Below are 71,885 nucleotides of genomic sequence, written 5' to 3' on the forward strand. Positions count from 1 at the left end.
CTCATCTTAGTGAGGCCCCTGCGATGGCCCCTGAGAGTGCCCTCCAGTCTGCTTGGGTTGTTCCGCAGCCTCTTCACAGAGGCACCCATCCTCCACATCCGCAGGGAAGCTGTTCCTGCCCCTGGGAAACCTCCCTGACTCAGCCAGATACCACCCCCCTTTGGTCCTCCTGGGCTCAGCGGTCTGTAGGCAGTGCTCTTGTTTACCATGTGGCTCAGGAAGGGATTCGTAAGTCCATCAAGGGTAGACTGAGTCTTGTCCCTCTTGTCAGTTGTGACGTAGATGAGATCACTCACTGGGGCTCCTTCTCGCAGTGTCAGGGACTTGCAGTCTTCCACAAGCACAAGAATCACCAGACCAGAAGCAGGGTCCTTGAGATGCAGACTCTTGCGCCTGGCCCTTGAGTCCCTGATTCTGTAGGTTTGGGTGAAGTCCAGGAATATGCATTTTACAGCCGCAGAGTGATTCTGCCGTAGGGGACATTGTAAGGGCTATTGTGAGACTTCCCGCTTCAGGTCACTCTGACCTTCAAGATGGTCCCAAGAGAGTCTCTGCCCTGGGAGATGCTGGGTCAGAGCCCATCTGGCTGTAAGGTGGAAAAATAATACCATAAATACACCTGCCCCAGACGTTCATGGATATGCAGCACAATCCCTCCCAGGCCAATTGGCCTTTGTGTTTCCAGTTGTGGCAAAACTCACCAGTCCTATTGCTGTCTCCTCTGGAACTCTGCTTGTTGTAGGTGGATTCTCCACTCCTCCTCATGGGACCATTGTGCAGGCACGTGGCAGTGGGGGTTGTTTATCTTCTGCGAGTCGGAGGGGGGGCTTTGGGGGAGGGGGCCACTTTGTGCAAAGGAGTGGCTCTATGTTGGACTGCTGGGCTCTGTTGGCAGCTGCTGAAGGAGGTGCAATCTGAACAGCCCGTATGTGTAACTTCCTGGCACTTAGTGGGCTGTTTACTAGGGGCTTATTGCAAAATCCAAGGGCTGGCTCTCCTTCCTGAGCTCTTTCTGACAGTCTTGTTCCGCATTCTCATGGGTTCTCAAACATCACTGACTCTGTTTTAATCACTGGGACAAAATACCTGACTCCTGAAACTTAAGGGAGGAGAGGTTTATTTTGGCTCACATTTCAGCCCACAGTTGGCTGGCTCCAAGGCAGGACAGCATGGCAGGGGGCGCCGCAGAGGTAAAACTGCTCACCTTACCGCAGACAGGAAGCAGAGAGAATGAAGGGAGGAGCCAGAGGGAGATAAGGACTTTCAGGCCTCACTCCCAGCGACTCACCCCTTCTGACCAGACCCCACCTCCTAGCAGCAAGTCAGGTGTAAGGCCCCCTGATCCAGTCCCCTGCCAGAAGCCCCAGGTATGAGTGCACGAGGTGCTTGGGCAGTGATGGTGAAACTTTTAGAGCTTTCAATGATAACAAACATCCGGCTGTGGCACGTGTGAGATATGCTCACCACCACCGCTCTTAGGGGACATCTAGATAAAAACCTTAGCATGCCTTAAACAGGAGCCTGGTGCCAGGCTGCTGAAAGCCCAAGGCCAGGGAGGTTTGGCCTCTGAGGATAACGAGGAGATATGGAAGGATTCTGAACAAGTGGCAAATGAATCAGAGCACAGAGAACAGAGACCTGCACCTCAGCAGCGAGGCTGCCAGTCTTTCACCCAGGCACCCAGCACTTAGAGCACCCACCTGTGAACCTAGGAAGGTCCCTGCCATCAGAGCCCATGGCCTAGCAGAAGCCAGGAGAATGGCAGGCTGAATATGGTGCACATGCAGTTTCTTCACGCTCTGCTGGAAGCACAAGAGTATTTTACAGTTGATGGCAGGGCTGAAAGGGTCTGTCCTCCAAGATGTCCTTCTGTTCTTGCACCACTTCTTAGAGGCCAGTGATATTGGACACTTTGCCTTTCTCCTTCTAAGCCTCAATTTCCACCTCTGTAAAATAGGTATCAGGATAAGCCCCGCTTCTTGGGCTGACTGGGCGATTCCAAGGAAGACACAGATATGATCCCACTGGCAATGTGGAAAGTGGGCTATGTATGTTAGGGCCAGACAGGGACTACATCCAGGGTGCTGGTGGAAAGAACAAGATGGACCAACATTTCTATCAACCTCTCAGCAAGCTGGAGGTACAGATGGATCAGAGAGATATTTGAGAAGGAGGTTGCTTGTCCTTGAGTTGGCATTGTGTGGCTACTGTCCCTGACTGAGGCGGCACATCCAAACTTAGAGATAGACACACACAACATCTCTACTCACAGCAGCCTTTTCTCTCCACAGCACCCAGTTTCTTTCACATAAGTCTTATCATGTCATGTTTCATGAAACATTTAAGTGGCTTCCTATCATCTTGAGGCCAACCACCAGTTCCTCTCGTGACCCACCAAGCTTGGCATGGTCTGGCCTCTGCTATCATCTGACTTTATACCTCCGTGCTTTATTCTGTTCATGGGATCTCTGTCCACTCTGTCCCCTCTGTCCCCTCTGTCCCCTCTGGCTGGAGTTCTTCTTGTCCCTTCCTCTTTATCTAATTTGCACCTCTCAGGATAGACTTCATCTCTCCTCTCTCCCACCTTGCTCTGAGCTTGTGGACTCACTTTTTGTGTATGCGTGGCACCTTTCATGTATGCAGGTGTGCATTTATTCCTGAAGTTATTTCATCGTTGCATTTTCCTGTGCACAGACATCCAGTAGTCATAACTATCTGCTACAATCTGAATGTTTATTTCCCTCCAAACTCCATTTGTAGATACCTAATTCACAAGGTGATGGTGGTGGGAGGTGGTGAAGGTGGAGTCATCCTGAATGATCAAGAGGCCCCAGAGAGCTTCCACTATACAAGGACACACCAGGAAGGTGCTATCTATAAGCCAGAAAGTGGGCCCTCACTAGACACCAAATCTATCCACACCTTGATCTTGGGCTTTCAGCCTCCAGAACCATCAGCAATAAATGTCTGTTTTTATAAGCCACCCCATTGTGGTATTTTGTCACAGCACCGCAAATGGACTAAGACACCATCTGTTCAACAAATGAGCAAAGACATGGATGGATGCACCCCAGGAGTCATTAGGGAAGAAGGACCTACTGTGGGAGGCTGGAGAGAACAACTTGGACTCCCTGGGATGGCTATTTCCAGAAAGGACTTGTGCAAACCCTCCATCCCCAAGAGGAAGGAAATTCAGACTCCATTTCTGAGTCAGTGAGGCCTGGACTCACTTCCTCAGTCCACACACAACTCGCTATGTGACCTGGGCCAATCCCTTGGCCTTGCTGGGCCTCAGATCCCTCACCTAGAGAAAATTGTATCTCCTTCTGCATTGTTTAGGATGCAGGGAGTGATGGGAGGTAATAAGCATTTGGACCCTTCTCAGCAAGTAGTGTCAGTTCACTCTATCCACTCAATATGCTTCTCATAAGACTTTTCTCTCTTGCATCATTTAGCAGGGCTTAAAAACCTCCTTCATTTTGCAAAGAAGGAAGGGAAGAGGGATTGAAGGGAGAGGAGGAGAATGGGAAAAAAAGAAGAATCAAGATATATCATGTACAAGTACAAATTTTCTATGTTGAATGTTATCATTATGTATATCTAAAATGTACTCTTAAAATTAATTAAAAAGAAAAAAACCCTTCACACCATGTTGTTAAAAGCTATGTCTTTGGGAGGAGAAGGGACAAGGAAGGGGAGCCATTTCTGTATAAATTTGATGTAGTGGTATTGCCCATCAGTTGAGGGTTCATTTGCTTGATTCAGATGAAAATCACAAATTAGCAAAGTGCAGCTTTGCTAGCAGCTCTGGGCTCTGCTCATGTAACACCATGACTTTGGTGTTACAGCTGGGGGACTCTGAGTGCCTGCACACCCTCGGCCCTTACTGTTACAGCTTTGGGGCTTGAAGTGACCCCATCAGTTCCTCAGCAGCTAACCCTTGGCTACTCTCCTACTTAGCAGCTTCTGCTGGTCTCATCCATCGTGGTACATGGCCAGCCAATTGTTGCCAGTTGGATGCTGTCAACACCTTCAGTCTCTGGTGCATTTAGGGCTACCAGCCCTAGTGTTTATAGCTCTCTTTCTCTTTTAAACGTGACCCACTCTGTCCACACTACCCAAGAATTCCAAGTAGATTTACAAGACCTCTCAAGCCCATATTACCCCCCAAAAGAATCACGCTACAGATTAAAGCAAGGTTTTGGAGAGCACAAGTCACTACAGCAGAGAGAGAGAGAGACCTTCTAGAACAACCCAGGCAGCACTGCTTATATAGAACAGCAACAGGTCTGTGATTGGTCCAAATGTGAGGCTGCTGATTGGTCCACAACTGAGGCTACTGATTGGTTTAAATTATTCTAAATCCAAGGCTGCTGCTTGGTACAAATTCAAGCCTGCTGCAGTTAGGGAAGACATCTCTGGGTTAGGTGTCCAGGATAGCCACAGGTATAGCCATCAATCAGCGCACACTCTTCTGGCTGTCTGTGGAGCCAAGGAAAAGTTGGGTCGAGTCTGCTCTAACTCAGTGGGAAGCAACGCTGAGTTAGGAGATACTTGTCTGGGGTCCAGTTGCTCTAACCCTAAAGAAGACATCAAGGGAAAGGGAAAGGCTGGTGAACAGGGACCAGCAAAGGAGGCTCGTGATATGGGGATGCAGCCAGTGCTTCCTTCAGCCCTGTGTTGCCACTGCTAGGGTGGCTCCTGTGCACTAGCTGTGATCTCTAGAAAGTTCTAGGAAAACATATCTCCTTGGCCCCAGTGGGTCCTGAGGGATAAGGTGGGGTGGGGAGAACAAAGGTGTGTGTGTGCATGCATGCGTGTGTGTGTGTGTGTGTGTGTGTGTGTGTAGGAGTTTGTGTTACCTCCATGAAGTGTGAATCTCCTGAAAGAAGCTAGTAGAAAGGAAGAAGGGAACCGAACAGGAAGAACAAAACTTCAAGGGCTTGTTTTCCACTGCTTGGGCAGGACCTAGTCAGCGGGTGGACCAGGAGTGGGCTGTTCAGCTGGGTGCTCAGAGCAGCCCTGGGTTCTCCCAGGGAGACCCCTGTGTTCCACACCCCCAGTGTGACTCAGCTCAGCAAGAAGACCTGGCTGCCCACTGTGATGCACCTACTACAGACCACAGAATTCAGCAGTGCAGTCCCTCAGCATGGGCTGATCCTCATGACAGCTCTGAGAGGAAGGGAATGGCATTCCCCTTTTACTGATGAGGACACTGAAGCTCAGAGAAGTTGTCCTTTTCCGGAGCAGCATAAGAAGTCCACCATCAAGCCTCTGGAAACTGTATAAACTTTCTGTGGACAGTGTGACAATATAGTGGAAGCCCTCAAAGTGTGCCTACTTTTGGCATCGTGACTACACTCTCACAAACAGAAATGAGAAATACTATAATCAGGCTGGCCGGTGGTGGCAGGTGGTGCAGGCCTGTAATCCCAGCACTCGGGAGGGTGAGGTAGGAGGATCCCAGAGAATTTGAGGCCAGCCTGGAATAATGTGTTCAAGGCCAGCCTCAGCTGCATAGAGAGACCCTGTCTCAAAAAAAAGGAAAGAAAGAAAGAAAGAAAAATCAGGCCAGGCAGCCACAACTCAGCTCTGTAGTATACTCCATAACAGTGAAAAACCAGAGCCACATTTCAACCCCATGCAATTTGTTAAATAAATTCTAGAAATAGAATATTATACAGCCATGAAAACTAATGGGTGAATACTGTTCACTGGTGATGGGAGCATTCACAAATTGCAGAGCGAAAATTGGAAGTCTCTGTTCTAGTTCTGGCTCAAATACTCATTAAGCTTTTCTTAATTTTAAAATGAAGATAAATCAGGGGTTACAGAGCTTTCATAAGAATTATAAGCAGATGAGTTGATTTGTGCAAGCACTTATATTAATAACCTGGCACATAGAAGACCTGTAAATGTATGAGCTATTGTGTTGCTTTTTGGCCTTTTGGCTAAGATCAAGGGTCATATCTGTTCTTATCAGTTTAACATTAGCTATTATTATATCTATGGGCTTAGAAATCTGGGGCCACTGAGTTCCATCCCTGGTACCCCCAAAAAAAGAGGTTTGGGGCCATTATTTATTCATTTATTTTTTTCTGTCTGGAGCGCCCCTAATTACACAAGTATTAAACTTCTTGAAGGCATCCCATATTCGCTGACGCCCCACTGATTTTTTAAAATTTATCTTTGTCAGGCTAGTGGTGTAGCTCATTGGCAGAATGCTTGCCTAGCATCAGACAGACCCCAAGCTTCTTCCCCAGCACTATGAAAAAATCTTCAGGTTTTATTTCGGATACATTCTACTTCTGTGTCTTCACCTTCACTAGTCTTTTAGGAGGGGATATTGGAGGTGGAACCCGGGGCCTCCTTTATGCTAAGCACACACTCCATCCCTGAGCTACACACCTGGCCCCCACTAATCTTTTCTTCTGTCACTAATCCCACCTTGTGTAGTTTCTTGCACACTAAAGTTTGGCTTCTAGAAGTTTGGTCCTTTTTTTTTTTTTTGCTTTTGAAATTTGTTTTAATTTTTAATTGGCAAAATTGAATATATGGTGTATAACATGATGTTTTGATGATTTAGTATATAGATACATTATAGAATGGGTAAATCAAACTAATCAACATGTATCAACTCACATATTTATTCTTTCTTTAGTGGTGAACCCCTAAAATTTCCTCAGCTATTTCCAAGTGTATGATATATGGTTGTCAACTATATTAATATCTATATATGTGAAACCTATTCCTCCCATATAGCTGAAATTTTGTGCCCTTTGCCAACATTTCTATATTGTCCCCACCCCTTGGCCTCTGGTAACCCCATTCTACTCTGTGCTTCTATGAGTTTGGTTTTTTTAGTCTATGTATGAGTATCGGTAAGATCATGTGGTATTTGTTGCTGGCTGACATAACGTACACCAGGTCATGCATGTTGTCACAAATGGCAGGTCTTCCTTCTTTTGAAATGTGGAATAGTACTCCCTTATATATATACACCGCATGGTCTTTGCCCACCCATCCATCCATGGACACTTGGTTTGATTCCATTTCTTGGCTGTCATGGATAGTACTGCAATGAGCATGAGAGGCAGATGTCTTTGCAATGTACTGATTTCATGTCCTTTGGATTGATACCCAGAGGTGGAATTCCTGGGTCATAAGATAGCTCTATTTTTGCATTTTTGAGGAGCCTCCACACTGTTTTCCATAGTGGCTGTACTAATTTACATTCCCACCAACAGTATGCAAAGGTTTGCTTTTCTCTACATCCTCAGCAACATTTGTTATCTTTTCTCTTTTCAATGAGAGTCATGTAACAGGAATGAAGTGGTGTCTCCTTGTGGGTTTCCTTTGCATCTCCCTGAAGGAAGCATTTTTTTATATACCTATTGCCCCTTGGTAACACTCCCTCTTCCCTCTCAGAAAAAAAATATGTGGCATGTGAATTAGATGGTAATTTTTCTTAAATGTGTGTTACTTATATGCAGAAAACCCAAAAAAGCATGAAGAAAATGAAACTTAAAGACAATAAACAAATCAATAGCTTTTTAAACTCCTCTGTATCCTCAGAAATAAGCCCTGCTAATATTTGAGTATAGACATTCAGTCTTATTTATGTGCTGGAGCCAGTAAGGGGTGAGGTATATTTTAATGAAGGTAATTTTTAAAGGATTTATGGAAAGCATGCTGGAAAAAATTTTTTTTATTAAATTCTTTTATTGGTACATTGTAGGTATACAACACAATTACATTTCTCATTGGGAATTGTACCTTTACATAATGCATCTTGGTTCTTATTTTTTCCCCATTCCTAGCCCTCCCTTCATGCCCTCCACCTTTCCCTATTTACAAAGACTTTATTTCCATTTTTTCCATTTCTCATCATTTGTCCTTTCCCTTCTTTCCTTTCCCCTGTCCCTCCCACTACCCCTACCCCTTTGGACCTTTTCTTCCTATTTTACGTTGTCAATTATTCATTCTAATCATTGGTACATTTTAGGTATACAGTATAATGACATTCAGCATTGGAAATTTGCACCTTTACATAGTCTCTCTTGGTTCTTATTTTTCACCCTTGCCCAGCCCTCCCTTCAACCCCTCCAGTCCTCCCTATTTACAAAGATTTTGTTCCTATTTTTCCATTTTCTCATATTAATCCCATTCCCTTCTGTCCTTTCCCCAGCCCTCCCACTTCCTTCCCCTTTGCCCCTTTTCTTCCTATTTCACATGACCTATTATACATTTAGTCCTTATTTACACTTTCAGTTTCTCTCACCAGAGAAACTATTCGGAATTTATTCATGTGTGTCCTATTTATTTCACTTAAGAGTATCGCCTCAATGTGCATCCACTTAGCTATAAATGTCTCTAATTTCTCATTTTTTATGGCTGAGTAGTACTCCATTTTATTAAAAAACCACATTTTCTTTATCCAGTCTCCAGTTGATGGGCATTTGGGCTGTTTCCAAGTTTTAGCTATTACAAACTGTAGCATGCTGGAAAAAATTTTCCAGAGTAGCCAGGCATGATGGAGCAGGCCTACAATTCCAGCCACTCAGGAGGCTGAGACAGGAGGATCACAAGTTTGAGGCCAGCCTGGGTAATTTAACAAGACTTTGTCTCAAATTAAAAGAAAAAGGGTGGAGGTTTAGCTCAGTGATAGAGAACTCACCAAACATGTGTGAGTCCCTGGATTTGCTCTCTGGCACCACTTAAAAAATGAAAAAGAAAATATCCAAAGTAAAAAAGAATTTATAATGGAAAGTAAGTAGAGATTTCATCCCTGTCCTGGTCCTCCAGTCTGCCTCTTGCTCTTCCTGGAGGTAACTGATGCTGCTACTTCTTATAAGAGACTTCCAGAGAGTCTGTGCTTATCCAATTGTGTTTGCACATGTGTGTGAGGGTAGAGATGTGTGTTTGATATCAAAATGTATCTGCAAATCTGTAAATGGCCTTGTCTCATAACCACCCTCTGGAATGTTCCTCCCTGTCAACCCATACACACTCTTCCTGGCTAACATTTTAATTGCCACATGATGGAAGGATGCACCTTCATATGTTGAACCAATTTCCAGTTTGTTGGGAATTTCCATTGTTAACAATTTTACATGATTGGGACCACTCTATGTTGTTAAACTGGTAAATGTTAGAGGCTCCCTCGGAAAACAAGCCCTGATTTGCAGTGTTTGCCAATTTCCACAGTGTAAATAATCCCACTGGGGTCTATTTCAAGCTACCAACATGACAAAACCACCAGCATGTCATGGAAGGAGCACAGTGCTCACCAGCCTGCACGAGCTACCCCAAGACACCCAACCCTACAGGTTATTGTTGGGAGCTATATCCTCAAGTCTTTGCTTAAGAGGAAATTCCCCCAAGTGGATTGGCTGTGTCACATATATACAACCCCAAGGCATTTGATGAACAATACTGAGTTGCCCTCCAGAAAGATGCTACGGTTTTATGCTCCATGAGGCTAAAGTAAGAGATGCCTGAGATGTCTCACCCCAGCCCCCAGCAATGGCCATCAGCATGGCTTTTAATCTTGCCTGTTGGATAGATGGAATGAGAGTGGAATGATAGATGGAATGATAGTGATGGAATGATTGCTGATTTCATTTGCACTGCTTTGGGTGTATATCTTTTTAACAAAACTGATGGTCAAGTGACAGGTTATTTGGGCAACTCCAAGGATATTTCTTGGAGCCTTTGGGGATTATAGGTGTCCAGGAAGCAATTTGGGAATCTTGGCTTTGGGCCATTGCTTTTCTCGTTGATGAGATCCAATTGGAGATCCATTCATCCACCAAACGGCACCAATAGGTTTCCCAGAAGGCATCTTGTTGTGTTGTTCAAATGCATATTGGAATGTTCATCCTGTCCTCTATGCCACCACCATGTTCTGACTTTTATCTCAAGTCAAGATACCTGAAAAACCACAGCATTCACTTAGCATACTGTGGGAAATGATACCATCCTAGAACTGTACTTAGGAAAGGCAGAGCTGGGCAGCACGAAATATCCTAGGTTTTTTATAAATAAAGGAGATATCCTGGAGAGGTAGAAGGCCTGCAAAATGAGGCTGGAGTGGGAGTCATGATAGTACAGCTCATACAGGATTGTGGTGAGAATTAAATGAGCAAATGTATTTTAAGTACTTAGCATAGGGCCTAGCACATAGGAGGTATGCAATAACAAACAATCATCATCATCATCATCAACATCATCATGCTGTCAGAGTATACTATAACCATGAGGTTACATGTAATCTTCCAGGTTTCCTCTACCCCCCCTGCTTTGGATGGATCAGGGTGACCACCATAGATCACATATGTCAACTCCAATTTAGTCTTCTCTAGAATGGAATGGACCCTCATTGAGTTCTTTGACCTCAGTGCCATCATTTGACCCAACACAATGACTTTCCTCAAGCAGAGCTAACGGCTTCTTTAGGGAGCTTCCTTCAATAAGTCTTTTCTTATTTGTGTGGGTGAGGACTAGTCTTCTAATGGGGACACTGGCTCCCATCCCTCCCCAGTCAGTTTTTCCTGCCTGAGATGGCGTCATGAGTTTTTCAGTATATAGCCTCCCAGCCACCCATCTATCCATCCATCCATTCATCCATCCTTCCTTTTATCCTTTTAATGAATTGATTACTTAGGTCTGCTCTCAGCTTTACAAAACAGAATCACTGAAATCCATGTGCTTGCCAAGGAGTCTAATTTCAAGCAAATTCAAACAAACAGCAATCTTCCATAGCTTTGATCTTCACCATCTATCTGGCCCCTGGCCACCTTTCTGATTTTATCTGATTTCATTTCTCTTTCATGCATCTACCCTGTTCCAGCACCTCCACTGATTTTCACTCAGTTTTCACCCTCTAAGCTATTTCCCCATTCGGGGCTTCCCTTAGGCTACTCATTCACTCAGCCCAGAGGGCTTTCTTCTCACCTCTTTGCCCAACCTGTTCCTTTTCATCATTTCCAGATTAAATGGCATTTCCTTCAAAGAGAATTGAGCGGCTCCACCCCAACCAAAATTATGGCTGCTTCATTATGCTTCCCTTGTGGACTTACCATAATGCGTAAAGACATATTTTGTTTGTGTTTTGTTTGTTTAATATTTGTCTCCACTGTAAGATTGCTACCATCATAATGATGGGGTCTTGTTTGCTGCATTCATGGGGATGCCTGGCCATGTTTATCCTCAAGAATTTGTTGAGTGATTCAGGAAATATTTAGCCAAACTCAGCTGAAAGAAACAATTGTAAGCATGGATTGCTTCAAAGACTGGCTGACCACCTTCCTTCCCAGATATTCCCCTCTGTCCTTGGGGCAGGGGACAGCCAGATGAGAACCAGCTGGGAGCAGGGAAGACCTTACCACAGGGCTTGAACTGAAGGCTTGAACTCATGGCAGGAAGCACAGATGTGCCAAGGGACAGGATCAGAACATAAAGCCCCTCTTGTGGCTATGGCAAGAATGTTGGTTATTATATAGTGGCCACACTTGTAAGAACCTTTGTGAGAGTTTTATACTGGAGCTAGGAGGTAGGTTAGACCCCAGGCTCTGAATTTAGGTGGGCTGTATACTAATCCATCTCCCATCAATTGTGTGACTATTGGCCAGTTGTGGGCTTGTCTTTCCTCATTAAGAGGATTTAGAAATACTGCGTACTTTGTAGAGGTATAGAAGAAATAGTAAGTACCCAAAAGATGCTAGCTACTATTATAATTCTCTTAGGTAGCAGGTTTGTTCAGTGGCATGGTTATTGAGAGTCATGTAACTGACCAAATTTCCCTTTTCATCCTGGCTGCTAGGAAGCTAAACACCAATTCTATGGTCCAACCACAGGACATCAGATTATGTTTTGTGAATGGACTTTATTTGTGGCTCCATGTAGACCCCAACTTTGTTATTTTTTTTCTCATTGTACTGTTTATGTGGGTAGCTTGCTCTAACTTATGTGTTCTTGGAAACCACCTCTAATCTTTTTGAAAGTAATCTGCTATCTTGTAGAAGTTTCTGCTTGCACAAGGCTAATTTTGTCTCCTAGTCAAGACTGCAGACCCCTAGAGGTAGAGAGGTCACCTCTGAGATCCCCTGCCCAGAGCCCTGCAGTTGAGCAGTACATTCCAAACTGAGTGTATGAGCTGGTGGAATGGCCAGAGGGTTAGAAAAAGAAGCTCCCTGCCTTGACCAGAGGAGAGGAGACAGTGGCCCGGGAGACAGCACTTGCTGTCTCAAGTGTCCATAAAACCGAAAACAACACACACAGAAAGGCAGTGACCACTGTGTGGATGCCCTGTGCCTCAAGACACAGAGAACAGCAGGGATGCCTGGAAGGTGCTATGACCACAGGGGGCCTTTGATGATTCCAGGAACTAACCGTTTCCTCACCAGCACTGTGTCACCTCTATCGTCAAACATGTAGGGCATAGCCCACATTGGCCAGACTCTCTTTCCTCTGATTGTGGCAGGAGACAGCACCTGGGCCATGGTTTATGGATGGAAGTTATGTCACTTCCAGCCCTGGCCCCCGAAACTTCTCGCACTCTCTATTCACCAGCTGAGCAGAGAGAACTTTGACGTCCTGGCAATGGGCAGAGCCACGTACACCGGGAGCCTTGGTCCCCAAATGACTGCATGGGCAGAGCCTGCATCTTTGCACCCACCAGTCTCCCTGAGGGAGAGTGTGAGCAAAGAAACCCAATGCCACTAGGGCGTAGGAGTCATTTGTTACGGGAGCCTTACTGGTGAATACAGTGAGACCTACTAAGTGCCAGCCGGCAATGGATACACATCATTCCACTTGGCTTACTGACAGGCCTAAGAGACAGGTGTGACATTTAGTCTGCTTCACAATGGAGAATATGGTTCAGAGGCACAGGATAACTTGTCCCCTAGATCAATGGAGCTGCATGCTTGAATCTCATTTCCATTACTGATTGCTTTGACACATCTATTTCTGGTTTTATACCACCAGCCTGGATAGAAGGACATTAAAGAAACTGCTAAAGAAAACTGAAATTTTTTTACTAGGTTGTCATTTACTACATCATAAAAAAACCTTTTTGGGAGAATCATGAAATAATTTTAGCTCAGGCCTAGTATTAGGAAACTGCTTCTTTGATCAACTGGTACATATATTTTTATTTTCCACAGACAACAAACCATGAAACAAGCATATTTCCTTCTTTGCTTTGGCTGCTGGGAAGCTCAAGGCAACATTTAAGGTCCAACTCTAGTGGTGGTAAAGATCACTGGAACTTGTGTTTTGGGGACAAACTTTACTTCTGTCTCTTATTTTCCATAGAGCTTGAATTTCTGCTTGATTGGATTCATTTATGTAGCATTTTTGCATCTCTGAATGCATTCGTGGAAGGACCTCAAAACACCCTTTGGACTCAAGCAATGAACAAAGAAGTATGTGACTTGAGCAGGGTTCCACAGCTATAAATAGGGCTAAGATTTATACCCAAGGCTAGATGCAGAAGCCCAGGCCTATCTAACTTTCCAGGTCTGGACCCTGAGTTATCCTTAAGTGGGGACCAGGAGCAACTCCTGCAAGATCAGACTTGCCTTCTCCCAGATGCTGGGCTTCAGAGGATCCTGCTATGGCCTGGTGTTTGGGATATACCAGCGATTAACAGCCAGTAGCCATGGGCCCTGTGGTCCTACAGATGAGTTGGCTCATTAAATTTTTTTAAAAATGAAAAGTTGCAATCATTTAAAAATAAGATCTCCTATTTTAAATAGTCCATGTTTTATATTTTCTCATGAAAAATTGGACAATCAAGCAACTCTGGCCCTCCAGTCCCCCATGGGGGCCAGGACTGCCCTGTTCTAATGGGGCACCAATTCTTGAGTGTGGCCCAGTGCTCTGGCCGGGCCTGCCTCACTTACCTGTGGCCTCTGTCCACCCTTATTGGCATGAGGCTCAGTCCTGGTAATGACGATGGGCAGCCATTTTGCCTCCTTGAGGCCCCTGCTACCCTGTGCAACCTCAGGAGGTCCTCATTGTCTTAGGCACCCTCAGCTCCCCTGGACACTCCTCCCCACCCCATTTGGTTCCTCCCATCTTTTGTTTCCCACCCTTCAGACTTGAGCTGTCTCATCCCTTGGGAGGGTCTCCTGGGCTCCTTGTCCACTTTGCCCGCGTGTTTTTCTGTGATTATTCCTTCTGATCCTGTGTGTACTCTGGATGTGGCACATGCTCACCATGCTTGCCGAAGGAACGAGTGAGTTGGGGAAGGAGCCGGCAGAGGAAGAGCTGGGTTGAAATTGCCCAGGTCCACAGGAACCCAAATAGCAGAACTGAGCGGCTTTGAACACAGGCCTTGAATTCTGTGTTCTCTACTTTGGTAAAGAAAGTCCCAACTCAGGTCCCTGGACTACCTCTGTCCCCAGGCTGCCTCTGCAATGCCAGGCTCAGCCAATTGAGTTGGCATCAGCCTGGCTCACTCCCCAAGCTGACATCTCGGGGAGGAAGATGTCACAACCCTAGACAGTCACATAAGCAACCCAGTCAGGCTGGTTCGCCTTTCAGGGAAGAGCAGCCCAGAAGGTGACTTGCTTCTTCTGCTTTCTTCCCTCAGCCTCTCCTGATGTCCTTGCCTCCCCCAGTCTGCTCTTTGATTGCTGCTGCAATGAGGACCGGGAAGAATGTCGTAGATGGTGCATCTGTTGTTCTGGAAGACTATGAAGGCACATTCAGATATGTGCTCTGTGGGCGTTTGGTAGGCTGGGGCCTCTGGAAGCTTAATAATGGGGGAGGGTGCAGAAGAAAGGAGAGATGAGAGGGAGACAGGCAGATGGATGGATGGAGAAGGAGACACTCAGAGGAAGGGAGAAGGAGAGATGGACCAAGAAAAAGGAGAGAGAGAGAGAGAGAGAGAGAGAAAGGGGCTGGGGGTCTGCAGCACTGCCACGTTTTTCTGACGCTCGGCTTTTAGGCCCCAGACAGAGATTTACGAGCGTTTACCCAGTGCATCCGCAATGTGAGGCTGACACATAGTCACTGTGGTTATTTTCGGAAGCAGTGGTGAATTGCTCATGGGAACGGCCTGGCCCTGCCCAAAACTGTGGCCCAGAGTTTGCCTCCCCCCTGCCTATCCCCTTCCTGAGCCTGTCCCCTCATCTCTTAGGAGCTGGCAGGAGGCAGGCTGGGCGGGCTTCTTCCAAAATCCACCCACACTGGGCCACTTTGCCGGTCAGGCTGGCTGGTGGGGAGGGCTGGCCTGCTGAGAGGAAAGCTGGGCGTGGGCACTGGTGGCCAGGATGAGGGACATCTGGGGAAACCTAGAGGGACAAGAGTGGAGCGAGGGCAGTTGAGAAGGGACCATTTCCTTGTGGCACCCATGGCCCATCAATGCAGCAGCTCAGGGAGGGTGGCGGGGGAAATGGTGAATAAGCAGTGCTCCACGGCACAGATGGGGAAGGGGAGGCTCAGCCAGGGAGGGGCCTTGCCCCAGAGCACACAGCCAGGGCTCAGGAGCACCCCCAGCAGCCACTCTGCAGGCTCCTCTCCTAGAAGCCCCTAGTTCTCTCTGCGAGCTGAGGAGCAACGCCTGGGAGAGGCAAAAAGGCACCCGTTCCTTCCTCCTTTTGTGATGGTAAGGGGAGGGGCAGGCAGGAGGCAGGGCCACCATGGGCCCTGCCTGGCTGAAGGGCTTGGACTGGGTGCTGTAGGGGCAAAGGTGTCAAAGGAGCATCTTGAGCAGAGACTGGAGAAGGTTAGAGGGGCATTAAGGCACATCTGGGAAATAAAGGCAAGCATCCAAACATCAACCAATACACCTGTGTGTCCCAGCCAGGGTGTGACTGATTAAAAATAAATAATAGCCCTAGATATAAAGGGACTCTCAGAAGGCCTGGTCTAACTGCTCATTCAGTTTATAGATGGGGAAACTGAGGAATAATTTTACTCAGTGCCCTGTGCTCAGAATTGTGCCTTACAGCAGTTTACTAAGAAGAGTGGGGGTAGGGGTCAGAATATATATATATTTTTTTCCTTTCTTTCTTTTCTTTTGCCATGCTGGGAATGAAACCCAGGGTAGGGCATGTGCTAGGCAAGCATGCTGCCACTGAGCCTGTTCCTCCCCTGAGGTGGGAATCTTGATGAATATCTGCATGGCATCCCTGTACCCCCTCTACTTCCTAGTTTTCTCCTAACCACACTTTTAGTGTTCCTCATTCCTCAGGCTCTCCCAAAGACCCAAGTTCACCCCAGCTCTGGATGCAGTCCTGTTTCCTTAAGATCTTAAGCTTTGCAAAGGGAAGAGTAGGCTACACCCAACCAACCACAGTGAATCTCAGGAGTGTCGTCTGGAACACTAGGATAGACATGCTCGCTGTCTCTGGCTATGTTTAGGATTCATAGGGATCTCCCTGACAGATGTTAGAAACCATCTGGCTACCATGAGAGAAATCAGTATAAGGATTGACGCTCACAGACCAAAATAAAAGGAGCTGAGAGAAAAAACAGAGCTGGATCCCTGATGGATCCTCACCTGATGCCCATACATTCTTGACTGCTCAGCTACATGAATCAATAAAGTTCCTCTGTTGTCCGTGTCAGCTTGTGCTGGGTGTTTGTCACTTAGCTCTTGAGTGATATAAGTGGTGTAGTAGGGTGTGGGAGCAGACCTGAGTCTGAGATCCTGGGTAAAGAATTTACCTAATGGTGGATCACTTCCCCTCCCTGAGCCTCAGTTTCCCTGCCATAAGGTGATGATAGCAGTCTTTGAGTCCCTGGGCTATTGGGAGACATGCAACATGACTGGCAGGTCTGACACAGTGCCTGGCACCTTGTGCTGAGCCCAGAACCACATGTTCCTTGACACTTATCCTTGGGGTGCAGACTGTCCTGCTCCTGAATCTTGTTCCCCAGGCCAGGGTGTCATGGCTCTTGGGAACCTGGGCAGGAAGATTCTCTGATTATATTTGTTGAGGCCACCATCCTGGGATTCAGAATGGCTTCCCAGCCAACTCTCAGACCTGCCTTTGGTAGGTCAAGCAGGCAAAATTAGTGGCTTTGCTAGGTTTTGGACAGGAAATCTATTTTGGGCCTAGGGAGGAAGAGTTCTTGACCTGTTGTCTTGGACAGAGCCACTACTATGAGCTCACACAGGCACGTAGCCCCCCACAGCGGTGAGGCTTGCTTCTGAAAGGGGGCCGGCCAGACCAAGCTGGGGCCAGATGCAGGGAACAACTTCTATTTCCATCAGGAAAGCAACACACATGGTGAGAGTTCAACATGTTGTACTTTACAGGAAGAATTAGGGCTCCCTCGGCAACCCGCCTCCCAGGGCTACTCTACAGAATATCCACACCAGACAGCTTGTGGTGACATCTTTCCAGGGACGTTTAATGCTTCTCTACACACATGCATGTATATGCTTTTTCTTACTGTATGGAATCATGCTATACCTACCCTTCTATAGCCTGGTTTTTGTAACAGCTTTATGGAAATATTTACATATGAAATTCACCCATTTAAAGTGTACAGTTAGTACATGCTTGCCAAGCATACACAAGGCCCTGGATTCTATCCCTCAAACCTGGAAAAACAAACAAAAGTGAAAGTGTGCAATTCCCTGGTTTTTACCATACTCAGAGTTGCGTGACCATTGCCACAGTCAGTGGTCAACCTGAGCTCTTTTTCTGTCTCAATAAGAAAGCTACATTTCTCAGCCATCAGCCCCAATACCTCCATACTCCCATCCCTGCACAGCCATTCACCTGCTTTCTGTCTGCACAGAGCTCCCTGTTCTGGACATCTCATGGAATCACATTATTTACTATCCTCCATGACTGGCTTGAATAATGTTTTCCAGGCCATGCTGCCATCAATACTTTATTCCATTTTATGGCTGAATAATGTTCTACAGCACGGATAGACCACATGTTATCATTTTTCAGTGGATGGACATATAGGTTGCTTTCACTCTGTGGCCATTATGAATAGTGGTGCTATGCACATTCGTGTGCCAGTCTTTTTGTGGGTACATGTTTTTATTTCTCTTGGGTCTATACCCAGGAGTGGACTTGCTGGGCCATATGGAATTTTTTTGTTTAACTGCTTAAGAAACAGCCAGACTTTTCCACAGCTGCCACACCGTTTTACATACATCCCGGCAGAGTACAAAGGGTCCAGTTTCTCCATCTCCTCCCCACTGCTGCTTTTCCAGCCTTCTGGCGATAGCCAGACCAGGAGGAAGGAGGAGGGATGTCACGGTTGTTTTGATTAGCGCCCTGACTCTTTCCACTCAAGCTTTTTCTGTGCCACAGACAGCTTTCTTTCTCCCTCCCTCCTTCCCCTGTTGATGGGCACATGCATTATTTCCTGTCTTGAGTTGCAATGATCATCTCTAGGGCAGGGAGGGCCCTGAGCAGGCTTTGCCCTCAACTCTGGGAGGGTATTTGGCCACTGTCTGGATTTCCTCAGCAGCATGGACAGGGCTCCCCGCCCAGGTTCTGCCCCTGTGCTGTTGACTTTGGGAAAGTCACAGAACTTCTCTGGACCTCCTGTAAAAAAGCAGGGATCACACTAAGCTCACCAGCATCCTGCTTCCCTCCATTATCATTCTGGCTCAGCCATCTCCCCTTGAACTGCACTGAGAACATTTTTCTTGCCTTGCTTATCACAGATCCTTTGCTACAGTCTCAGGACCTCATTTGCCTCTCCCAGAAAATCTTGAGACAGAGGAGAAACTACAGTTCAGGGAGGGTAAGCAAGCAGCCCACTGACTCCCAGCAGGTAAACCCACACCATTAACCCTGGGCTAGCTTCAGGCCTGGTTCTGCATCCTTCTCACCAGTGACCTTGGTCAGTGGCCATCGCTTCACTCAACCTCAGTGTGCCCCTACATAGTGACAAGCTAGGAACTGTGCTGGGAAGTCATCTTGTCCCTCAGACCCTGTCTCCCACCCACTCTGAACCCTGCAAGCCTGGCCTCCATGAGGGTGTTGCCTAGACCTCTGAACCTGCTGATTTGTGCTGGGTTGGCTGATGAGCACTGCCGGTGGTGCTCCAGGAGGTGGAGGAGAGGAGAGATGGGATATTTATCCCCTTGGCTCCTCCCTTGGCACTGATTATTTCTTTAGAGGAGGCCACAGCTTCTGGTCAGCTCCTTCAGACTCTGGCACCACCTCCCTATCTTGCCGGGGCAGTTCCAGGGAGGCAGCAGCTCCCCACAATCAGCAGGCCCAGGGCCCTTCTTGGATTTTCCCTTGTTTCCTGTGAGGTCCTAACTGAGTTGGTGATCTTTTCTCCTGGGACTAGGAGAATGACTGTCTTAGTCCACATTCTGATGCTATAACAGAATACCTGGAACGGGGTAAAGTATAAAGAAAAGAGGTTTCTTTCTCATGGTTCCATAGGCTGGGAAGTCCAAGATCTAAGGAATGAGTCTGGTGAGTGCTGTATTTTAACACAACAGAGGGAAGCACACGGTGAGAGAGAGAGACACAAACAGAGACAGAAACAGAGAGAGACAAAGACAGAGACAGAGAAAGAGAAGAAGAAGAAGAAGAAGAAGAAGAAGAAGAAGAGGAGGAGGAGGAGGAGGAGGAGGAGGAGGAAGGAGGAGGAGAAGAAGCCAGGATTCATTCTCTTATCAGGAACATCCCACCCACTGTGATAATGACATTAATCCACTCATGAAAGCAGAGCCCTTGTGACCTGAATGCTTCCCCTCATGGACTTTGGGGGAAACATTCAAAGCACAGTGTGAAGAGTGATGCCTGATGGTTAGCTCCATCCCCACCCCCACATCAGAATGCCCTTCCCCTGACCCCTTCCTCTTTTGGAACCAGTGGAAGGAGTTCCTATTGTTCTCTGCCTCTTTCTTCATCCATCAAGAATCTGGCTACAGGAAACTCCAGAACTGGAGGGTCACACCAGCCTTGAATCTTGGCTCCAGATCCATCCTAGCAACTGTGAATAAATAGGACTGAGAAGCAAGGACTTGATTCCAGGACAGGAAGCTGCTCCCAAGGCCTGGCAGGTGGCCCAAGCTGTGTCTCCCCTACACCACATGTTTGTGGGGCTTGCCAGAGTGCACACTCAGCCATCGACAAGTGACACGTTTTAAACAGTGCATGTAACACACCCGCACACACAAGAAAACCCCACACATCCATCATGTTGCAAAAGATGCCACATCTAAGGGTCACATGCACCTGGGCCGGCTCCTGTCTCATAGCTCACATATGACTCAGCCCCCATGGATCCTGCCCAGGACTTAGCATGGGCAGGTTGGGGAAGGTCTGGCCCTGGGTGTCTGGAAAACCAAGCTGGGACACCAGCCCAGGCCACAAGGCTGTGTGTGTATCTGCGTGTATCTAAAGTATGTGAGTGTTTGCCTGGTGTATGTATGCCTGTGAGGCATGTGTGTGCATGTCTGGTATGTGTGTGCATTATGGTTTATATGTAGATGTTTCCCCTAAGCCTCATGTGCTCATAGGCAGGCTTTCAGGAAGGTGATTGGAGGCATGATACTCCGGAGTGGATTAGTCTATTGATGAGTTTATAGCTAAAAGTTGGGAGGTGAAGCCTGGTTAGAGAAGGTGGTCAGTGGTGGTGTGGCCTGGAAGAGTATATGTCCCTTCCATCTCCCTTGATCTCTCTCTGCTTCCTGTCTGCCCTGCCATAAGCCAGTCTCCTCTGCCATGGCCTTGTGCCATCCCACCCTCTCTTGGTATCAGCTGACTACAGAGTGAAACCTCTATAAACCTCGAGCCCAAATAAACCTTTCCTCCTGAGAGTTATTGTGTCTCAGTGAAGAGAAAATAAGACAGAGCTCATGTTTGTGTGAGTCTGAGGTATGTGTATACATGTATGGGGTGTGTGTGTGTGTGTGTGTGTGTGCGTGTGTGTGTCTGAGGTATGTGTATGCATCTCTAAGGCCTGCATATGCTGTCACGCTCAGAGCCACCATCCCCTTGTCCATCACACCAAGGCCAGGCAAGGAGGGACAACCCTGCTGTTTCACAATCCACTGAAATTATGCAAGTTAGCCAGTCCTAAACCTGCCTGATTTGCCTGCTCCTTCCTGCAAGACCTCAGCAAAGGATCTGGCCCATGTCCCCTCATTCATCTGCCTCCTCAGCAGCACTGGCACAACTGGGTGGCCCTGTGTGGCCTGCTGAGCCCCTCTCCCTGGGAATGTGAGGAATACACTGCCTTTTCAGTGACAAGTCTCCCCTTGGCTGCTGGCCTCACCAGACCTGAACAACAATAATAAAACCTACACTGTAAGGACACAAGTAGTGGTTGATCCCCAGGTCTTTTACATCATCGTCCACCGCACTGCTTGTGTTCCTGTCCCAAGGAAGCGGCCGTAGGACTCAGCCTGTTGCAGCTGGGTGGTTCCCTGCTCCCTGTCTCCTCTCCAAGCTCACCATGGCTTGGATGTCTGTGTGCCCACAGCCTGCTGCAGCAGCTCCTCTGGAGCTAGCTCATCTCTGAGGTCCATCTCTTCTGCAGCCTGTACCTCCAGAGGGTGGGCCTAGGCTGCTTCTTCTTAACATATGCTCAGTAGACCGCTGGGTGATCTCCAGCCACTCTTGAAATAGATCAGGATGGGCTCTTGTAGCCATTTTACAAAGAGGGGGGAAAAAAGAGGCTCAGCCAAGTGAGGTGGCTGCCCCCTGGCTGCTGGGTGGGTCAGAGGTGGCTCAGGCTCCTTGTCTGTGAGATCTTCCCCGATTACCCCTTTGGAATTGCCACCCACTCAGGACCTAGCACAGCCCCACTCCCATCTCTGTTGGCTTTGCTTCTCAGTATTCTCTGGGCAGAATAAAGAATGCATTTATTACTGCCTCCCCCACCATAAACATCCAGGCCTGAGCCTCTAGGCTGGTGAGATGCTCCCAGCCGCTGTGTTTCATGGTTCTGAGCTCCAGCCTGCTCACCCCTGGGAAAGATTTGCACTAGACACCAGCCAGGCTGCGGGGAGGAGACAGGACAACAGACTAGGGCAGGAGGCACTGGGTCATGATATACCATAAGCCTTTTAAATAAAGTTGAAAACACTTGATTTAAAAAAAGAAGAAAAGAAGCCTAAGTCAAACAACAGCTGTCCTGTTTAGTTTCCCACCCTCACCTCGTTTGTGCTGCTAATGATTCCCCCAAAGCAACCTGCCAGATTTGGGGTTCCCTACTGTAGCACATCTGGTCCCCTGCTTCTCCTCAAACTCATCTCCAGAGGACAGATGCCCACCGTAGATGGCATTTAAGTTCTGGGGTGGCCTCCTGAGCTTCCTCCTTCTGGTGGACCCCCCCTCCCCCCCGCCAAATCTTTGGATGTGTAGTTGAATGGATGTGCAGGAAGAGACTAATGGACAAGTTATTTCCCCAAGCCTCCTTGTCTGTGAGATCTTCCCCGATTACCCCTTTGGAATTGTCACCCACTCAGGACCTAGCACGGCCCCACTCCCATCTCTGCTGGTTTTTCTTCACAGTATTCTGTAGGCAGAATGAAGAATGCATTTATTACTGCCTCCCCCACCATTAAAGTCCAGAGGTTCCCTGAGGGCTGCGATCCTGGTCTACTTTATTACCAGCTGGCCCAGCACAGTGCCTGGCCCAAGGGGGCCACAGTGGATAAATGAATGTGTGAATTAATCTGTCAGCCATGAAGTCCATTTTCCAGGCTTCTGAGGTCATCCCTGTCAAATGTACTCAGCCACCCCACTCACGAGGCTGTCTCCTCCAAAGTTGCTTTCCCATTTAAGCCTTCCTCTCCCGCATGCCCCATGCAAGCCAGCACTTGGCAGTAGAAACTCACCCACTTTCCTCTCTGGGTACCCCCTCACCTTCGCACTGGTATCCCACTCCAGTCCACTCTGAAGCATCCTCTCAGGAGCCTGGAGGGCTCTTGTTAAAATATAGAGCTGGTTTTGTCAGTCTCATAATCCAAACCCTTCCCTGCCTGGAAGGAGTCCAGATTCCTTAGCATCTTTGCAAAGCCCTACCTGATCTGGCCCCACAGACCTCTGTAGCCATCCCATACCCCAACTCTGCCATTTCCATGGCTCTCCATCCCCATTGCTCTGCCATGCTTCATCTCACTCTGGAGCCTTTGCCTACGCTGTTCCTTTCTCCTGGGCTACCTGAGCCCCACTGATTCTTGGGGCCAAATCTCCTCTTCCAGGAAGCCTTTCTGGACCCAAGGCTCAATTAAATGTCTTCTGGTTGCCCAGAAATTTACAGGGTATTAATTTCCCTTATTCTAGCTATGGATCCTGTAGGCCTGTACTCACTCTGGTCCTCTCTGAAGTCCCTGATCCAGCTTGTGCCTGGCACATGGAAGGGGCTCAAAACATGAGTATTGATCTGAATTAAATTTTGTATATTGAACTGAACTACATGAATCAAATCTAAGTGATTGTCTGAATCAGGGATTCAAAATAAAGTGGTAGAAGTTACTTTGACTCCTATCCTATAGTACCAGAGAGTCCATCCTCGGCATCCATAAGGCCCTCATTTACAGATGGAGAAACTGAGGACCAGAGACCATGAATGCCAGAGTTAGATTGTTGAACCCAGTTCTTCCAGTCCCAGAATCATGTATTCTTTCTTTCTCTCTCTCTCTCTCCCTCCCTCTCCTCCTCTTCCTCCTTCACCCTCCTCTCTCTCTCTTTTTATGCTGGGGATTGAACTGAGGCCCTCCAGCATGTTAAGCAAGTGCTCTACCACTGAGCTGCACTCCCAGCTCTTTTTTGGCTGTGGTTGCAAATACTTGGGGCCTTGAGAAAACCCTGAGGCAGCATGGAGGAGGGGGAAAATGCTCAGAGAGAAATCATTTATCCAATAGCACACAGCTGAAGGGTAGCAGAACAAGGATTGAAACCTAGATCTGTTTGATTCCCGGTCCAGTGTTCTTTGCCTACAAAACCCTCCATAGGCTGTAAAATAGTGTTCATATCAAAGGATGGGGGTTGACCTAAAATAGCATTTTCCCAATATTCTGCCTTCAGCCTGCATTCCTTTTCTGGCCCATGCCTTATCCAGGTATGGCCTATGAAGTGTCAGGCTGCCGACCTGTCAGCTCCTGCCCCTCAAATCAGCTCATGCAACTTCAGAAACCTCCTGCGTGTGCACAAGGCAGCTGCTATTTTTCTGCTATCCAAGCCAGGCTAATTTAAGGCAGGGAAGCTTTTCTTCTTTTTCTTCTTTTAACTTTAAAAGAATAAAAGCCTTTATGGACAGCCCAATAGAAAATTAGAGCAAAGAGCATGAGCAGGCAAGTCACAAAATAAGATGCACCAGTGGCTAATGAACATGCAAGGATGGGCTCACCGCACTGATCATTTAGTAAATGTAGATGAAAACGTCAATCAGATGACTTCAATCAGCCATTTTACAGTGCTCAGATCAAAAGACTCCAGGGCTCACATAACCAGGGTTTACAACTTAAAATCTATGAAAGCCACACAGGCCTTGCAAATGTGAAAAAGAGTCAAGTGAGGCTCTCAGAGAACAGTTTCTAGAGGGAGAAGACTCCAGTCAGCTCATCATCTTGCAGAAATGGGCCTGGGCTGCCAGATCGTTCCACCTGTCAATCACAGTCAGAAATCAAATTTTGGACTCTCAAAAGAGAATATGATTTTTTGTATTGCTGACAACGGTTTCAAGATTAGACCTAGAAAGTTCCCCTCTTAGAAATAATTAGATGATACACAAAGATGCATGTAGAAGAATATCCATAGCAGCATAACTCTAGTAGTGAAAGACTTTAAGCAACTAGGTGTCAAGCAATAGACCGCTGGCTCCGTAATATGGCTTGTCCCCATGGTGGGACACCGAGAAACTCCTTAAAGGATGACCCTTTGGGTTAGTGTCAGAACCATAAGATTCCTGGTAGATAAGGAAGAAACTGCAATTTTGATAGCCAGACGCCTGAAATTTACCCAAACCAGGCCAGACCCATTCACCAAAAGCCTTTATGAAATAAAACCACTCAGGTTGTAAAACATAAAGGAGAACCTCGAGACGTTCTATCTCCCAGTGGTGTGATGACCAAATGTGCTGTGCAGACGAAGCACTCAGAACAAATGATTGCAAAGAAGACTTCTGTCAGGTTGTTCCACAGAGATAAGGTCATGTCAGCAAGAGTTCCTTGGGGAGGAAGGGACCAAGGCAACGAAAAATGAAGAGATCCAAATGAGGCAGTTTTGCCTGGGGAAATAGTAGGCAATGGACAGAACATCCCTGTAACGTAAGGGCCAAAAAGATGCACTCAGGACTCACAAATCAAGGTTCCCAATCACCCACCCTTTGCCAGGATCTGCCAACTCAGGCAAACTGAGTAGAAAACCTCCATTCTTTGGTGGAATAAGTAAAACTGTAGCCCCAGAAAGAAACAAGAAATGGCAAGAGATAGTAAATGAATAAGATATGGATAAAATTAAAAATTAGAATAGAGATAATAAAGAGACAAATCGTCAGGTGATAGTACTCCTACCAGTGGTTCATTTTGTCTAGTGCAACTGTGCTTATCAGCTTTAGTATTTTGTAATTGTCTCCTTTTTAAGGCATTGAAAGCACCTATGAGAACTTGATATAATAGATGTGCAAAGGATTTATTTTGTTAAGTTTGTAATTAATGTGTGGGGATATTGAGCTAAGTGTATGTTTGCCTAGCATGGAGCAGGACCTGGGTTCCATCCCTAGCAATGCAAAAAAGTATAAATTTAATAAATTATATATTCCCCCATTGTTGTGTGCATGCATGTGTGAGTGTGTGTGTTTGTGTTTGTGTTTGTGTGTGTGTAGTGCCGGGGATGGAACTCAGGGCCTCCTGTATGTTAGGTAAGTTCTCTACCCTGACCCACACCTCCAGCCCCAAATCCACACATTTAAAAACCTTGGCAGCTTATTAATTAGCCTGTTAAATATTTTGAGGAAAATTTGAAATAGATTAGCTGTTGGATAAGCAATGTACCAATTATAATGACTTTTCCTTCCTATGTGCTTTCTCTTGGAACTGAAGAAATTATCAATAGAGAGATTTTTAAAAGGTCAGTAGCTAGAAAAGATACAAAAAATGAACAATACTTCATGCTGGCAGGCATGAGCACCTGGCACTCTGATACCCTATGGATAAGAGTGTAATGTATCCAGGGCGTGGTTGCTGGGTGGTGATTTGATTAGAAGAATTCAAACTCAAAAGGACCACCCCACTTACAGGCTCACCTGGAAGACAAGCGGGTTATGCAGTCACGTTCCATGAGTTGCAGTAATTACATGCTGAAAAGTCACTGTGAACACTGAATTAGCACATACCAATCCTTGCTCCTAGGGGAAATACATGGTTAGCGTATTGTAAGCTTCTGGTCACATATTTACCAACTGATGGATACATAACCTTGGTGTATGTACATTTGTGCTTAAAAACAGTTTACTCAATAGACTGTGTTGTATCAACACCAAACTCACTCTTATTTTCTTGCGAAGGCACATTGCAGGCTTCTTGCACTGAAGAACAATAGACAGGGCTTCAGCATAAACATCAACATCCCCAACAAAAGCAGAAACATGTGAAATGGTGCTAAATAAACTGCTAAAGGTCACTTGTTTACAGTAGAGAGTGAGACAAGACCGCAGAGCAATGCTTTGATGCCACCTGGGAAGGTCGTCTGCCATGACTCAAAAGCTTTGCCAGCCTGTGTACATCTTGGAGAGTGACCACGAGCACACTTTGGGGTCACCAATGAGTCTTAGCAAGTAGGAGAATTCACCAGTGAGGAATTTGTGAAGCAACACTGTGATAACACACCAAGGAAGCCACTGACGGTGGGCTAAACGCTCATCAGTAGGGAATTGGTTAGACCATGGTTTCTCAACCTCATACTTTTGACCTCTGTCATGAGGAGTTGTCTGTAAATTGTGCAATGTTTCACAGTATCCCTGACCCCTACCCACTAGATGCCACTAGCACCCTGTCCCTCAAGTTGTGACATCCAAAGTGTCTCCAGCTATTGCCCGCTGAGAACCACTGGGTCGCACAAACTAAGAAGCAGCCAGACAATGGAATGGTGTATCTTCTCTATAAAGGATGATGTATAAAATGACTTGGGATGATTTCCATGACATATTTGAGTAGGAAGAAAAATGACAGGTGGCAAAACTGGGTGTCTAAGAGCCCACTCATATCTGATGTGCTTGCAGGCACACACAAGGGAAGAAACGAGAAGGTGAGAGCTTCTCTGTCTTCCTGCTGGATAGGCATTGCCTGAGGACTTTACACCAATAAAGTCAGAGTCTTTCAGAGTCACTGGAGATGCAGATTTGAGAGCCATGAGCATTTCCTGCTTGGACTTCAGTTCCTGGTAAGAACAGTTTGGGATCCAGAGCCAGGCCCTGCCTCCCAGTGGTGCTCCTACCAACCATCAAGTTGGCCTGTCACATAGTGTGTCTTCCTGGTTCCTGCTTGCCCAGGATCCTGGTCCTCTTCTTAGGTGGGGCCAGCACTGTACCCCAGCACTGTTCTCTACCTTCAATGCCTCATTGGGGTTATACTGAATAGGTTAAAAGCCTGAACACACTACTATGCTTCCTTGGCTCCCCTAGCTGAGCCCTGTCTCCAGCATGGGTCCCCTAGGACCTCTGGATAGTTCCCCAACTTGTTAATGCTCCTTACTAAGTCTGCTCCTCTCTTCTGTGGCTTGTGTATGAATCAAGCCAGACATACCCACAGCGAACAGTGGGGTTCATTGTCCTATCTGTGCAATATCTTCCATGTTGTGATTTGGATATGTGCTCCCAAAAGCCCCAGCCTGTGGTGCTATTGGGAAGTGGTGAATCCTTTAAGAGCTGGGGCCTGGCAGAAGAAAGGTAGGTCACTGGGGGTGTCCTGGAAGGGGCTATTGGGAACCTGGCTCCTCTTCTTTCTCTCTTTGCTTCCAGGCTGTCTTGGGGAAAATGGCTGCCTCCATCATGCACTCCCACCATGTTGTGCTGCCTTACCACAGGCCCAACCAAGCAGCTGGGCCAGTAGACCATGGACTGATAGTTCTGAAACCATGAGTCAAGGTTTTTCCTTCATTAAATTGATTATCTCAGGTATTTTGTCACAGTGACAGCTGATTAACTCATGCCAGTCTCAGAATCTTCCAATTGCCCTTCTAAGATGTGGTAGGCACTGAAGTTAGATACACCTCGATGCAAATCCTGACTTGGGCACTTCAGAACTGCATGGTTTTGGGCACATTGATATATTTTACTGAGCCTCACTTTCCTCATCTGTAAAATGGACTCTTCTCACAAAAAATGTTAATTGAGTTAAGGAAAATAAAGCCCTAGCACAGTGCCTGGCACATCGTAGGCCCTCAATCAATGGTAATTAATGGGTTTTCCATTTGGGGTGATTAAAAAGTTCTGGAACTAAATAGTGAGGCTTGCATATACACTTAATACCCCTCAACTGTATACTTTAACATGATTGATTAAAAGGGCAATTTTATCACAATCAATCCAAGACCAAATCAGTACAGCTCCCTTCCTGTTCTTATTCTAGAGTTCTTTATGCTCTGGCCTATCCAGGTTTAAAATTCAGATGGCTTTGCCTCTTCTTCCACCTCCAGACACTCCTTAGAAATATGCTCTGACCTTGAAGCTGACATCTTGTTTTTTCCTCTTCTTGGAAGGCCCAGCCCCACAGAGACCATTCACAGGGCAGGGCGGGCCAGGGGAGGGACCAGAGGAGACAGGGCTGACCATCCCCTGATACTTCAAACCCTAATGACCTTGGCAGCCTGAGAAGAGAAGCCCCACCCAGCCTAGGAGTTTGGAAGGCAGCCCTTGTTTCCCTGGGGTGGTGGGTGTCAGCAGCTGGGGTCCTTTCTGGGCTCTAGCTAAGCCTGGGCTGGAGAGCTACCCCTCAATCGCCTCTGTCCACAAGCTCCTCAAGGCCACCTGCTTATTCATTGTCTCCCCCTACCCTGAATACCTCTTCCCTTTTCTCACATTCCCCAACCCAGAAGCAGTACCTCTCTTCCCTCATTCAGCCCAAGCCAGAAACCCAGAGGCACAACCCCCTTCTCTCCAGGTACCTAGGACCCCAGAATTCTCTGCCTACACCTCCAGATCTTCCCAGAGGACCCAAGTCCCTTCCTAAGGGTGGACCATACCACTAGTGTGTGTGTGTGTGTGTGTGCACGCGCGCTCGTGCGCACGCGCACACAGTCCTATGTCCCTGGGGTAGGCAAGGGCACCTCTTCGTTGTAGACAGGACACTGCCTAGGACTTGGAAGTTCACGCTAGGCCCACTATGTAGGGTGCAGGTCTGGGGATGCAAAGAACAGTGGGGTAGACCCCAAGCAGCAACCCCTACTCCCTCACCCAGAGAAGGGCTTGTTTTCTCTGTGGTCAGCTGCCAGATCTTTTTGAGCAGGAGTCAGGGCTGGTGCCCCTCTCCCACCCTTTGGAGGGCATCTCTCTGTCAGTCCCTAAGTGTTCCCTCCTGTGTTCACAGTACATAGACTGCACTGCTTCCCTCTCTGCCTCCCAGTGGTGTGGGGCCAGGCTTCCAGCCAGCCCAGTCTGAGACCCAGCTGGATGCCAGCTGGGAGGTCTTCTGCCAAGAAAGAGGACAGATGGCAGTGGATGCCCCCAGGTAGCTGCTGGCTCAGTCTGATGTGGACTTACCCAGGGCTCATACCCCTGTGTCCTCCAAAGGTGAGGGAAACAGCTGTAGGTCTTCCAGGCCTTGTTCTGCTTCCCTTGCCCCCACTTCTCCTTGGACAGCTGGCCAACTTGCCTCCCTTTCTCCCTGATCTCTATCCCAGGCAGTCTCTCCCACCCACTCTCCACTCTGCACCCTAAAAGAGCCTTCCAGAACACAGGCTCGCTCCCTGCTGACACTTCCAGGGCTCCCTATTGCTCTCTGGAAAATGCTCAGGCTCCTGCTGGACCCAGCCAACCTCTCCCTGGCCACTCCCTGCCTCAGGGGCTGTGCTGCACTCCAGCAGACAGCTCGTTCTCCCTCTTAGGGCAAGCTGCTCTGCTCTTTGGCAACCTTGCTCTCACATCCTCCCTAGAAACCCTTCACCTGCCTTTTCACCTGGCACATTCTCCCTCATGCACACCCATCATGATCTGCCAAAGTGAATCTTACATAGAAACACCCCAGCTTAGAAATACCCACTGGCGCAGGCAGCTTTGAAAGGTACAGATCCTGAGTGGCTGATTGTTGGCTGTGTGACCTGTGGCAGGGAACTCTTCCAATTCAACTTCTTCATCTGCAGAGTGGGCCAATAGTATCAACCTCACAGGGTGGTGTTGTTTCCATTAACACAATATGCACAAGGACCTGGTCCTTCCGGTGATAACTCAATGAACTGTAGCTACATAATATCATATCATTATGCATCCAGAAGGGCACATAGGTGGCAACTCCCAGGTATAAAAGAAAATATAAGCCAGAGTGAGGAAAACTGAACAAGAACCATATGTCATCAGTAAAATACATAGGTTCCTATTATAAGCACTAACTGAATTTTACAAAAAAACATATTTTTGTATAGATAGCAGAACATTTAGAAGAGCACATTGCAAAATGTTAACGAAGTTATCTCTGGGTGATGCAAATTTTTCATTACTTAATTATAAATTGTTGCTCACCCGTGTTTTCTATAATTTTTCTCTATAATAAGTGTTATGGGTCAAATTGTGTCCCCAAAAAGACACTCTGTAATCCTAACTCCTGCTACCTGTGAATGTGATCATATTCGGAAATAGTTATCTTTTCAAACATAAGCAAGTTAAAATGAAGTCACTCTTGATGAGTGTGGGCCCTAATCCAATGTGACTGGTGTCCTTACAAAGGCAAGGGCCTCAGAGTAGCCCAGGGAGACACTCGAGGAGAAAGCAGTGTGACCGTGGAGACAGAGACAGAGTGATATGTGGACAAACCAAGGGAAGCCAAGGCTGTCCAGCAACCTCAGAAGCTAGAAGAGATGCAAAGGAGGATCTCCCAGAGCCTACAGAGAAAGTATGGCCTGGGAGCCACCTGGAAGACAGTGAGAGAAGCAATTCTTACCTCTTTAAACCACCAATTTTTTGTAATTTGTTATGGCATCCACAGGAAACTCATGTGATAAGCACTTGTGTACTGGAAAGAGCCTAAAATTTATAAACAAGAGAAGGAAAAAGAGGACAGTGGGGATCTGGGGCTTAGGAGCAGCAGCAGCCAGGTCCAACTCTTTGGAGGGCTTGAAGTGTCTGCTCAGGGCTTAGCCTAGATATGCAGGAAGTGGAGTGTTTGTTGAATGAATAAATACCTTGGCCTGCCTGTGAGTTTGTCCTTATTTCTAACCCGTTTCTCCGTATGCTTACTGCCCCACCTGCAGGCCCAGCCCTCAGTTGTATGGCTGGCATAAGGTGGGTAGGTGGGTGGGCAGGGAGCTGGCAGAGTTGTAGGCCAACAACTCTAGGCCATCAGCCTCATGAGAGGCCGTGTGTGACCCCAGTCTCTCAGCCTCGTGATCAAACCACACCTTATCGTTAGTCCGAGCTTCCTGCTGCTTTCAGCACAATCTACCCAGAACATGGGTAGATTGCCCAACCCAGTGATCTGTGGCTGCTCTCAGCCCCTTGGCATGATGTCCCCCCCAAAGCCTCACATATGCAGAAGGTGACTGGATCATGGGAGCACTATGCTCATCAGGGGGCTCATCCACTGATGAGATCAGCAGCTGAATGTGCTGTTAGAAGGTGGAGGTCACACTGCCTGTGTGACCTGGAAAGGTGTATTCTTGTCCCCGGCTCCTCCTTTCTATCTGTTTCCTGTCCGTCATGGCTGAGCAACTATCTGCCACCAGGCCCCTTCAACATGCTGTTGCTGCCGTGGAGAAGGCTGACTTTGGACAGAACCCACTGGAAACTGCTAGCCACATCAACCTCCCCTCCTTTAAGTTGTGAGTGTTGGGCATTTTGTCCCAGTGATGGACAAGTGACTAAGACGTAGCATTCAGACTGCTGTCTATTCTGCACCGCCTCTCCCCCTCGCCCCGCCCCAAAACTCTTGCTGCCACCCGTCCGACACTGGCATCTGCAGGCCTCTGCCCCAAGCCCTGTGTTCTCCCACTTTCTCTAAGCTTGGACGCTGCTCAGGCAGTGCAAGTGCCACCCAAGGGATCACACAGAGCAAACTGTGCTCCGCCCTCCTTCCAGGACAGGGGACAGAGGGGAGCTCATCTGGAATGTCTCCCGGCTTCCCCTTAGCTGAATGAGGCCTCCATCTCCATCAGGGGAAGAAACAGCAGATGTCTTCTGCCCCTCTGAGTGACCTTCTCTGCCTTGAAGAATTACAGGAAGCGGCCCTGGGGACCTGCTAATGAGTTCTGGACACCTTCCCTCAGGCCTGGCAGAGAAGCTGCAGGGAGAGCCTTTGGGTTCCCTTCCTGAGATACTTGGGCCTTTCGCCTCCTTCCCAAACACCTCCTTCCTCTTCCTTCTCCAAGGCCTGGGAGGTTGAGCTCAGGCCCAGTTTGTGAGGGGAAGCCAGGCAGAGGAAGCACATTTGTTTTCTTCTGGCCTGTGTTTGCTGTAAATAGCTTTTCTTTTGCTCATTAGATCACACTTAGGATACCTCGGCTTGTTCAGAGCTTACTTGCTTTTAAGGCACAGAAAACACAGTCAAAATAACTGAAGTTAGTGGGAATCTGGGAGACACCATGGAGACCAAAGGCTACCAAGACTCCAACAGGAAATGAGACACAGTGATGTCTGATCCCTCTGTCTCTCCGTCCTGCCTACCTCTCCCGGCCCTTCTGCACCATTTCTCTGATTGGCTTGGAGATAAGTCTTTCAGTTTGCTCATCAGGGTCTCCAGTTCACTGGCCCAAAATGGCAGCCTGTTCCCAAGCTTAATAGGTGCTGCAGGCCCTGACAACTAATCTAGCCTCTGCCTGTCCAGGAGCCATGTTTCCTGTCATGGCCCATTGGTAACCTCACACACAGACGATTGGGTTTGGGTACTCACCCAAGGTCTTTATTGGAGTTTTCTCATTTCATTCTCTAAGTAATCCTACAAGGCAAGCTTTCTTCTCCTTTAGGAGGAAAATTGATGAGAAAATAGAAGCTTAGAGTGATTAGATATCTTGTCTAGCATCACCCAGCTTGTAGGAAGAGAAGTTGAGATTTGGACTCAGGGCCTGAGCCCTGAAATGGATTGCCTGGACTCAGCTTGTGAATTGAATTGGTTTCCCCTAGATCTTATGTCTCTTCCTGGCCCAAGCAGCAATGGCCACAAGGATGAAGGGGGTCCCATACTACTCCAGGATTATGCAAGGAGGCGGGGACAGGATTGTCCCCAAGAACAAAAGCTCCTCTAGGGCAGGGAGTTCTGCCTGTTTTGTGCCCTGAGGTATCCAGTGCCTAGCACACAATAGGTGCTCAGCAAGCATTTGTTGAATGAATGAACTCCAAGCATGTGAGTCTTGTCCCTGCCACCTGAAGGAGAGGTCACTGAAGCCTTGGTTGGGCCACATATGATCATCTATGTCACTCTTAAAAAAGAAAAAAGACACATTTCGATGATGTTTGGTCTTGAGGGAGTAAATACCCCAGGTCTGGTTCTCTTTCCTCAACAGTGGGCCTCCTTATCACGGAGAACACTCACCTAGGAGTTCTGCTTAAGGCTGCACCATGGGAAATGACCAGCTGCCAAGGCCAACAGGCTCAGTACTGTCCATGTCCACTGGTGTCTGAGTAAATTAGTGCAAGTGCAAGCCTGGGTTTTGTTTTGTTTTGTTTGTTTGTTTTGTTTTGTTTTGTTGTTTGAGATAGGGTCTCACAATGTAATTCAGGCTGGCCTTGAACTCATGGTGATCCTCCTGCCTCAGCCTCCCAAGTGCTGGGATTACAGGACCATGAAACCTTATTTCCTGAAGATCTTCCATGGGGCTAGCAGTATGAGCAGCAAGGCATTAGAGAAATGAAGTGTCATTGGTTTTGTTGCCCTAATTTCATCGGCTCATGTGAACAGTAGTTCAGTCCACAGGGAGTTCAAAGTTATGTAATCTCCCATTCTCTCCAGCTACCCTGCGCTCCTTTCACAGGGCTTAGAAGAGCTTCCTGAGTAACAGACACAGTGAGACCCTCCCCAAGCTCATTCTCTACCTGCCCCTTTGACCCTATGTGTGGAAAATCTCCCAGAAGCCCTTGCACCTCAGATCTCTTTCCCAGCCTCTGGCTAGACTCTGGGGTGGAGCTTCTGTCTTCACCCCGCCTTTCTTTCACATTGTAGTTGAAATGCAATTACATTTCTTTGCAAAGGTTCTAGGCAGAATATTAAGCTTGAAAACAATGGCAGCGGATTGCATTCATTATCGTCACCTTGTTTCATGAATCTGAAGGTCCAAACCCTACATTAGGATATGTAAATGAATGAAAATTTGGCAACATCTTGTCAGTGAACAGGTTTCTTTGGTGACAGAGGTAGCTCGTGCTTGCTCTAGAGAATTACGCGCTTAAAGGCCCCTCTAGGTTCCTCTCAGCTGCCTGACATATGGTACAACCTTCCAGTACTGTCTGGGGCATCTTCTTGGATAGTCTTTTTTTTTTAATTACTAAAAATAATTAACTTCATTATTGTCAAAATCAGTTTCTTTGTGTGGGTTTGTTCTTATTTATCTGTGTCAAGGAAAAATCATAAAGATCTGAGTGTCCCACCCCTTTCCTTTTCCTTGGCCACTAGTGAACTCCCTGGTTTGGATATGTCTCCCCTCCCCACCCTACTCAGGGCCACAATGTACATGTCCTTTAGCTTCCCACTGGGTGGTCCAGCAGGGAGGAGGAAGGAAGGGCAGGCAAGACATCCAAGCCAGGGAGCCTTAGCTCCCAACAACTTCTAGGTTTTAGGCAGTGGCTCCTGCCCCTACTCTCTGCAGGTGGAGGGTAGTTCCTCTCTGTGGTTTCTAGCACCTTTGCAAATAGTGCTATGAATCTGCACTTGGGAGATTCAATATTGTACCACTTCTCTCTGGGTCCTGCACTGACAGGGCCACTCAACTTTCCACCCCACCACAGGAGGGCTCTAGTGCCATCAGTTCTTTGGGGGTGTTTATGATTTAGGAAGAGCAGAGGGGACCCTGGAGGATTTTCAGGGCATAGATGAACAGACAGGACAGAAGAGGAAGACTCTGGGGGTAAGGTATCCCTTCATGGGTTGAGAAATAGAGCCATGAAGTCCACACCTCTGAGGCCTTTTCTGTGCTCTCCCTTGGCCTTCTCAGGTCTCACCAGTGGCAGGGCCATGTGGGCATGGCCTCCACATGCCACTGTCCAGGCTGAGCCTATCCTCTGGCCTCTCTGAAGTGGTAAATCTCTAACCTGGCATCAATTTAGCCTACTACAAGCAAAATGAGAATCCTCAAAACCACACTGGGCTCTCCAAAGTGGACTGAGATGAACCATCAGGTGCCAGAGAAGCCCAGGGAGAGCTTAGCAAAGGAAGTTCTCTAGCACTTCCACACCAAAAGGAGAAATCCTTCCAACCCTGCATCCTGGGACAATGTGATTTGCTGTCTTCCTGCAGAGAGCCAGGATTAAAATATCCTGGGACCTAACTTCTCCCTACTCTTGGAGTCTGAGAATCAGATGGTGCCGACACAGTTCCTGCTCTCCAGGAGCAGCAAAGGGAGCCAGCCCTACACTGATAGCAGAATGTAGGGTGGGAAGGAAGCTGACAAAGGACCTGGTGAGCTTCCTGGAAGAAGCACATCATGTATGATCCACTTCATCCACCGGAACTATTCCCAGAATGGGTAACTTGCTCCCTAATGAGGCAACCATGGCCTGATTTGTATTTTTTTTTTTTGATACTGGGGATCAAACTCAGGACCTTGCACTTTCGAGGCAGGTGGCGGAACCACTGAGCTAAATCCCTGGCCTACCATGGCCTGATTTGGATGCAGGAACCTGACCCAGCCTAGTTCCACAGTTAGTTCAGCAAGTGTTGTGGTTTATATCTTGATGTTCCCCAAGAGCCTCATGCACTTGTAGGTGGGGCTTTTGGAAGGTAATTGGATTATGGGGGCTAATGGTTTACTTGCTGTTAGGAGGTGGCATCAGGTCAGAAGAGGCAGGTCACTGGGGCTTGGCCTGGAAGAGTTTATCTCCCTCCTCAGTTCTTCTTTTGACTGTTTCTCCTCCCTGGATGCCATGCTATGTCCCTCAGCCATGCCATCCTGTCTTCGGGCCAGCTAACTATGGACTAAAACCTCTACAAACTATGAGTCACAATAAACCTCTTCTTTAAGTCGCAGATGTTATTTTGTCCCAGCAACAAAGAAAATAACTAAAACAGCAAGCATGTGTCAGTCACCTAGGATGCAGCTCATACTGCACTACGCACTGGAAATATGAGATTGGCAGAGACAGCTCTGCCACTTTTGCCGCCAAGCCTTCCATTTCCCCATCTGTAAAGTGGATACAAGGAGGGCACCTGGTGGTGGTGCTGCTCAGTGAATGCTTCTTCTCTTTTCCTGACCCCCTTACCAAGTTCGTTCTTGTGTAATACAAATAGTGGATGTGATAGCAAGATCTGGGCCTAGGGACTTCCTAGTGAACTGTGTAGCCTCAGGGAGGTCACACAATTCCTGTGAGCCTCAGATCTGTAAAATGAGGATAACAATGCCATCCACAGAGCTTTCATGGGATAAAATGGGACAGTAAAGTGGTCTCCCCTTACCCATGGGAGACATCTTCCAAGACACACAATGGATGTCTGAAACTAGAGATAGTACCAAACCCTGTATTTCCTGGTTTTTTTCCTATACATAAATATTCATGATACGGTTTCATTTATAAATTAGGCACAATAACAGATTAACAACAATAATAAAACAGAACGATCATGACAATCTACTATAATAAAAGTTATTTCCAACTTGTACAATTGTTTATTACAAGAATTTTCTATGTAATATTTTCAGACCACAATTGGTCATAGGTAACATGGAAAGTGAAGCTGTCGATAAAGGGAGAGCTGCATTTGCAAAGCACCTAAACAATATCTGTTTAAACATAAGGTCAAAAATCCTTTGCTGGGAATGGTGGCCCATGCTTATAATACCAGCCCTCTGAGAGGCTGTGGGCAGGAGGATCATAAGTTGGAGCCCAGCCTGTGCAGCGTAATGATTCAGTGAGACCCTGCATTTACCTAGCTGTAAAGGGGGCTGGGCTTTAGCTCAGTGTGAAGGCCCTGGGTTCAATCCCCACTACTATAAAAAGCAATAACAAAAACAATCTCTGGTTCTCATCCCAACCACACCCACCTCTCTGTAGCGCCCAGTGCCGAGCTGTGGCCAAGGCCAGAACAGCCCCCACTGATGGAGGCTGACCCCTGGGATCTGGTCTTCCTTTCTGTTCTTTTTCCCTAGTCCTTTGAAGCTCTTTCCTGCTTGTCCTAGCCTCCTGAGTCCCACCTGTCTCTGGTCCCTCTCTACCTCAGGCTCTCACCTGCAGCTGGATTTGAACTCTGGTGTGCCCTCCTCACCCTGTGCTTGGTAGCAGACAGGGCTGGCTGAGAAGACACCGAGGTACTTCCCACCGTGTATGACAGGTAGCTGGGGCTGGCGTGCAGTGTCCTCGGTGTGTCTGAGTTCCAAGCCCAGGCTGAGAACGTGTCAGAAAGCCTGTGATCTGGGGCCCAGCTGTACCTCTTTCTGGCTTTGTGGCCCTGACCGTGTCACCTCCCTTCTCTAAGTCTCTGCCTCAAAGTCTGCACAGCAGGGAAGTTATGGACCAGAATTCTGGGTCCAAATGTGCCTGATGGACCCTAAGCCCAGCAAACCCTTTGTCCCTCTCACTTTGTCTTATTCCCTTCCTTGTTTCCTTCCCTCTCTTTCCCTTCCCTCCCTCCCTCCTTTCCTTCCTTCTCTCCTTGTACTCCTCTCTTCCTTGCTTTATTTTCTCCCTCTCCACAGCCCCTTCAGAGGCTCAGAGAGGCCCAGTCCCCCTCCACACTCCCAGCTAAGAGGTGACTCCTCGGCCACCGCTCAAGAGTCTGGGGTGAGCGACACTCAGGGCTCCTCCCAGGTGCACAGCACAGCCACAGAGGCCACCTTCCAGTGGGGCCAGGAAAAGCAGGGCTCCCAATCCCCCACAGACCAAACCTAGCAACAGTCAGGGTTCCTATGGCAACCTGCGATTTATTTTTAGTCATACTTTAACATTAACATGATGTGAGGGGATCTGAGAGTTATATTACTCTTTTAACAGCACCAGGAAAAAAAAAAAAAGGAAAGGAAAGAAAGAATGTCTCTTTGCTCTTTGCAAGGAGATGTCAACCCTGGGGGTGGGGAGGGGTGACAACAAATGCTGAGGTGTATGCAGGGACCTTTCCTGAAAATATCAGCATCTCCCTCTCTGCAGCGCAGAGAGGCCACCGCAGCCAGGGTCTCCAGGTTGTGCATCCCAGGGATGCTCCGAGGAAGAGGGGCTGGGGGCAGGGCAGTCTGAGCCAGGCAGGATGGGCTGTGGCTCTTCCCTTCCTAAGCTGTGGGGCCAGAGTGGGGAGAGGAACACATCAGCCGAGCCACTTTGTGGAGGGCCTTTGGGCTTCCATCTTGGAGGAGTAACAAGAGAGACGGAGAGAGACAGAAAGAGAGACAGAGACAGAGAGACTGTGCCTCTGGGATGCCTCTGGTATTGTAGCCAGACCCATGGGAAGTCAAGACAGGCTGGGCATCTGCCTACCACCCCACCCAGAGGATAGAGTGGGATGCCCTCACCCAGATGACAGCACAGAGGTGGGTCAGGCAGTTCAGATGGGGCAGAAAAGCATATGCTGGATGCAGGCTGGGAAGATGTGAGTTCAACCCCTGCTCTGTGCCCAGGCCGGGGCCATGCAGCAGGGCCATGGAGATGCAGAGTTCTTCCTGGTGGAACTCTCAGTTAGGGGCAGATGGTGTAGAAACAAACAATCATGACATAGTGTGGGAAGATGCTGTTTGGGCAAGGAAGCACCAGGAAGAAGGCATGCTTGAGCTGATTATGAAGGGTGGATGGGCCACTGGGTTGCTAGTTGTACAGCTTGAGTTTATTTCTGCCCAGTGAGGGCTCCTTATACCTCTAGTCATAAATGGTGCTCCCCTGGCCAGAGGCCTGGCTGCTTAAATACTCTATCTCTCTCTAACATGATTGGTCCAAGGAATAGACCCATGACCCAAGAATGGCCAATCAGACCTCTTCCCTAAGACTGAGCTACAGATACCAGGAGAACCCTACTCTTAGTCTCCTGGAGAACAGACAGCAGCAGGAAGAGGAAACAAGGCCAACAGACAAAGAGAAACAGAGACAGACAGAATACTGGCCTGTCAATACCTTGTTGCTCCCTTCAGTGCTAGGCCATGTGGTATAGACTCTCCTATTTTCCCATACACCAGCTGGACTTGGCTTCTGTCCCTGACAACTGAATCAACCTGACTAATTCAGCTGGTTGCTGGGATTTTACTAACACATGGGGACAAAAGCACTTTCTGAAGGGAGAAGAACCATACTTCTTGTCCCTGCCATGGATGGCCACCTCCACCATGCCACATGGTTTTATCTTTTTCAGAGCTAATCCTCACAACCAGCTGGGAAATTAAATATTAATATCACCTGCACAGAGTCTGGGGTACGGAGAGTTCAAGTGACTTGCTTAAGGACATGCTGTCAGCAGATACCAGAGCTGTACTGGCCACCAGGTCTTGCTGACTCCTTGCTGATTAAACCAGCTTTCCTTCCCAACCCTGGAGCAGAGGCCTTTGAGCAGTGGCCCCAGGGCAGGTTGCCCAAGTCTAGCCTGTGATCCCTAAGCGTAAACCTTGGACAACCTGCTTAGGAAGCACTTGGTGCTGATTAAAAGAAGACCCCTGGGCTGAGGACCCAGACTTCCTGGGGCCGTGGCCTACCCCCCTTCTTACTGACTGCCACACCCCACTCCATAGTCACCTCAGCTCGCTACACATACTTTGAGCTCTCTGGTTGCCATGCCTTTGCTGCTCTGTTCCTTTGCCTGCTCGCCTGTCCCTCTTTGTCCACCAGCCCAGCTGGCACGTCCTCCTTGCCTTTGTTTTTTGTGACCATGACATGCCTCCCAAGACACAGACAAGCCAGGCCTCCTGCACTGCCTTCGTGCAGCTCCCTCCTCCCTGTTCCCCATCCCCATACCTCTCAGCCTCAGCTTTTCTCCCACTGGGGTTGTCATTGTCTGTCATCAGCCCTGGAAGCCGGAAGGGGATAAATCTCAGCACAGAGCTAGTGACCAAGCATCCAGGCACAGCTGCACTGCCCACGACTCTGTTTCTCCAAAAGGGCTGACATCCTCTACTCTGAAAGCTGTGTTTCACACCCTCTTCTAAGGCAGGAAGGCAGCTTTGCCTGGGGTAAAAGCATGGGTAACTGGGTTTTCCTGTGAATGATCCTTGGGAGAATGACTTCCCATCTGTACCTCAGATCTCTCATTGGGAAAATGGGGAGAGACTGGCATAATATGGGTGGTGGTGACTGTCCAGGACACTCACTCTTCAGTACCCACAGGGGATGGTTCCAGGAACCCCACATATACCATAATCTGAGATGCTTCAAGTCTCATATAAAATAGCATAATATTTGCACATAATGTACACGCACCATCCTGAATGCCTCAAATCATCTCTAGATGGCTTATAATACCTACCACACTGTAAATCCTGTGTAGTCATAATACTGCCTTTTTTGTATTTATTATTTTTTACTACTGTGCTTTTTATTTTTTCCAAGCATTTTCTGTCTGAGTTAGCTGAGTCTGTGAGTGCAGAACCTGCGGGTACACGGGACCAGCAGTACCAGCTTTTCCCACTATCACTTCCTGGGAGCTGAGTCAGGGACGGGGCCCCTAGGATTCCCGCTGGGAGACTCCTTCAGACACTACTTCATTTAGTCCTCTTGACAGCATAAAAGGTAGAAACATTGATATCATCGTCTAACAGAAGAAACAAAGCCACAGAGAGGTCAAGGGACTTGTGCAGCTCCACACAGGATATAAGAATAAGAGCTGTGATTGAACACAGGTTTATGGTGGAACCCACTCTGACACTGCAGATGTAACTTCACATTCTGGTTCTGCCCCTCCCTGCCTTTGTGTTTGTAGGCAACTCATCTTACTTCATTGAGATTAACTGACCCCTGCAAAATCTGGGTCACTGATAGTTGTTTCCCACCACCACAGAGACCAGGAGAGCAGGAATGGATTACTGTCCCCCTGGAAGCCTCACGTGTCCTAGGATTCCCAAGCTTCCTTTCCAGGATCCTGGCACCCTGTGCAAGAAGAAGGTGGGCTGAGAAGGGATGCATCCTCCCTTTTCTGAGCCTCGTTGTCCTCATCTGTAGAATGTGGGTGGCAACAGCAGCTTCTTGGCAGGGTTGTGCATAGCTCTGTGCAGCAACTTAGCACTGTGCCACTTAGTGACAGGTCCAGGGGCACAGCGTCCAGAAGCTGGGCCACCACAAAGGAGTACAAACTGCACCTGGAGACACAGCTCAGGATTGCTTTGCTCTGAAAAGGGAGAGGAAAGATTATGGGAAGAAACAGAGAGAAGGAAATGGAGGGAAGGGAGCCCGAGAGAAGCCTAAGCTGGAGGCTCAGGATTAGAGGGCTGCAGTGCCTGGTGTGGCTACCAACCCTTGCTCCCAGGGGAGACTCCAAGGTTGCACTGTGTCTGTGCTCCTGTTAGTAAACCCTTCAATATTTAGGAAGTATCCCCACTCATGAATGCTCCAATGTGCCCTCAAAGGAAGAGGGGGCTTCTTCCTTCTGCTCTTTGTTAAGCTGTGTCACTTTCTTACAAATCGCCCTTCTTCCCTAATCTACGCTTGCTGTCCCCACTTCTTAGGACCAAGGCATAAACTCCCTCCCTGACTGGGCACTTTTATTCTCCCCTCCCCTCCCCTCCCCTCCCCTCCCCTTTCTTTTCCCTTCCACCCTGCCTCCCAAGAAGAATTTATTAATTTAATATTTTCAAATGACCCCCTTATAGATGGAGATAATTTTGTCTGCCTCTTAGAAATGGAGTTTCTCCAGGGGACTCAAGGTCATGAGGCTAGGACCCCAAGCCATGCAGACCCCTATTCTCAACTTCTGTGCCCTGCTGATTCCCCAGACATGACAGGTCCAGGTGTTGACTGCAAAGGGCCATACAGGGCTGAGGTGGTGACTGTGCTCCCATCTCCACCCTGTCCAAACTCTTGCACAGAACCCGAGTGCCTGACTGCCCAGGCTCTTGGCCACTGTCAGACTCATTCACCTCTTTGCCTTTAAAGGAAATGCTCAGTGACAACCTTTCAGTCTGGACTGGTGGATTTTGGGCACTCAAGAGGGGGATGTCTTCAGGTCAGGGTGCTTCTGAGATGTCTCCACAGTCACTGCAGAGTTGACAGCCCACCCAGGTGACCCCCACAAGCCCTTCCCATGAGGAGGGGCGGGGCTTGACCTCGATGGCTGGGCTGTTTTGACAGTGGCAGGTGGGATGGGGCTGGGGGAAAAAAAGCAGATCTCTGAACTTGGCTGAGCATTTCCAGCAGGGCTTGGGCTGTAGTACACCTGCCTTGAATAGTTCCCCAAGAAAGGAGCTCTTCAGCCAAAAACTGGGTGACTTTTCCATCTGGACAACATCAGATTCTTGTCTGATTCAGCCTCAACTTAAACAAGGGGGTGAGGTGTGGGGAGAGCTGGATAAGGGCCAGTCTCAGCCCCACCCCCACCCTGGGCCCATGGGCAGCACCTCCCCATGCTGAGCCTCAGAGTCCACCTGCAATGAGCCAGGTAGACCAGCTGCCCTGGAAGGTTCTCTCTTATCTTATGCCTTCATTGGGCAGGGAATAGCTATCCTATTCCTGATCATGGGAATCAGAAAGCCTCAAAGAAAAAAACACAGAAGTTTGGCAGGTCATATAAAGAAAACCTAAGGACCGTCACATACAGACTTTAGAAGTCAGGGAGTCCTGGGTTCAAATCTCACCTTGAACATACAGATGCTGTGTGACCTTGGGCCACCCAGGACTAAGTCTCAGTTCCTTGGTCCCCTTCTATAGTTTGCCTGTGCCCTTAAATGGTCAGGATGACATTTTTACTTGTATGGATCATAGGTCCTTGGTCTCTATGGCCCTTTACTCCATAAAAATTTATGAGTTTTTAATATGTTTGTAATACATAATAATTACATTTGTCATGGGAAATTGACACATGTACACATCACAACTTCATGTTTTATGAATGCATGGGTACAAAGATGAATCTATCCAGAATAGATTATGTTAATTTTTCTTATGATTTTATGAAAAATAAGAACATTTTCATGGATCTCTAAAAGTCTAGTGGGCCCTCAGCACTGTACTTATGGTACCAAGTAGGTGTAAGGGTCCTAGATCCTGTGATGCTGCTAGCACTCAATTGTCAGATTGCCACCAGGCCCCAGAGAGCCCACTCCTCTGAGTACATCTTCGGAGATGTTAGCATCAGCATTTCCCAGGACAGGGTAGGTCCTGGAGGCTGGGGGTTCTGGGAGCGGGGATTTGAGTTCCTGAGAACCAGGCCTTTGGGTTGGGCACATGTGGGGTTGAGTTCAGGAGCAAGGGTGACACCACCTCACATTTGTTGATAACCTGTTGTGGCCAGGTCTATACCACACCAAGTACCTCTTGCACACAGAAGCTCATTTAACAAGGGGAAAAATAATGTCCTAATTTCCAGATGGGGAAACTGAGGTTCACAGAAAAGACTTGCTTTCTCTTTTTAACTTTATCTCCCTGACTCCTCCTGGGGTCTGACAGAGCCACTGACAGACCTCTGATCTACCCTGTCAGTCTGACCCTCAGCCTTTGTCCATGCGTCTTCTGCTGCGAACTCCCTTCTTCTTTCCTTTCATCTCCCAGGTAGTGTCCCTCCTCCTCCAGGAAGTCTTCTGGCCCTGTGACCATTCTCTCCTTTAAACTTCTCGGACACTTGTCATTTGCACATTTATTTAACCCAATGAATGTTTATGAGAAGTCTGCCCTGGGCCAGGCCCTGCGTCAGGCTCCGAGGGTGCAAAGGTGATTCAATTATAGGCTGGTCTGGAAGGAGCTCCGTACTGTCCAGATGAAGAAGACGGGTGTCCCCAGACTGTGACAGCACAGAGGGATCTAGGTGTGAGTTGTGTAGGCCCTGATGTTGTAGAGGATGCGAGGAGAGAGTGCTCCACCTCCCAAGGGTGGACATTTGAGCTGGGTGTAGAAGGATTCGCTGATATTCACCTGCCTTGGAGAAAGGAAAACTAAGAATGGTTCCAGCAAATAGGACTTCATCCCAGTGCTTAGGGGAGACCATGGCATGGCCCATTGTGAAACCAAAATGACCCCAGACTCCCTGAACTCCAAGTCACCTCAGCCCCTTCACACTTGCTGTTCCTCTGTCTAGGATCCCCCTCCTCTAGAGCTTGCCATGGCTGGAAGCTTCTCACCACCCAGCTCACATCTTTGCCCTCAGAGGCATCTCCTCCTGCCCTACCTCACCCTTTAGTGAGCCTCTCTGGGCTTTATTTCTTAGCAAGCATCACTCTCTGAAATTATGTCTATTTATTTGCAGGTTTTGAGCTTCTCTTTTCATTAGAATGCAAACTCCAGGAGGACAGGGATCTTGTATGCCCACTTCTGTGTCAAGAACAGACACTGGCACACAGTAGGGCATAGACACTGGCACAGCTGGCCCTTCATATCTGTGGCTCACATATCCACAGATTTAACCTAATGCAGGTGGAAAATATTTGTAACTTTTATTTTCTTGTCATTATCCCCTTAATGATGGAGTATAACCATTATTTATATGGCATTTACACTGTATTAGGTATTACAGGTCCACTACAGGTGATTCACAGTGACCAGGAAGACACACAGAGGTTCTGTGCAAACACTACACTGTTTTATAAGAGGAATCTGAGTGTCTGCTGATTTTGGTAATCCACTGGGGTTCCAGTCCCCCACAAACACCAAGGAATGACTATATTTGCTAAAGAGGGAAGAAAGTGTGGAGGAAAGGGGAGGAGGAAGGGAGGGAAGAGGAAACAGTGACTGAGGCAGAGCATAGGTTAGAATCTGGGGGAACCTCAGGCATCCAAGGAATTTGAGGGGTAGTTGCAAAGGGGTGGGCAGAGTATAAGAAAATCAGCCTAACATAATGCTAACCTGCCCCGCCATGACCACTGGGGAAGCCAGCCACAGCCCTGGGCTGAAGGGGTAAAGGGACAGGGTGGCCTGGGTGGATCCTGCCCATGGTGGCCCCACAGGAAGCAGCAGAGGAAGCAGAGCCCTGACCCTGCTGGGCTCCTGTTGTCTGGTCTCAGCTAGGGAGGGAGGGAGGGAGGGAGAGAGGTGCTAACAGAGCCCATGGATGTCACCTTCTGGGGCCAGGTTAGAGGAACCTGAGGGTGGGAGGTGAATCCAGAGCAGCAAAGGGAGAGTAGAGGCCAAGGAGACCCTTGGCAGGGCCCCCAGGGGCCCTTCAGGGGACCCACCCCACAGTAGTTCAGCCAAGATGACACTCCCTCTCCCTGCTGCCCAGCCATCGAGGCTCTGATCTTTGGTAGGAAGAGGTTGTTTCCATGGGTCCTATCTTGTACCAGCATTGTGAGGATGTCACTAAGTGTCATCTGAAAATAGAACTGCCACCCGGGCCTGCCATGGAAACAGGACTGTGGGAGGAAGTGCTGCCAGTAGAAGCTTTCATCCCAATGCTTGTTTGGCTACTGAAAGGGGGCTGGTGGCTTCTGAGAGAGACCATGTGCCAGGCACCTGGCAATGCTTGTTACAGATATGACCGAGTTATTTTGTTCCAGCATCAGCTTTTGGGAGCGCATTCCTCTTCTCTCCATTTGACAGATGGGACGCCGACAGTCAGGACAGTAGTAACCTCCTCAAGACCCTACCTCATAAAGTAAGGGGGCTGGCTTGGGTCTGATGCCACTGACACCCAAATGATGCTGTGAGGGCAGGTCCAGGAAACCACCCAACTTAAGAACCATTCCTTTCACCTAAACATTCAGGAAAATAATCAAATAGCATAAGAAGAGCTAATGCTTTGGGGTTGGTTACTGTGCGCCCGCCAAGCTCTGTGCTGAGCTGTCCTCACGTATCATTTCAGCGAATCTTTGTAATAACACTGGAAATTAGATATGATTCTACCTCCATTTAATCAGTCATACAACTGAGGTTCAGAGAGGTTATACAACTTGCCCAATGTCACAGAGCAATAAAGAGGCAGGCCTGAGACTAGAAGACCAGTGCTCTTCACATTCGCCAGCCAGGCCCTGTGGCAGGCTGAGTCAATATACTCACTTGATCAACATCTAGGCCTTTCCCATATTCCCAGTGGAGGAAGATAAACTCATGGGAATTTGGGAACCTTTTTCTTAGAAAGGTATTTCAGAAAACCCAGGCCCAGTCACACCTTTCTACATCCAAAGATGCAAAGCCAGGTGGCAATGTCTGCAGCCAGGTGGAGTGTCCCTGCCAGCTCTGCTAGGCTCGTGCCACTGCAGTGGTGTGAGAGGTGCTCATGTGGCTTCTCCGAGTGCACCTTCCCTTTAGGGAGAGCTTCCCTCCCAGGGGAGGAGCACCAGGCTTGCAGATGCTTTCTGAGGAGGTGGATGCAAGAGGCCGGCAGGACTACTCCCTTCCCAACTAGTCCAAGCTGCACTGTGTCCCCCATCTCAGTGCCTCTGTGTGTGACCTTATTTGGAGACACGGTCTTTACAGAGGTGATCAAGTTAAAATGAGGCTATCAGACTGGAGTATAAACCAACATGATGGTGCCCTTTTGAAAAGGGGAAATCAGGGCACAGACACACACAGGGAGAAGGCCATGAGCAGGCGAAGGCAGAGATCAGAGTGCCATGGCTACCAGCCGGTGAACACCAGAGATGACCCGCAAACCTCCAGAAGCCATGGGAAAGGCATGGAATGAGGTCTCCCTAACAGCCCTGGCAGCACCTTAACCTCAGGCTCTGGCCTCTAAAACAGTGAGACAATAGATTTTTTTCTTTTCTTTTCTTTCTTTCTTTTTTTGGTACCGGGGATCGAACTCAGGATCTTGTGCTTGCAAGGCAGGCACAGCGCCAGTGAGCTAAATCCCTGATCCTAGACAATAGATTTCTGTTGTTTAAGCCATTCCATTTGTAGACCATACAACGGACCCCACACCCTCAGGTTCCACATGCAGAAATTTAACCAGCAGCAGGTTGGAAACATTTTTTTATTAAACTCATCAGGATGAAGTGTGAACAGACTCTTATCTTGCCATTATTCTCTAAACAACACTCTATGACAACTATTTTACATGATGTACATTGAGGCATTATAAGTCATCTAGAGATGATTTAAATATAGGGGAGGATACTGTGGGTTCTAGTAAATACTGTGCTGCTTTATATAGGGACTTGAGTATCCATGGATTTAGGGATCCCAGCGGCATCTGGAGCTCATCCCCCATGGACATTAAGGGAGGGAGTACCGGGGTGCAGCAGCCCTAGCAAACTCAAACTGCTTCGAAAGTTCTCAGAGAGAGCCAGCTGCCATCTCTGTCAGGGGCAGGCCCTCTTGCCCAGCAAACTGGCTTTTCCACCCTACTCCTGAACATTCCCTGAAGATTACATGAGATGGGGGTCCCAGAGAGAGCACAGCTTCCAGGCCAGACTGACCCCGCAGTGATGCCTGGTGCCAGGCTCCCATATTCATTCACTTCTCCCGCAACCTCTGAGGGCTACCTTGGTGATCATCTCATCTTACAGGAGGTCTGGGATTCAGACCCAATGCCCTCCTCTTCTGGTTTCAAAGATATAACTGCAGGTACTCTCCTGCTCCTCCAAGGAACGCAAGAGGTAACGAAGGCAGAGCTGTCCTTGCTGCCCTGCAGTTGCTCACAGCTGGTACATGGAGCCATCCTAGAGCCAGGTGCCGCCTGGGGAAAGCCACCAGCTGCCATCCATGTCTCAGTCCCTGCTGGGCTCAGGCCGGCCACCTGTCCCATCCCTGGATTTCCACTCCCTGAAAAGCACCTGGAGCATGAGTGAGGTACACCCACCCCTCTGCAGAGCGGAGACCCAGAGCAGTGCTGGGTCCGTGCCTGACTCTGCTCCTTTTGGTCCCCTCCTGTACACATTTCTACATCTTCCACCTCTCCCCTGCCAGCTCCTGCTGCCCAACCAGGCCTAGCGGGGCAGCTGGCCATGAAGTCTGGCGTCCCTAGAACTGAGTTCAAGTCCTGTTTTTGCCTCTGCTAACTGGATGGCCCTGGATAAGTCATTGCCCAATCTGAGTCCTTATTGCCTCAGTTGTATAATAGATGTCATAAGGGACCCACTTGAGAGAGCTGTTGAGGGGAGCAAATAAAAAAATGCATGTGATGCACTTGGTATTGTGTCTAGCATAACTGATGCATAGGAAGTAAGGGCTATTGTTATTATCATCATTATTATTACTACTATTATTTATGGTTATTAACTACACAGGTGTCTAAGATAGATGGAAAAGGGCAGGATCACTAACTTGGTTGCAAATCCCAGCTCTGCCTCTCATGAGCTGTGTGATTTTGGACAAGTCACCTCACCTCTACAAGCCTCAGTGTGCTCATCTGAGCCATGGGCATAAAAGTCTTCACCTCAAAAAGTTGGTGCAAGATTTGAAGGAGGAAATGTGTATGTTGCTGCCTGGTTGCTGGTTGGAATTTAAAAGCAAACCGAGAAAGTCTCCCCTTGCCAAGCTGCTCCCTGTCTTTCATAGAGCATAAATGAAACAAGGCACCTGAAAGCCCCCCAGCACTCAGCAGATGCTCTGTCAATGTTTGAACCTGAACAAAGAGGCGGTGTGTGTATCTAAGACGGTGTGTTGGCATTGCACGTCTGCATGCATATATGTGTGATGCCACCCTCAGGTACAGCTAGTGTCATTCACCCACCAGCCCTGCCCAGCACTCTTTGGTCAGGTGGTAAATGAGGAAAGGGATCCGGCTTATCTCTCAGAGATCTGGAACCTCCCAGCCCTGCCTTGCAGGGCCTGGGCCTCCTGCCAGTGACAGCTCCAAAACAAACCTCAAAGGTGCCCTGGGCTGGGTATACAAAGCTGATGCTGTTTGCTTTGCTTGTTTGGTTTCTTGCCTCCCAGGAGGCTCAACAGCTCTGTTCCAGCCCAATCCCCTGTGTGCACTGGGAGGGCCCGAAGGAGGAGCTTTGTCAAAGGTGTATCTCCGTCCCCACTCCCTTGGAATCTTCCTGGAAAGGTAGCTGTCCCCTGCCTGATGGGAGGTGGGAATGAAAAGTTTCCTTAGTTTGATAGATGAGGACACCAAGGCTCATGAAAAGCAGTCACTACAAGTACAAAGCCAAAGCTGCATGCAAGCCTACGGCCAGGCCACTATGCCCCTGCCTCTCTCTGCGTGGAGGGGACAAGCTGGAGATCAGAGTGAGGCTCTGTCCCCACTCGCCTTTGTTCACCACAGGCAACACCCCAATGTTCTAATGGGGGGAACCTCAGCATTAGCATCTTTGTAAACTGAGTCCCAACACTGGGCTGTCTCAGGACTGAGCAGCCTAAATCCTTTCACAGAACACCAACACCTGTAAGGTTGGGACCTTAGAGGGCAGGAAGTTGTTGATGGGCTCAATCTCCATAGGGGAATCAAATGGGAGGAAATGGGTTTAAATCAAGAGGTGCTGTGCTTTGGATGTGTTGCAAGCTTGGTCCTCAGGGTGGTGCTATGGCAAGGTGGTGGGACTATTGTGTGGTGGGGCTTAGTATAAGGTAATGAGGTCACTGGAGGGGATTAATGCGGGTCTCATGAGTGAGGTCAGTTCCTGTGATAATGGATTCTTATACAAGAGCCAGCCTGACCCCAGAATCGCTCTGGCTTCCCTCTCACTATGTGATCTTTCCTTCTTGTACGCACTCTAACCATGATGCTGTCTGCCATGAAGCTTTCACCAAAGGCCAGAATTTCTAAGTTACCCAGCCTTGGGTATTTGGTTTTGTCATTGTTGCTTGCCAGGGCTCAAACCAGGGCTTTGCACATGCTAGGCAAGTGCTCTACCACTGAGCTATATCCTTGCCCAGGTATTTATGTTGTAGAAATAGCAACTGGACTAACAGAAGGGACTCAGAGCCTGGCCTTCTCTCCCCGCTCCACATCCAGCAGCCTGGTCTGGGCCACCGTCACTTCTTGCGTGGACACTGCAGAAGTGCCCTCCCTGGTCTCTCTGCTGCTGCCCTGACTGTATGGCCCATTCTCTACCCAGTGGCAGAGGGATCCTTTGGAAACATAAACCAGAGCTGTTCCTTCTTAGCTTCAAGCTGTGAGGTGAGCCCGATGGATGCAGAGTAAAGACCTCAGAATCTGCAGAAGCCTGCGAGGCCCCTTCCTGACCGCACTGCCCACCCTCCTTCCCTTGCCCTGACTCTGCTTCCACTGTGCTGGCCCCTCTGCCATCCCATCTATGCATGCTTTTTTAAAAAAATTAGATTGTGAATTTTATTTTTTTCTTTCTTTAACATTTTTTATTAGTATGTATTTGTGACACCTAATGAAGATATTCATCATAGGGTACATATACATATTGCATCTTGGTGCTTTTTATTTCCCCATCCTCCTGCCCCCCCATCTCCAAATCCCCTTCCCATCTCCACAAAGTCTGTCTCCCTGTTTCCTATCATCTTTCTAAGCACACTTTGCCACTAAGCAATGCTCCTGCCTTAGGGCCTTTGCAGTAATTGCACCAGGGCCTGGGCCACACCCCTCCAAGATGAAGGCACAGCCCCCTTCCTGCCTGACCTCCCTGGTAATTCAGAATCTCCCCGCTCATCCCTCTCAGGCCTCACCCCCTTCTCCCTGCTTCTCCTTGTCTTTTCACCACAGCTCTTATCAGCTAACACACTACCTAACCCATGTTTTCTCTTCACAGTGTTATCTGCTGTTCTGCTCTCTGCTGGGATGCCAGCTGCAGTGGGCCTAGGGTCTCTGTCCCATCCAGTGATGAATCCCCAGCACCCAGAGTGGGTGCCTAGGTCCTAGGAAGGTACTCAATAAGCATTTGCTGAAGTAATCAATGAATTGCCACAAGACAGAATGTGGCTGGACAGAAAGCAGGACTTACTGGCTGACCCAACACAAGGTTTAACCAGACTCATCTAATCTAGGAGGGTCAAGGTAGGATTGCATTGAGATTGGAGACTTCATTTTCTCACCGAGGCTGAGAACACCAAGGAAACGAAGGCAAACGAGAGGTAATGCAGCTTGCCCAGGGTTCTAGAGTCCCTGAAGGCAAGTCTTTCTCTTGAGCAGAAGCCATGTGACACAGTTTCCCTGGGAGGTGCTGATTGGAGTGAGTGTGCCCTGTCCATGCTGCAGGCAGCTCTCCTTTCTATTCCCCAAGAGGTCGTGCAGGGGCACATGTGGGTGGCTGCTGGAGTCCTGCTGGGCTAAGCTCATGGCCCACTTTGGCTGGCATCAGGTCTATGCAACCATCTCTGATACTGTTCCCAGAGCCCTTTGCCTGAGCCAGTTCCTTTCCTTCCCATTCCTTGGACCAAACCATAACCTGAGGGCTGCCCCTTCCCTGCCAATGCCTATGCATGGACTGGCATCTTCCAGAGTGAGGACTGCCCAATTTTGCTCGCTCTAACTCCTGTAACATAAGTCCATTGCAAGCAGCTCATGCTGGATCAGCAGAAGAGACACCGGCTTCTCTGTCTCAGTGGCAGAAGAGACAGAAGGTGTTGAGGACAGTGCTTACCACACAGTAAGCACTCAATAGATGTCTGACCCTGGTGAGCTCCCTACCTTCTTGCCCTTTTCTTCCTCTCCCGGGCTCCCTTGACTTCAGCCTCAGAGGCCTCCTCCTTGCTCCTGAGTAACACCATGTTTCTCCCTTCCGGGGACCTCTGCAGTCCTTTATCTCTTCTTTCACACCTTCAACATCGTTGTCTCCTTTTTGTCCTTTAGGGCTCAGTTCAAATGCCACCTACTCAAAGACCCCTTCCCTGGTTTCCCAGTCTAAGGTTGCAGTACCCAGCCCTGAATGCCTCTCTGTTGCAACACTCAGTTTTGTTTTCTTCTTCACATTTATCATTTTCTGAAACCACAGTATTAATGTTAACAGCCTCTTCCTCCTCCAAAATATTTAGTTCCAATAGGGAAGAGGTCTTGACTCTCGCATCTACTGTGATGTCTCTATACAGCAGCCATAGCTGGTACACAGGAGTATAAGTGGAGCACACAGATGAACAAATGCAAAATTTCTGAGGGTACAAAATCAAATCTGAAGTAGCTGTTTGACAACAATTTTTTGAAATCTTATGGTTTCTTAAAACTTCATGTAAATTTTGCACTGTCAAACTTATTCCATGTTTGTTTAATTTTTAGAAATGGGTTTTTGTACATCAGAAAGAGGATTAAAATTAATGCTCTGGGCCGGGGATTTAGCTCAGTGGTTCCAGTGCTTGACTCACAAGCTCAAGGTCCCAAGTTCGATCCTCAATACCAAAAAAAAAAAAAAATTAATGCTCTGGGAAGAGGCATTTCATTTCTGCTATATCCTTGGAAGTCCAACAAAATGAAAAAGTGTGTGCTCAAAAACTGTGGTAGGTTGCAAAAATAAAAATTTTTCTCTCTCTCTCTCTCCCCATTCAAAACCAGCCAGCCCCCACTTGTAACACACCCACAGCTATGATCAGCTGAGCGGGGTCCAAATCAGCAGAAATGCCCAACCTCCAACCTCCTAGATGACTGGTGAGAAAGAGTGTGTGGTTGTTGTTGTAAGCCTTTAGTCTTGAGTTGTTTGCTAGGCAGGATTATTGTGACAATAGATAACTGATACCAAAACCTGATGGTGCCACTCCTTGGAATTTGCCTTGAGAAACAGTATCCACCAAGGAAGCCAGGACAAGGGTGTTCCCTGCACCATTGTACCAATAAAATGCCACAAGCAAACCTCCATATCCAATGGTAGGGAAAATAAGTCAAAAACTGTGACTCATCCTTACAACGGAATTCTAAGCCACAAAAAGAACAAGGCAGATAGATCTATTTGTAGTGACACAGTAACAACACCAGGAGAGCTGATGATTGGAAAGATCAAGCTGAAGAATGACTTGGACAGTATCACATCGTGTGTGTAAGAGCACACACATAAAAAAAATACTGGACATTTTCTATGGGGATACATCTGCAATTTTATAAAGAGCAAAAGAAAGGGGAACAGGAGAGGAAACTTCAGTGTGGTCGAGGGGGTCTTGAGCCTTCCACAGAATGTTTCCATGTTCTTAGAAGGTGAACATATTTATTATACTGCTCACATAATGCAAAATTCAAGTTTCAAAACTTAGGTTAATAAAATTTAGGGATTTTGGCACATGGTCCTCTAATCCCAAATTTCCAAGATTTCTTCATAGGAAGATCAAGGACCTGGTTCCAAACGCCCCATATTTAATTTTCAAAATCCCATAAAAGATGCAAATTTATGAAAAGATGCTTAACATTATTAATCAGCAGGGAAAACAAATTGAAACCACTACTAGACCCTACTATGTACCACCCAAAGAGGTAAAATTTAAAAGATGCTAATGCCAGGTGATGGGAAGGATATGGAGAAACTAAAACTCAGACATTGTGGCTGGGAAGGTAAAATGGCACAACCATGTTTGTGAAAATGTTCGGGAAGTTTCTCATAAATTAAACATGTGCTTACAATATGTCTCAGCAAGTCCACTCCCCAATATTTCCTTGAGAGAAATGAAAAAAGCATACCCAAATACAACAAGTCAAAATGAAACAAGTGAAAATGTTTATTAATAAATGAATGGGTAAAGCCATTGTGTCATACCCACACAAATGGAATACAACTTGGCAATAAAAAAGAACAGCCCACTGATAGACTCCACAGCAGAGATGAATCTCAGAGGTGACAGTCTGATTCAAGAGTCTGTCCTGGAGAATTCCATTCACATGAAATTTCAGAAAAGGTGAAACCACACAGAGCAGATTTGTGGTGAGTCAGGGGCTGGTGTTGTCTGATAGGAGCAGAAGGAACCTTACTGGAAATGTTCTGGTCTTGATTGGGGTGGTGGTTTTATGAGTTTGTGGGTGGTTTTATGCAAACTGTGGATTTTATTATATATAGATTATATCTCAATCAAGCCCAGAGATTGCAGAAGACTTACACGCCTCCAACCAGGTCCCTGGGTCCCGGTACTGCCACCTCCTTAGCAGGATCCAAAACAACACCAAGCTTTCCCCTCTCCCCTCTCTCAGGCTCCCGGGCCAGGCTCCCAGGACAGTGAGTAATTGGCTATGCAGGAGTCGCGCATGCTGAGCCAAAAACAACAGCAGTATCGCATCAGATGCCAAGACATCTCCAGCTAAGAGCTGAGCTCAGCGCCCTCGTGTCCCAGCCCCAGCTGCTTGGGAAGCAAAACAGCCCCCCTCAACCTGAGTCCCGGCTGCTCTTCTCACCCAGCCCCTACCACTCTGGTCTCCTGCCGCAGAGGGAATCACAGGGTGGGGAGCTTACTGGGAGGACTTGTTCTCTGCATGAGCCACCTTGTGGTGGGCCCTTTCCTTTATTCCACTTTTTCTCCTCCTGTCCAGCCTCAAGGAGTGACCATTGATTGACCCCAAGTTACAGGTGAGGAAACTGATGCTCCGAGACCCAGCTAAACAAAGTGGCAAGCATCTTGAGTAGTTCAGCTCTCTTTCACCTACCAAAGTTGTTACCCCCAACACAGTGTGTTCCAACAGTGTCCCAGCTCCCTCTTCTCACAGTCTCCCTGTCCTCTGACTGCTGTCCCACTTTCCCGTGTGGAAGTATACGTAGACTGGGAGCCACATCCTTCTAAAGCACTATTATTGTTCCTCTCGCACGCCACCATCGCTCCTGAACTAGGCTTTGAGGAAGAAGGATTTGGGGGGGGGCTGGTCACAGGATGCTACGTTGGGAGGGGGGTGTCTGCAGGCCTGTGGCCCAGGCCAGTCCCTCTCAGAGTCCTTGGGGGCAGGGTCTGGAAGTGAGCATGGCAGGATATGGGGCTGAGATCTGAAGAGCTAGGCTTTCTGTTGAGGATTGAGGGGTCCTGGGGGACCACAGCCCAGAGTTTGCTTATGCCTGGTCTCTTCAATCTCCAGTCCAAGTTGCTTGGCACAGCCTTGAAGGCCTTGCCTGTCCTGAGCCACACTTCCTAACACCTAACTAGAGCTAGCTCTTGAGGGGGCTCTATGTGAAGTGCAGCTGTGACTAGCTTTACCGGAAGGCAGTCGACCTCGTGGTTAGCAACCCGATATGGAAATCCACAGCAATGCCCTATTCAACTCTCTGATCTCTGAAAGCAGGCACAATAATAGGACCTAGGGTGGTGGTGATCCACAGGATCATACGCGCCTTTCTTGGCCCACACAGGTCATTCTGTCTGGAATTACTTTTCACTCGTCAAATGCCTCTGTCACAAGGCTTAACCCAGAATTTTCTTCACAAGAAAGCCACCGACATCAGCCTCAGGCTGCAGGATCACACTGTACTCTCCTGGGCTGTCTGGAGTCAGCTGTGTGTGCACAGGAACCCAGGAATGCTCTTACAGGGTTGGACAGCCTGAAGTTGCAATGTGTTATACTCACCGGGGTCCCAGACAGCAGGGACAGGGTGACATCTCCTTGTCTTCTCTGTAGTAGCTATTGTCCAGGGTTAAAGTCAACCCTTTCTCTGGCCTATTATCTCTTCCAATGTAGGACAGAGCTGTGTTCCCCTCTGCATTCTGTGTGTCCCCTGATGCACAATGGGTACCCTTCCTTGGAAAAACAGAGACCTGCCTGCCTTGGGGGTTTGTGACTGCACCCATGTCATTTTTGTGTGTCAGCTCACCCCTGGCTTGGCCTAGGCTGTCAAACTCTTGGGGAGGAGAAAAGCAGAGCATGGTTTTGAAAACCCCAAATCATTCCTATTTCCAGAACACATGGGGACAGGCTGAAATAAATACTGCTGGTTTATCGCAGGAAAGTGTATCTCAGCTCAGGGAGAATGAGTGCACATGCATAGGCAGCCAGCTGATTTATTGTGACCTGAACCAAGCACTGAGCAGAGCGAGTCAATTTATCTACTCAATTGGAGGCGAGGTCAAGAGAGAGAAGTCAGAGATTAAACTAAATATGCAAGTTGAGTGGAGACAGGAGCTTGTGCCTTTGTTAACTCCCGGGATGACTGTGCTCTAGAGAATACTGTCACAAGACCTCCAGTAGACGGGACTTGTGTGCCATGGGGAGGACTGGACTCCTTCTTGGGGATATGACCCTGGCCCCGGGCAACAGCGGTGGCCAAGGACGTCCATCGCCTCCTGGGTTGCCAAGGGGAGGCAAGCACAGCCTTTGGAGGAGGCTGAAAAGCCAGGAAGATTCCCCAGCAGAAGAAGAGCTGATGCCCAAATGGACCCCCAGTCTCCCTCCTCAGCCCCTTCACTGTGGACAGGGGACCGTCCCAATGGGCCTGCTCTCTCCTCTCCTTCAGGACTCTGCCCGAATACTCTCTCCAGTGAGGCCTTCCCAGAGCACCCCAATTAGACATCCCCAAGGCCCCCTCCACACTCTGTCCCCTCCCCTGCTTTATTTTTCTTCATAGTATTTAACAGCACCTGAAATATCTATGTATTTATTTACTTACCTATGATTGGGTGTGTTTTAAATGAGCTGCAGGATCCCTATGTGTGCACAAGTCCAATGTGTGGCGTATTGTTGGCACTCATTAAATATCTATGCATTCAGTGAATGACTAATGATAGCTAGTATTTCATGACAGTTTAATATGTGCCTAGATAGGATTGTACACCAAATTTTATTTAATATCTCTACTAAATACTTTTATTTAATATCTCTATTTATACTATGGTTTAGATGCTGTGTTTAGACTCAGAGAGGTAAAGCGGCCTGCCCATGAGCACACAGATGGAACCAGGATTCAAACCCAACTGGTGTCAGGCCTGAGCTCTTAGCCACTCTCCCTGTAGAGGATCTGGCTATGGACTTGTTTACAGGGGAGCTAACCATACCCCAGCCCAGGATGTCCTAAGGGAAAGGGACTCTTGATCTGAAAAGAAACACACAAAATGAAAAGTATAGAAGTAATCTTTTTCCTGCAGTGAAATAACTTGGATGATTAAAGTGGAAACTAAACATCAACAGTAAATTTCACCTGAAGTGAAACCACTGCCATTTATTGGGATTCTCCATATGCCAGGCATCAGCTAAGAGCTTTGTATACATGGCCTTATTTAATCTTCCCAATAACCACAAGCATCATATTCTCCTATTATAGGGCCAACAAGGAGCTTTACTGGAAATGTTCTGTATCTTGATTGGGTAGTGGTTATATGGGTTTATGGGTGGATGAAAAGTCAAGGAAATCACAGCTCAGAGAGGTTAAGTAGTTTACCTAAGATCACAGCAGCCGGTCTCATGCCAAAGCCTCAGTCATCTTCTCTTTAACCTATAGTCAACCCTCTGTATCCACGGGCACCACATCCATGGATTCAACCAACTGTGCATTGAAAGCATCTGGGGAAAAACTGCGTCTGTACTGAACATGTACAAATCTTTCCTTGTCATTATTCCCTCAACAATGCAGAATAACAACTACTTATGTAGCATTTACATTGTATTAGATATTGTAAGTAACCCAGAGATGATTAAAGTATATGAGAGAATGTTGAGTAGATTATATGTAAATACCACATCATTTTTAGAGAGGACTTGAGCATCCATGGATTTTGGTATCCAAGAGGGGGTCCTGGAACCAATTCCCTGTAGATATCAAGGGACAACTGTGCCTGGTTCTGTTGAACATAAAGTATAAACTCCCAAACTCACCATGCACTTGGCAAAGGGAGAGTCAGAATCTGGCTGAGGGTACAGTGCCTGACACAGGTGGATGCTCAGTACGGATTTGTGGGCTGCCTGGCTGAATGAATAAGGAGATGAGTGAAGGATCTGAGTAAAAGGGAGAATGGTCTCCAGCCAGATACCATGCTCTAAATCCAGGCCATCATCTCTAGAATGCCAAGGCCATAGGCCCTCTGCTTTGGAAGCCCATATGGGGCTCTGTGCAAGTTCAGATTTCTGGACCCATTGGCAGGCCCTGAATCAAAAGACCTGCGACCCAGCAAACTGCTCATCTAATCCATTTTCCAGGCAATTCTAGTGTTCACCAGAGTATGAGGGCCACAGCTCTAAACACAGCTCAAATATCCCAATGGAATGGGGGCCCCTTTCACAGGAGCCCCAGGGTCCTCCCAGCAGGCATCTGCCTGCCGAATCAACAGACTCCAGCTGGAGGCCATCCAGGCACAGGGAAAGTGATCACCAAGGGAGAGAAGATGACTTATTAGGAAAGATGGAAAGAACCAAGGGGGCCCTGTTTTTGTGAGGGAAAGCAGGAGCCACCATAAATCTTAGGTACAGCTGGCAGCCCAGGGGGAGAGACATTATACATCCTGTGCACAGGCATTACCAGGCCTAACGGGCAGTGAGAAACTTGAACTCTGTGCCAGGGAGACATTTATAATGGATCGATTAAGATTAATGCTAGTCCATTTTGATTTTGCAACAAGATTCATCAGCTCTGGGCCTAAAAGTCCCTTAGAAGACATCTAATCGATTCATTTGTATTTAGGCTTTTAAAAATTTTTTTTTTTTTTAAGCAATGGATTTCTTTGTTCAAAGGAAGCCTTATACCTAATCCATGTATGTAAGACATGAAAATATACACGCTCAGGCCACCTCTTTGCCTGGGACATCTCCATGGAACCCTATGGTTCTGAGGAACCCAGAGTAAAAACCACGGATCTAAATTATGCACCAGGAGAAACTGAGGCTCTGACCAGAGGAGAGACTTGCCTCAGGGCACACAGCAAGTTTGTAGTGAAGCAACCAAGTGCTGCTTGGGCTTCTGGAGTCAGCAGGTAAAGCAGACTTTTCTCTCACCCTGGACGAGGGCCCAGGCAAATGGTGGAAGCAACAAAAATAACAACCATAAAAATGCAGGGCCTTGTATTCAGTCTTTTGTTTGTATGATCTAGTTTCATCCTCACTACAGCCCTGCAGCAGGCTCCTCTGATTCAAGTTCTTCAGGTGAGGAAATGAGGCACTGAGAGCTTGAATATTGTAACCAAGGTCACACAGCTATAAGAAATGGAGACAGAACTTGAAATAAGGCTTTGGGACTTCAGAACACACCCAATACAGTATCAACTAAACTGGAGCTGTTCTTGCCTCCTTCCTAGCACACTCCCCCAAAGAAGACAGACTGTCTTTTTAAAAACACAAATTTGATTGAATCCCTCTTCTGCTCAAACAAATTCAGTAGTTCTTCACTGGCCCTCAAGATACCCCAGCCTCACGGCAGTGCACCGCCCACTTCTTTCTTGACTCTGGTCATACCGCCTCCTGTTCTACCCAGCTTCCCTGCCTTTGTATATATTCACCAGGGCCCCTAAACTGTGTTGGCATGCACCCTATCCCTAATAGCTTTTCAGCATACTCTCAATATAAGTACACTGTTTAAAAGTACTTACCTGTACTTTTATGTTAATATATTGAGTACATTTAAATTTTATTCAAATAATTGAAATGAATTATAAAGAAACAAAGAAGAATCTCTGTAATGTTTTCCTACAGCCCAAGGCATGACCCTGCACATTCCCAGGATGCTCAGTCATCATGGGGGCTGTGGTCTTGGGATGCTCATGCTTCTAGGCCTGGTAACTTTCATTCTCCCTTCAGATCCAGGCTATAATCTCACTTCCTCCAAGAAGCCTTCGCTGCCCAGGGCCTCCCAAGCCACACTGGCCTCACTCAATCATTTTTTTTTTTTTTTTGGTGTCTTTAACTTTTTTTTTAATACTGTTTTATTGGTACAGTTTAGGTGTACAATATAATGACATTCATCATTGGAAATTTGCACCTTTACATAATCTCTCTTGGTTCTTATTTTTCCCTATTCCCCTGCCCTCCCTTCAACCCCTCAACCCCTCCTTATTTACAAAGACTTTGTTTCCTTTTTTACATTTTCTCATATTAATTCCATTTTCTGCTTTCCTTTCCCCAACCCTTCCCACTTCCCCTTCTCCTTTGCCCCTTTTCTTCCTATTTCACATTATCTATTATACCTTTCAGTCCTAATTAGAGACACTTATAGCTAAATGGATGCACATTGAGGCGATACTCTTAAGTGAAATAAACAGGACACACATGTATAAATACCGAATAGTTTCTCTAGTGTGAGAAACTGAAAGTGTAAATAAGGACTCATTCATTATTTAAATCAATTGCCAAGTCTGTCTCCCTGTCCAGGCTGTGTGCCCTCCATGAGGACAAGGCTGGGGTCTGTGTCATGTGTGATCCCCGTGCCCATCACTCAGGCACTAATACCATTGACTGACCAAATGACTACACAGAGCTTGGCACCTAGGGGCTACTAAAAGCTCCTGCAAGTGGATTCCACTCTTTGAGCACACATGACAATCACCCTAGGGTTCCCTACAACACAAGCTACTGGGTCCCACCCCAGAGTGTCTGGTTCGGTAGGTATTATGGGCTGAATTGTGTCCCCCATTAAAATCCATACGTTAAAGTCCTCACCCCAGCACAGATGTTCCTCCACTGACAATAGGGATGTGTCCAATGCACCCAGCAGAAGGTGAAAATATCTTAAGTGGAAAATGCATTGAGTCTATCTGAGCTGCGGACCCTCCCAGCTCAGTAATAGTGCACTGGAGAGAGTCCTCATTTCTCCTCAAGCTCCAGGGGCTCACTGCTGCTGCCCAGCAGGGCAAGAGAGTATTTTGCCACATATCGATAGCTCAGCAAGGGATCAAAACTCAAAAACAGAAGTGTGATTTCTGCTGAATGCCTGTTGTTTTCACACCATCATAAAGTCAAAACATTTAAACTGGATAATCATAAAGTTGGGGAACTTCTGACCTCAGACCATGACTATGCTTGGAGACAGAGAGGGTACTTGGGGAAAATGAAGTCACTGGGGAGGCCCTAATCCAGTATGACTAGTGTCTTTATAAGAAGAGGCGATTAGGACACAGGCAGAAAGACACACATGCAGGGCTGATAGTGTGAGGACGTAGCAGGGAGGTGGTCACCTTCAGTCCAAGTGGAGACCAGCCCTGTCCACAGCTAGATCTCAGATGTCCAGCCCCCAGAACCCAGAGAAAATAAAGGTCCTCTATCCAAGCCACCCAGCCTGTGGCACTTGGTTATGGAAGCCCTGCAGATTAACACAGTAGGTTTGCCACAGGGGCTGGAATGTCACTTTTCTGACAAGCACAAGGAGTTGACACTGCCACACAGGGCCACCATCGGAACCACTGCCTTGGGCTCTGCATGGTGGCAAAGCTGTAGCTGGGGCGTGGAAAGAACTGGAGGGCAGAGGGACATGGCTGGCCAGCATCACTGCCCAGGCTGGAGGATGAGCTCTTCCTGAGGGTGCAAGCCCAGAACAGGTGGGCATTTTCCAAGTTGCTGTCTTCCTACCTGGGGCTGGGGACATTAGGAAGGAATGGCCAGGCTGGGGCTCCCCTCAGACACTTCAGATCTCCGAGCTGGGAACTCAGGGCCTGTTACAAGTTGGCAAGCTCAGCCCAACCCTTTCCAGCAGAGCTGAGTTGTGCAGGCAGATGGAAGTCAGGGGAAGTCAGCAGGCTTGTGAAGTCCTAACTGACTGTGGGTGCCCTGGGCTACAGCCCCTCCATCCCTATTCCAGCCTGTCCTGGGATGGAAAGCAAGCTCCCCACACTTCCTTTGAGGAAGAATTCAGAGTAAAACCATTTCTTGGGCCAAGAACCTTTTATGAGCCTCAATTTCCTCATCCATTAAATGAGCATAACAATGTCTACCTCAAAGAATGGTGTTCAAGATTAAATAGTGAGTAACTGGCTTTTGTTGTTTATCAAGTGAGACTCAATGTCATTTCAGTCTTAACAACAGCCATGAGATAATTATAAACCCCTTTAATGGTAGTGGAAACTGAGGCTCAGTGGGCTTAATTAAAGTACCCAAGATTTCAGAACCAGAGAGTGAGGTGGCTCAGATTCAAATCAGACTGTAGAATGCACTCACCACTGCTATTTCATCCCCAGGTGACAGTTTAGGGTGGGGCCTGGCTCAGGGAGGCACTTGTGAGCTGTGTATCTGCTTGCCTTAGCTTGAGTTTCTGCAGCCAAGTAAACCCCTCTGCCAATTCTGGAAGAAGGTGAAAGGAGGAGACTCACCACGTGGCAGGCCCTGCCCTGTGCTGAGCTCTTTCCTCCCTTCCCCAGGTCAGAGGCCTCCAGGCTGGAGCCCAGATTCAGCCCAAAGGGGAATGTATTGACTCCTAAGCCTGAAAAGCCAAAGGATACAGCTGGCCTTAGGGGCTGAACCCTGTCATCTGGGACTGATCTTTCTGCCTGGGGCCACATCTCTAGTTTGGCAAAAAAATGACCCACCCTTGCTCTACTCTCATAATACTGGCTGACATCCATTTCACAGCCATGGAAATGGAAGCCCAGAAGAGTCAAGCTGAGGGGGCTGGGAGGTCGCCCAACTTCTCCCTGCTATGAGAAATGATGGTCCAGGAACAGGACCCAGATCTGTGTGATTCCCAAGTACGGCCTGACCCCATGTCACACTCCTATCCTGATGCTCTTGTTTCAGTCTCCTCAGGATCCATGCTGGGGAGAGAAAACTCTGCCTAAAGGGAAAGACAGATTATTTCTCTCAATATTTGCAGTCAACACATGGGGAGTTTTTTTGGTCAGTCGAGAAAAAGACCTTCAACCAACTGTCCATGACAACCAGGCTCTGCCCCTGTGAGAAAGACAGACAGATGGACAGAACTAAAGCCAACACCAGTTTTGTTGGGTGAATTTCCTTGGCCTTTGAGGTGCAGTTCAAACCACCACCCCCAACCTAGGAAACCCTTTCTCCAGTGCAGCCCTCGCCAATCCCACCCTCCTGGTTTGTCACTTCATTGGGCTTGTCTGTCTTCCACACTATACTACACAAACTAGGATTGCTTTGGTTGTGGGTGGCATAAGTCCAACTCAAGTTCCTTGAGCTTATATGAGCATTTATTAGCTCCCAAAGCTGAACAGCCCAGGGGAAAAGCTGGCCTCAGGGCTCACTTCATCATCTGCACTGGCCTTGGTCTCTAGGGTCATCCATGGCCAGTAGTGTCTCGATCCCTGCCTGCCAGAGGAAGGGTATTTCCCGAAGGGAAGATGGAAGTCTGTTGTCAAAGGATGAGAGCAGAGGCAGAGTAGGCAGAACCCAAAAGACACATTCTTCAGGGCCTCGGGCTTCTCAGCTCCCCTTATCTCTGCTGTGTGAACTTGGACAAGTCACTCCCCTTCCTGCATCTCCATTCCCTCACTTACAAGGAGGAGATGGTACTGCAACTCTGAGGAATGCTGGAGAGGAGTCACTAAATTAAGGTGCATAGATGGCCCACTCGAGGGACGATCCAAGCCTCTGCCACCCTTCCACATCTGTGCACCCCAGACCCCAGTAAGAACGGTCCCCTTGTTCAGAATGACACGCTCCTTAAATGCTTGGTGACAGATTTAATTAAATGCTTCCCTCCTGGCAGGCATCTCTCTTTCCTCTGCTTTTCTCCTAGGACTCTCTCTTGAGGCCATGAGGCTCTGAGTGGAAAGCCCTAGAGACAGACGGCAGCACTAAGAATTCACCACTAGCATTTGCTAAATCCCTTCAGGAGCCTGTGGTGTCCTGGGCAATGGTGAGAACAAGGTCACCAGACCCTGCCCACATGAGGTCCTGCACACTCACAGTTGTACCCCGGGCAGGGGTAGCCTGTGTCTGTGGTGACTCCTTTGTCCTCCTTGGAAGGAGTTAATGTCATCTCTTTCCAGCATTAGAAGGATGAGGAAACTGAGGCTCAGGGGATGACAATCCCCTCAGGGATGTTGATTGCTCAGCAAGAAAGAGGCAGCAAAGAGTCTTTGCTTCTCCATCATTCCTTCCCTGACACAAGGCCTGAGTCAGGCCCTGCACAGCACTGCAGGGAGGTTAATTACAATGACAGCTTCTATAAAAATCAAATGGGCCATCTTCCAGGGAGCTAGAGGAGAGGGCGGAAAAAGACATCTGTATGCGAAGTAAGCCCAGGGTCTGGGACGAGCGTGTTGAGTCCATACATGGAAATCCATATCCACTAGGACCAGCCGCTCAGCAGACAGTAAGGAGCCCCCAGCAGGGCCCCGACTGTCGGGAGGAAGCCAGCAACTCAGACTGGCGGGCAGGGTGAGAGCTGCTGGCACTGTGGACAGCCAGGCCCACGGTTGCCCGTGGGAGACACCTAAGCCCCCAGGGAAGGCGCACCCTCCCTTATCTAGCCCTCAACAGCACTGACTGTCCTGGTCAGCAGGAAGTCTGGCTGAGGTCACAACACTCTCCTATCTCCAGTCCCCGAAGTTTATGAAGGATTATGGGCTAATCTGCCGAGGTCCAAGGCAGAGATGAACAGTTGGCAATGTCTTTGGAGCCCAACAGAGCGCCTGTGGCCGAGACTGTGGGATGTTTACTTCCTCTCTAAGCCTCAGCATTCTCATCTGCAAAGTGGGAGTACTCATACCTGTCTTATAGAGTACTAAATGAGACAACAATCAGCTGCTCTGACAACCTCACAATGCACATGGTCAGGGGTTCCCATACTTAGCTGCATGTGAAGCAGCAAGTCTTTTACACAAAGTCACACAGCTGGTCAGTGACCAGTAGATTTGGAGCTCCAGTCTGAGTCCACAGCAGGACTCTACTCAGCTCACCCAACACACAGTGGTCCTCACTATGAGCCAGCCACCTTCTCTGTTCCCTTCTGCTCTGGAAGTTTCTACTTTACTCCACATGTGTCCTGCTGGAAATGAGTTATGCAGGTTTGGGCTGTGTTTGCTTCCTGGTGTACCATGCAAGACTCAGGAATTCAAATACACTTGTGAAATCCAAACATATGCATGTATTAATGACCCACAATTAGGCAGAGCCTATTAGCTAAACAAACAGACAATACCAGACCTCCATCTGAGCACAGAGGAAACAAAAGGCTCTTTCTTGCTACCAGAAGCTGGGCAGCTACTCTGCTGTCTGGGAGAAGACGAGTGTTCTTGGTGCACGGTTGCAGCTTCTACATCTGTTCAGACATGGGGTGGGATCGAGTTCTCACTGCACCTCGAGCCCCCATGCCCTTGCTTAGCCACACTCACACTGTGTCGGCTTACCTTGCTGTGTGAGGGCTCCCAAGGGCCAGCTGGCAAGGCCTGGAGAGTGAAGGTACCAGGGGACAAATAAGAGAGAGGCTGAGGCACCTGCTCCCATTCAGAGATACAGTGCAGTCAGCTCCAAAGAACAGAGCCCTCACCTCCTGTGCCTAAGGAACTAACTGGCATTAAGTCCTAGGAGAGAAGCAGAGATGGAGCTGACCTAGCCCCACCTTTTAAGGAACATAAAGTGGTGTGCTGCCTCAGTTTCCCCAGAGTGATCACCCTTTGGGATGACTAAAACAACAGCCTCAGAAATATCAGACCCTGAGTAATGGCTTCCCAGCCACATGATTTCTGTCTTCTACAGAAATCGTAGAATTCTGGCAGATCCTGCCAAGTGCTGCAAGCCTGGCTACCTTTGGAAGGGGCACTTTTTGTCAGAATGATCTGGAAATAACAGCATCCATTTCTCTAGGATGCAAAGTTTAACTGGTCAGTGTCCAGCTGAGCCCTCAAAGGTTCCTTGATATCCCCTGCAGACCTGAGTTTAAGACCCATCTCTGCCTCTTCAATCTTGATTTTGCCCTCACCCCCTCCAAATATGCTCCTCTGCACCTTCCCTGTCTCAGGAAATGGCACCTGATCTCTCCTAGTTACACTGATCACAACTCCTGAAGGCATCCTAGACTTTTCCCTCCAGCCCTGCATCTAACTCACCTCAGCCCCACCCTCAAAATGTGTCCAGAATCCAACCACTTCTCCTCACCCTTTCCCATCCACACTAGCTGAAGCACCCTGGCTTTCTGGGGGATTGATGAACTGAGTAAGTATTCTGATTGGTCTTTCTGAAGCTCAAGGGATCCCCGTGAGGATCTGTTCCTAGTATAACAAATTGCCATGAATTTGGTACACAAAACAACACAAAATTACTCTGTTACAGTTCTGGAGGCCAGTAGTCCCAAATCAGCTTTGTTGAACTAAAGTCAAGGTGACTGCGGGGCTGTTTCCTTCCAGAGCCTCCAGAGATGCCATCCCAGGCCTTTTAAGCTCTTTGAGGCTGCCTGCCTCACTTGCCTCACATCACTCCAACTTCTGTCATTGCATCTTTGGTGGCAGTGTCTCGTTTTTGCTTCCATCTTGGGAAGACACCAACAGTTGCGTCAGTTATCCGGTTCCTGGATAGTCAGGGCATTCTTTTCACGTCAAGGACGTTAATCTTCAGCCCAGCTGCAAAGTTCTTTGAGCCATGTAAGGCCACATGGTCACAGGGTCTGGAGATTAGATGCGGACCTCTTAGGACCCATTTCTCAGCTTTCCGCAGGATCCTTTAAAAGGGAAGTCAGAGCATGTCTCTCCCGCGCTCACCCAGCCCCAACCCTAGAAGTTCCTGTCTCACAGCAAAAGCCACATCCTTATAGCAGCCTGAAAGGCCCTTCGCAATCTGAACCCCACACCTCTCTGACTCTAGGTCCCACCTTCCTGCCCTCACTCCCTCTGCTTGGGCCCTGCTAACTGCCCTGCTGTGTCTCATAGCTGCCTAACACACTCCTGCCTGTGAGCCTGTGCTGTTTCCTCTGCCCGGACTGCTATCCTCCCAGACGCTTTCCTGGCTGAGCCCCTCATGTCACTCCAGCTCACACTCAAGGAACATCTCAGAGGGCCTCCTGGATCTCCCAGTATGAACCAGGAACAAAAAACTCAACCACACACTGTCACCCCTTTCTGTCCCTTTACTCTACTTTATTTTTATTCTTAGTCTTCAACACCATGTATTGGTTCATTGCTTTGCTACCTGTTTCTCTACTAGGATATGAGTTTTCCAAGAGGAGGAAATTTTTTTTTCCAGTTTTTGTTTTTTCTTAACATATGCGTGCATTACATAACGATTACATTCCTCCTGGGGAGTTGGTACATGTACATAACACATTTTAATTCTTTCCAAGAGCAGGAATTTTTTGCCTGTTGCTTTGTCTCCAGAGCTGACCCCAGTGCCTGGCATGTAGCAGGCATGTCAATAAGTACTTGTGAGACAGAAGCATCTTCCTCCAGCCCCTCAAGCGCTTTCTGAAATGACTAAACTCAATCATTGTAAACAGTGTTGATTCCAAAATCCTCTCCCCAAACATTAGGGTATCCCATTCCCAATACAAAATACAACAAACAAAAGGATTCAAAACATAACCCCTCCTTGCTACTCTCCTGTGGGCTCCTGGCTGGGCTCGGCCCCCACTCACGGTGTGTGACATTTGTTCCCCAGCTTCTCCACCAGACTGCACAGCGGACAGCTACTGAGAATCTTCCGTGCCAGGACTATTCTGTGCTCTGTGCATGTACTAGAGCTCGGGGGTGGGTGCTAGTACAGTCACCCCCGTTTCATGGATGAAGAAGCTGAGGCATGGTGTGGGGGCCCAGAGGGTGATAGTGGCCCATCCACAATGTCATGTTTTCCTCAGGGCTAGGGCCCAGCCTGGCTCATCCCTGAATCTTCACCAAGAGGCCCAGGAATGGGCAGAAGGTGGGTGTTTAGAGCTTCAGAGCAGCTCTGAAGAAAGACATTGAGGGCCCATGGAACTCAGCAACTCTCCTGGGCACCAGGCTGCCCTGTGAGCTCTCGGAGTCTCCTAAGGATAACGAGATAGGAATGCTGAGGCATGACCTTCTCTCAAGCATAGACTGGAAGGTATCCCACCCCACCCTGCCCAGCCCTCAAGACCAGAGTCTCTGGGCCAGGGATTTAGCTCAGTGGTTCCGACGCCTGCCTCGCAAGCGGAAGGACCTGAGTTTGATCCCAGTAACAAAAAAACAAAAAACAAAAAGGCCAGAGTCTCCATCACCACAGCAGGGCTTCTGGAGGGGGAGGTGACAGCAGGTGAAAGAGGGCTTTGTTTTGTGGCCAGGTGTCCAAGTGAGAACAAGAGAGGCTGCAGCAGCCAAGGAAAGGGCCCTCCCTCCCCAGTGTGGATCATGCCCTCTCCTCAGGACACTGAGTGTCTGAAAGGTTTGAGCTCAGGTGTGGGACTGATGGTTTCCTGCCCAGATCGCCCACATGCAGGCCCTGCTTTCAGATGGGCACAGTCACCCAGTCAGTCAGTTGGCTCCTCTGCTAAACCTCCAGGCTCAGTGAAGCACACACAGCCTGCCACACTAATACAATTTCCCAGCCCCAGTCCCAACCCCGTCCCCACCCAATCAATCAGATCAGTGACAAAGTACAAAGTAGAGGCTACAAGGTGAACATGGTCCCAGGTGATTTACGTAGGTTTGGTGAATAAATTCAACAAAAGTACGAGTGAAAGAATGGTTGAATATGCACCAGAGAAGAGCATCATGTATCAGACCCGAGTAGTGCATGTTCCCCTGATAAACTCCTCTCTGTGCCAAAGACAGTCCGATATCTGACCTCATAGCTTAGAGTCTCTCCAACTCAAAGGCTCCACCTCAATTAGAAGCATCTCCTTGTTCACAAGCAGTAACAGTCACAGTATCTCCTACTTTTCACACCCTAGCCTTCCAAACTCCATACCACGCCCTAACTAACCAATGTTCTCAGTCATATTAGCCACCTTCTGTGATATGTATTGTCATTGCCATTCCATAGACAAAGAAGTGAAGGTAAGAAGGTGAATTCACTCACCTGAGAACACACAGATTGTAAGAAACAAACTGAGGATAGAAGCCCAGATTCTCCTGGCTCCACACCTTGCACTGTTACCACTCTACTCAGGACCAAAACCAGAGACTAGGCCACATAGCCTGTGAACTAGTCACACACACACACACACACACACACACACACACACACACACACACACAGGACACTGGGAATGAAAGCACCATAGTTCTAAGGGCTTTGAGGGTCATCTTGTCGGCACAAGCAGAAGCTTATTATTGACTGTTTGCCCTTCAGGTGTTGAAGCTCAACCTCAGTCTGGTTGTCTTTGGAGATGGGGCTTTTGTGGAAGCAATTAGAATTAAATGAGGTCATAAGGGTGGGGTCCTGATCCAGAGGCATCAGAGAGACCTGACTCTCAGAGCTCTAGCTCAGTGAGGTAGCTATCCCCAAGCCAGCAAGAGAGGCTTCACCAGAAAACACCCTTGCCTGGCCCTTCATCAGAGCTTTCCAGCCCCTAAATTAGGAAAAAATAAGTGTCTGTCATTTAAGCTACCAAGGTTATGGTAATTTGTTGTGACAACCAGATCTGACTAATACAGTGCCCAATGCGTTTTTGCTGCAGATTACAAGTCTTCTTTGGTGGACACTATTTAAAAAGAGGATTTCGAATGTCTCAACACCCTCCTCCAGTATCCCCCATGTTTCTGCCCAGCCTTAGGGTCCTACTCTGAGCTGGACACAAGCCTCAGCCCTGGCTCAAGTCAGGTCCAGGAAACATGCATAGGGATAGGTCAAGAGAGACAAATAGCTCATCCCATGGCTCCCAAAGACCCCATATTGTCCCTGGGAGGGTGTTTCCAGGGTGGGTTAGGCACCTTACTTGCCTATGGAGCCTGGGAGGCCTCCCTACCTTGCAGCTGCTGGCGGCTCCCATACTTCAGCTCACTCCTCAAGGGCAGGGTCTCATAGCTCCCACGTGGCCTTTGGGGACAGGTTCTCTGGGGGCCTGCTTTCTGCATGGTGGCCCTGGGCCTAGGAGCAGCAGGGTGCTGTGAAGGCTCTGAGAACATCACCAGGCCCTGATGCCCACCCTTCATGCAGCCCGTTAGTGAGGAAATCCAAGAGGGTAACCAGAGTGGCTGCCAATGCCCAGGGGAGAGACCCCACAGCCAGCTGGCCCCGGAGCCCAGCTGCTGTACTCAGCATCGCGCCACAAAGCACAGGTGGGTGGCAGCTGAGGGCCTATCAAGGCGCAGCAAGACAGTGGCCTCTCCAACTGTGAGGGAGGTGAGGACAGGGCTGTGGAGAATGGAGTTCCAACTCAATGCAGGAAAGCCATGCACAGACAAGGCTGCACCCCACTTTCTCCCTGTATAAAACGGGAAGAAGAAGCCCTTAGCACTTGCTTCACCCCAGTCCTGGTCTTGGGAAGAACAGCTCAAATCTGGATACGGTACAACTGTGGCAGCAGAGGGGAGACAGTCTAAGATGAGGAACGGTGGAAGGACAAATACTGATGGAGCACTGCTGTGGTGTGCCCTCCAAGGAGGCCTGTGCTGGGGGCCAGTCCCTGGTACTGCTGAGTTGAGGCGGAGGAACCTTTAAGGGGTGGAGCCTCGTGGAAGGTGGTTAGATTATTAGGGGCTCCACCCTCATAAATGGATAAATGTCAGTTTCAGGAGTAAGTTGGGTTCTGACGCAAGTGAGTTAGGTTCCCAGAGAACAGGTTGTTATATAAAGTGTGCACCTGGCCCCTCCCAGTGTCATATATATATATATATATATATATATATATATATATATATATGGATTTACTGTACAAGGTAGGCTTACCATGGCCTCCTGTGAGTCAGGTGTAGAAGAGTGTAAAAGGGCTTTTTGTGTACTGGAGATCTGAAGGATCCAGTCAAAATTCAAAGGCCTGGAGCTCACTGTAAAATCCTGTGCAAGACCATACCAGGAGGCCGAAGGGTCTTCGCAGAAATGCAAGGCAAAGGCGAGGACCGGAGCTCCTGCAAAGAAACAAAAGCAAGCCTTCCTTCTTCTTTCCTTCTTTTATTCTATTCAGGCTACAAGGATATTGGCTGGTGCCACTCACACCCAGGGTGGGGCTTCCCTCTTCAGTAAATCCATTCAGTCACTCCCAGAACTATGCTAAGCCAATCAGCTGGGTGATTCTTACTCAAGTTGACACAACAGTTCACTCTCACACCATCTGTCATGAGGCTCTCACCAGAGCCAAGCAGAAGCCAGTCCCATAGCCCTGAACCTCCAGAACTGTCTTTCTTTATAAAGGTGTTTCGTTATAACAACAGAGAATGGACTGAACCAAGCACTTGCTGTGTGTTAGGAGTTCATTCACATTTTAATAATCATCATTGGCATTGGTTTAGCACTTGTGGAAGGCCAGGCTCCATGGCTGGCACTGCACACATTATCAATGCTTTACGTTATTTCCATTCACCCTTACAAAATGTCTATGGGTAGACGTTACTATCTTTGTTTAATGGAAGAGAAAAGTGAAACACAGAGAAGAGACATGACAGCCCAAGATCATACAGCTAATGAGACACAAGGCTGGGACCCACACAGGGCTCCTAAACACCATTCCATATTGCCTAATGGACAATGATAATAACAGCTCAAATATATGCACTGCTTACTAAATGACAGGCAATCTTTTAAACATTTTGCTATTTAATTTCCCAGTAGCCCTTTAAAGTAGGTATTTCCCTTATACCCATTTTATAGGTGAGGAATCAGGCGGAGATTAAGTGACATGCCCAAGATTATATGGCAGCCAATAAGAGGTAGCAGCAGGGGTGCAGCCAGGCAGTCTGACTCTGGGGCTCTTAAACTGCAATGCCACACTCCCTCTCAGCTCACTTCCTGCAACTCTCACAGACATCCTCACAGGGAAACTTTATTACCCATTTTGTAGAGTAAAATTACTTGTCCAAGGTCACCC

General features: G+C 48.1%; 1 long non-coding RNA gene and 1 pseudogene across 1 annotated transcript; one reads left to right on the top strand and one right to left on the bottom strand.

Moving 5' to 3' along the window:
* The first annotated feature begins 5,931 nt into the window (after window positions 1-5,931).
* LOC147822952 (U2 spliceosomal RNA) lies at window positions 5,932-6,139 on the top strand (annotated as a pseudogene).
* A 1,982-nt stretch (window positions 6,140-8,121) lies between these two features.
* LOC110345501 (uncharacterized) lies at window positions 8,122-29,889 on the bottom strand. Its single transcript, XR_002388892.2, has 3 exons — window positions 29,662-29,889; window positions 26,209-26,310; window positions 8,122-9,933 (listed from the first exon to the last, which is right to left on the bottom strand). It is a non-coding gene; the product is annotated as an uncharacterized LOC110345501 (long non-coding RNA).
* Window positions 29,890-71,885: the final 41,996 nt, after the last annotated feature.

This window comes from Heterocephalus glaber, unplaced genomic scaffold, assembly GCF_053883595.1.
Source record: "Heterocephalus glaber isolate CG9 unplaced genomic scaffold, H.glaber_assembly_v1.0 deba00001606, whole genome shotgun sequence".
Lineage (NCBI taxonomy): Eukaryota > Metazoa > Chordata > Mammalia > Rodentia > Bathyergidae > Heterocephalus > Heterocephalus glaber.